Here is a 72,089-nt window from a genome sequence, read left to right as displayed (position 1 = left end):
CATCTCATAAATGTGAGATAAGGTAAAGCAAGTTGGCAAGTATTAACTCCTGAAAACAGTTTTAAAAAATCCAGTGCAAAAAAATAAAAAATAAAAAATAAAAAAATCCAGTGCAAAACAGATTGTAGGGTGTGTCTATATACTACTCTAAGTAAAAGAGGCGTGGGTGGGGTGGGGCGGGGAGAATCCAGTTACCTATTTGATCTACAAGGTGTCAAATATTTGCCTTAATTCGCGTGTATCTCCAGACCCGTTTTTCATCCATTGACAGATTCTTGCATATGCTCTGCATTGCTTCTTTTCATAATCAAACAAACCTGAATAAGCAAAAGGGCCTAGAATGAATGAGACCTTTAGTGGCAGTGGGAAATCATAAGAGAAGCTATACAAAGCAAGAATCTATGGCTTCATCTTGATTAAAGTTTTAAAAAATAGTTTAAAAATCAAGTCAGTTAGGGGCACCTGGGTGGCTTAGTCAGTTAAACTTCTGCCTTCTGCTTGGGTCATGATCTCAGGATCCTGGGACTGAGCCTGCTCAGCTGAGAGTTTGCTTCTCCCTCTCCCCATGCCTCTCCCACTGCTCATTCTCTCTTTCTCTCTCAAACAAACAAATAAATAAATAAAATAGTATTTCAAAATTTTTAGTTGAAATAAATAAATAAAATCTCTAGAAAGAAATCAGATCAGTCATGTTACTCCCATCTTTCACCCTGAACTCATGATTTTGGTCATACGTGTAGTCATGAACAAGTTGTAGAGACCTGTTAAAGACAGGGGTGGACATATTAACATAGACACCGCCTCGAAACTACGTCAATGTTATCATTTTAGCTCTCCTCTCTACTAAGTCAGTGAGGCATTTCCTGCCCCATTATGGCCCTGCCATCTGCCTTATCCTTCCTCCTATCATTCATCCTTCCATAATCATCTTTCTCCTTGACGGTTACTAGCCCCTGATTATACTTTCATTTGGAATCTCAAACTTTGATTGCCTTAGTGCCACTGGCCACCATTTCTGCTACTGGAAAGATAGAGGAGGGATGAATTTATTTTTCTGTATTTTTCTATTGCTTATACTTCATGTCACTTTTAAGAACATATTAATTCATAGGTTATTGTGTTTGGGTACATAGGATATTATCAGATAAAATTGTTGAGAAAAGTACCTTCTTCACCTTTTTGAACTTTCAGTAAAGTCAATTCAAGAAATAAGTCCTCTTTAGAGGAAAATATAAACTTAGACTCTTCACCGTTCATGATTCATCTTTTTTGAGGCAACTATTTCTTGTTTAAGACTGCTCCTGCATTCTTTACCTTTTGAACCAAGAGCTGCAAGAATTTAGTTAGCATTTACTACTCCTTTAAAATTGACAAAACCATTCATTTCTCTTTATTGCTATTTATTTAACTTGTCAGCTGTCATCTTTCTCTTCCTGACAACAGCTTTTAAAATAATGGTAAACATTACTTATAATGAAACTGTAGCAACATGGAAGGATACAGCTTACTAACTGGCTTTGAGAATGGCTTTGTTCATACACTTCTGGATTTTGAATCATTTCTTGTAGTGTTGTGTTGATCTATTTGTATTGTGTGATTTGTCCTGACTCTCCCAGGGCTCTCCATTAGTTGGAAATTTGAGGTAGAGTTGCAGTTGATTATCAGGGAACATAGTAAAGTCAACTGACTGTATTCTTACTACCCCATTCAAATGAGCTAGGCTACATACCTTTATATGTGAAATTTGTAAACCAGAATTCAAGTTCAATAATCAATCTACGTTCCCTCAAAAAAAATTTTTTTAAGTGGATCAGGAACTCAGGAAATGCTCAATATACTTATCTCTAAACTAATGGGGATAAAGGGTGCTATATTCATGACTGTCTTTCTGGCAATGATTTAATACCTTTTAAATAAAATGTACTTTGATTCAAGTCTAATGTATTAGGAGTTGTTCTGGGTGCCTGGAACTGGATTATCTGCTTTAATTATGTGTTACTTATTCACTAGAGTAAATTAAATAAAAATATTTAGAATGGAATCTGCCCAGTAGAATTGCATTTTCTTTGATTCATATACTAATGTTGCATTTATAGTACTAAACTCTTCAATTGCATAGGAGAAAATACATGGGAACTGAGTTCCAAATCCTATAGGATACTTAAAATATGGCTATTATTATTCATGCAGCTATGAAATGAGCTTCTTTTCTGGCTGTAATTCCTTTTTAGAGTTTTCTCTGTAGCCAGATGTATTATTATAATAAATTGATTTAATGGATTTTCATGCAAATATAGAAGTAAATTTCCATTGATTCATTTTTAAAAATTGAAGTAGAATCTATCAGATTATAAAATAAAATAATGGAGTCTTAGGTATTCTTACACAGACAAAATTTAATATTTACACTGTTTAAACTATATACACAGTTTTTAAGATTTCTTTAAAAGTTCAGAAGTTAAAAAAGTTCAGAAGTTGAAATCCACTGACTTTCTGTAATTCCATAGCTACACAGTATTTCTTTAAACTACTGGGAATTAGATGGTTTTATCACAAAAATTAACTACTTATTAATGAACTACTTAATGTATACTCAGACCTTCAAAAAATAAAAAATGGCTACTTGGAAAAAGTACAAATCTAATGAAATAGCATTTGAGTTGCATGATACTTTAATTTGTCCATAATAAGGCAATTGAACATTTGAGGGGAAAATTCTGAGAATGAGAAGGTTTTGAACTTCTTTTTATCCAATCTAGCACTCCAACTTACTCATTACCTCTTTCACACATGGCCCTTCAGAAATGTGACAGAAAGATTCTGGGACATGTTAATTTTGTTTATTTAATATGCAAATTATATTAATTGCAAATGAGAATATTGTTGATCTCTTTTATCTAGGACATTTATATCTTAATCATACCTCCTCCCACTAAACTAGATTGCAAAATACCACTGAAATATAAACCTTATACCAGTCAGTCATACAGGAAGCTAAGTAAATAACACTGGCTGCTTATCAAGAGTAACTGCATTTAAAAAATATATATTTAGGGGCACATGCATGGCACAGTTGGTTGAGCATTGAACTCTTGGTTTCTACTCAGGTCATGATCTCAGGGTCATGACCTCAGGGTTATGAGATCTAGCCCTATGTCAGGTTCTGTGCTCATTGCAGAGTCAGCTAAAGTTTCTCTCTTCCTCTTCTTATGCTCCTCTCCCTTCCACATGAGCTCTCTATCTAAAATAAATACATAACTCTTAAAAAAATAAAAAATATATGTATGCATTTAATTATTTATTTTGTCAGAAATTATGTAGCAATAGCACATTCTGTTTGGTTTTATTATTTATTTATTTATTTATTTATTTATTTATTTATCCCAAGTTCAAATTTATTGTAACAGCATTCTATAACTAGTCTTTGAATAGTAGACAAAATATTGAAGATTTTTTTAAGGTTGGCATACCAGAATGTTTCACAAATATACAAACTATTTGTCAGGTGACTGTAAGCTTAGCAGATTATGAATTTTTTTAGTCACTAACACCATTTTAATTCTGTCCCCTAAGATATTTTTCCAAACTCAGTCACAAGTAGCAGGATGTGATTTCCCAAGAAGCCCATTATGCTGTGTTGAATGATGATGAGTGAAATCATTTTGGTTGAAAGAAATGGGCTTAAAAAGAAAATTTATTAAGAGGTCATTAGACTATTTCATGAAACAAAACAAAAGAATCGACAGGGAAGATACGGACCTAGCATAGATCCAGTCAGTTGGACGAGTTGTAGAAGGGAAGTGATATGCACTTTCTAGTAATTTAGCGTTTTCTTTTCAGTTTTTTTAGGTCAATATTTTAAGAGAGATTCATGGGTCATATTTGAGGGAAAAGTGAATGCCTTGACTATTACCTGATTTAAAGTTCAAAAACTTAATGGGAAATTCTTGTTGTTCTCCTTGCCATTAGATGACATGTGCTATTATTTTTCTACAGCCTTGGGGACAAATAAAACCTCAGATCAGATATTCTAGATTCGATTCTGGGAAGTTATTATGGTTGTTCCTAATTGTTGTGTGTCAAATGTTGATTTATGTCCTCTTTGTCCTCAGGGAATACTGGCAAAGTGTGAATCTGGAGTTCATTGTGACTCATTCATAACTGAAATTTTCCAAGCAGCCAGATTTTCTAAATAACTGCCATACAAGGGCCTTTTGGAAATATGAAAACAGAAGACAAACCTCTGCCCTTTAGGAGTTTACAATCTTGGAGAAATAATATTTACACACATAAACAAAAAATAAGTTAGCGTGTAATCAATGGCTGAACAGAAAAATAGAATAATATAAAATAATAATTTAAAATATAGGTGGAAAGAATAGAAGAATGATAATAATATGCCAGGATATTTATATATAATGATTACACAGTAATTTGGAATTTGCATACCTTTTGTCTATATAGTATCCATGTTAATACTGTTTTTCTTATATTTTTACAGTGACTAAATTTAAAAAATATTCAGAGTAATGTGAAGAACTGTATATTTTTATTATTAATCACTAATTAACTTTATATAATATTACCCAGATTTATGCAGCTCATTTTGTATGCTTTGTATGTTTGTGGAATTATTTTATCTTTTTGCTACTGCAAAGACTGTTCTCTTTCATAATCACTGTGTTTCATCCATACTCATCTTAGTTCAGTATTTGAGTTTGCCAAACTTCAACTCACCCAACATGTGCTGCTTCCTCTGCCTGAGCTCTTCATTCTAACCTTCACCTAAGTAGATCATCCTTGAGGTTTTGGTTTAAATGTTTTCAGAGGAATCTTCCCTGATCCCCTATACTAGATAAAATTTCCATGTTACATGCATAAAAAAGCACTTTGGATTTTCCTTAGCATTCTCCATTGTGGTAATTATATACATATTTTTTTAAAGTTTGCATTTCTCCCCAGGCGGTAAACTCTATGAGAATATCTGGTTTACCATTCAACCTCCAACCAGTAAAAATTTTCAATAATTATTTTTTAATGATATACAAGTATTAGAATTCTTTACCAAGAAAAATCCTTAAGACTGATTTCAAAGAATTGCTAGAAATATTTGTAATTAGCATATCAAACATTTATAATGGGTGCTTCCAAACTGTATAAAATATAGACAAAGTTTCTTTCTTCAGTGGGTTACAGAATTTTCTTTTTAAATATTTTTGTATGCGTGTAATATTAAAGCCTGTGTCTTGGGGTGCCTGGGTGGCTCAGTTCACTAAGCCTCTGCCTTCGGCTGAGATCATGGTCTCTGAGTTCTGGGATGGATTCCTGAGTCAGGTCCCTGCTCAGAGGGCAGTTTGTCTCTCTTAATCACCCTTTGCCCCTCCCCACCACTCATTCTCTCACAAGGAAAGAAATAAAATCTAAAAAACCAAAACCAAAACAAAACAATAAAAACAAAAGTCCATGCCTGAACTATCAAAAACAGGGGAAAGATAGAGCTTGAATTGAATCTTTACGTTTGGCGAAAAAAACCCAAAACAAAATCAAAAGCCCTTTCCATATTCTTGAAAGATACTTAAGGCTGTGGAATGAACATTTGAATATGAGTATTTAGGAATTTTCAATTACATTTTCAATGTGACACACAGTGTCCGGAGGAAAGGAAAGGGGACCATCTCTTAGTTTGACTTATTTTAAAAGAAAGGAAGTCTTTCCTAGAAATCCTCAACCAACTTCCTTCCCCTCCTACATAATGGACCAGAATGAACTGGCATGTTCACTCTTGAACAACCATTGGTCAGGGGAATGGAACTATCAAGATTAGCTAACACAAATTATGTGGGGATGAAATAAATGTAGGGATGTGCTTCAAGAAAATTTTTGCTAAAGGATCAATGGTAATTAGTAGTTCTTTTTATAGCTCAGTGAAAGAGGAAAACATGAACCAGAAAAGTTTTTCAGTGAAGATGCCCAACTTTGTATTCAAGATAACATTAAATAATTACTGGGTATTACCTGTATTAGGTATTCAGATTTCTTTTTTGGTAATATCTTTCTCTTTTTATTATGACAAATATTTGTTCAAAATTTCAAGAAGGTGCCTTTACCTACTATCATGTTAACAGAAGAATACAAAAAGAGATTTGACTGTTCAGTCTATGAACATGATATGAATACTGTTTTTTTTCCCTTGAGAGGAGGTTCAAGGAATCTTTAAACGATACCTTCAGACACTCAAGATAACTGAAAAATAAAGATTTCTAATTACAAACTTCCATTTTCCAGTTGGGAAAGTGATAGGTTTCCTCAACTCTCTAGAACAGATATTTCAAAGTAACAAGTTCTGAAAAGTTCTTATGCCACACGGCAAGATTTAAGTGAAGTGTGTCTTTTATGATCTTTCTCTCCCTCCTTGTTATAATTTAGCATGTGGAAATAGAATGGCCTAAGCCTTGCTGAACCTTTCATCTAGTGATAATCTTACTAAGAAGGAAGATCCTAACACAAAAACATAGCAAGCAAAATATATGCAGGATTTTCCAAGAATGCTTGTCAGAGATGCATGGACCCCACCAAGATATTTGTTACAGAGGGAAATCAGCACTTCTTTTCTTATGTCTACATAAATCATTTTTGTTGAAGATTTGTCCGGCCATGAACTTCATTTGTAAGAGCCCATCCAGCCTAATAATGTGTTGCCAATGGCAACTTCAGGAGATGTATCATTTAATAATCTGCATTGTCTTCCTGTTATCAACACTATAGATTAAATATACTACAACATTTTTTAGTTGCCATTTATGGTTTCAATATATATATTTTTAAGGATTTTTTTTTTTTTTTAGAGAGAGGGAACATGAGTGGAAGGGGCAGAGGGAGAGGGACAGTGAATCTGAAGCAGATTATACACTAAGCCCCTGTAAGAGGGCTGGATTTCTCACATCTGAGATCAGGACTTGAGCCAAAAACAAGAGTGAGCCACTTGAACAACTGTGCCACCCAGGTGCCCCTATGGTTTAAATATTTATAAATGTATACAAATTCTCTTTTTCTCCATCATGTTTCCTATCAGCACATCTTCTTGGAATAAGTTTCATAAATGTATTATCTATTTCAGAAGTCCTAATTTCTCTTTGGCTTAATTCTATTTTAAAAGGATGATCACTGTTTTTAACACTTTGAGATCTGGTAAACAAGTTTTTGATAATGACACTGCTCAGTCTTAACTTTTTCCGGATTAGAGTCTAATATGTCTACTCCAAGCTCATATGGCAACTCCAGGAGCCCCCTTGATCATTTTAGTTTCCTTTCTTTGGGCCTATTCTGTGTCCATTAGCATTTTCCTTGAGTGCAGTCACTATAATTAGACATGATGTTCCAGAGGATTGAGTTGCACAGTTCTGTGAGTTTTGACAAATGTATAAAATCAAGATATAGACTATAACCATTACCTTAAAAAGTTACCTGTGCACATTGATAGTTAATCTTCAATTCCTGCTCTAGTTTCTGATGATCACTGGTCTGAATTTTGTTCCTATAATTTTGTCTTTTTCAGGTGTCATACAGATGGCATCAAACAGTAGTCTTTTGTGTCTAGCTTCTTTCTTAGTTTTTTGTGTGAGATTTTTCCTTGTTGCATAGATAACAATGTGTTCGTTTTCATTTCTGAGAGGAGTATATTGTATGGCTATACCACTATACCACAGTTTCTTTATCCATTTACTAGCTGATGGATATATGGTTGTTTCAAATTTTTGGTGATAATTGATTTCACTGTTTTTCTATTTTCAGTTTCATTAGCTTTTTGCTCTTCTCTTTGTTATTTCCTTTTTTAACTTTTTTTTCGTTTACTTTGCTCTACATTTTCTAGTGTCTTAAGGTAGAGGCCAGATTACTGTTTTATTATTTTCTAATAAAAGAATTTAAAGCTATAATTTTTTCTTAAGCACTGCGTTAGGTGCAACCCACAAATTTTAAATGATACCTGTTTTTCTTTAAATTCAAAATATTTCTTTTTTCCATGATTTTATTTATTTATTTGTTTATTTATTTATTTAAAAAAGAGAGACAGTGCATGAATGGAGGGGGGAGGCAGAGAACCTGATGGGCTTGATCCCAGAATCCTGGGATCATGCCCTGAGCCAAAGGCGGACACTTAGTCGACTGAACCACCCAGTGTTTCCTATTCAAAATATTTCTAACTGTGACTTCTTTTTAATTCATAAGTCATTGAGAAGGCTGTTATTTAATTTTCCGATATTTGAGGGATTTTCCAGATATCTTCCTGTTATCAATTTGTAGGTTAATGAATCTATTATTTTTTAATTTGTCGAGGTATGAACCAGATTGTGTTTTTTCTTGGTAAATGTTCTATATGCAATGAAAAGAATATATATTATGCTACTATTGGGTGAAGTATTCTGGAAATATCAGCTAGGGCAAAATGGTTGATTGATAATGTTCCTAAGATATTTTATTTCCTTTCTGATTTTCAGTCTATCAGTTCTATCAATTACTTACTAAAGAGTATTGATGTTTCAAACTATAAATGTGGATTTGTCTATTTCTCCTCTGAATTATGATAGTATTTGCTTCAGGTATTTTGAAGCTCTGTTATTAGCTGCACACACATTTAGGAATGTTATATCATTGTTATGTTGGTTAAATGACCCCCTTTATTATTATGCATCATCTTTAGTTCTTGGGAAGTCCCTTGATTTGTAGTCCATATTTGTCAAATTATTAATAAGGTCACTATACCTTTCTTTTGTTTAGTTTTGTATAATATAGAATTTTTCTATCCTTTTACTTTTAACATATCTTTATATGTATTGTAGCGTTTTTGTAGACAGAATATAGTTGGGTCTTGTTTCTATAACCAGTCTGATTACTTCTGCCTTTTAATCAGAGTTTTAAAGATAATTTGCCTTTAATGTCACTATTGATATGGTTGTATGAATATTTGTATGTATTTATTTTGTTTCACGTTTTTATTTAAATTGAAGTTAGTTAACATATAGTGTAATACTAGTTTCAGGAGTAGAATTTAGATTCATCACTTACAGACAACATCCAGTGCTCATCACAATGTATTTAAATCTAACCATCTTGCTAATTGCTTTGTATTTGTTTCATCTGTTCTTCTTTCCCTTTTTACTCTTTTCTGCTTTCTTTGGGATTAAGTCAGCTATTTATTTTTTCCACTTTATCACTACTATTGCTTATAATGCTTTCTTTAAAGTTTTAACTTCCTTCCCATGATTTATAATATACAACTTTAAGTTATTACAATTTATTTTCAAATAATATTATAGTATAGTAAGCTTATACTGCATTCTTCCATTTTTTTCTCCCATTCCTTGGGCTATTCCTGGAAAACATTTTAGTTTTACTCATGTTATAAATCCCACAGTGTATAAAGCTCATAATATGTTGTTACCAATTTTGCTTTATACAATTATCTTTTGAAGCAGTTAAAATAATCAAGTTATTTATGTCTACCACTTGCTATTTCTTAAACGCAGTAGGCACATTCCTGATTTAGAGTCATTGCACAAGATATTGGCTCTGCTTAAGAGAACCTTTCCCTACCATGTGCATGTCTTATTTCTTCATTTTAATATGGTCTTGCTCAAAGGCCAGCTTCACAGTGAGAGTTTCCTTAACCACTCTATTAAATATTTTACACCTGCAACCTAGTTTACTATTATGCGTAAGTTGCTTTATTTTTCCCCAATAGGAGTTATTACATCTGATATGCTATATGTTTTTTTACTTATCTATCTGTTTGAGTCTACTAGAACATTCATTGTAGCTTCAGGAGGGTGAGACTATCTGTTTTGTTTACTGACAGGTCCTTAGGCCTATACCACATAGTAGGTGACTATTTGTTCAATAAAAAAAGGTGAAAGGGGAATGAATACTAATAGAACATTGCTAGCATTAAAAACTTGTTTACTAAATTATTGTTCAATATGTGAATGTGTGTGTGCTTTGTCAAACATTTAATTTTCAAGTAAACAAACATTTTATTTTTTTTTTAAACAAACATTTTAAATATCAGAGGCTACCTTGACATTTGGTCATTACATTGCCGTGACTCTGTTTTTAATAATGAAATGGAGGTGTATCTAAAAGAGACCAAAATGATATTACTTTGTTATTATAAGTCTGTAAAACAGGTTTTGAAAGGATGAGTTTTCAGTGTTAATATTACTGTGACTAACCTATCCTATCTGTAGTTCCATCAAGTGAAACTAAAACATTAATTTATAACAAACATTTTACTAAAATGCTCATTGATGGAATAGTTTTTTAAAAATATTTATATATTTACTTATGATAGACATAGAGAGAGAGAGAGGCAGAGACACAGGAGGAGGGAGAAGCAGGCTCCATGCCAGGATCCCGACGTGGGACTCGATCCCAGGACTCCAGAATCGTGCCCTGGGCCAAAGGCAGGTGCCAAACCACTGAGCCACCCAGGGATCCCCTGATGGAATAGTTTTATTAATAATCCTTTCTACCGTTTACACTAGATTTTTAAATATTTAAATACAAATTAATGGTGACAAAGCTATGATGGGAAGTTCTCTCTGTGAAGAAAACTATTCCATGGGTCATGACTAACTCTCCTTGGGATCATTCTAATACCAACTAAAAGTTGTGATGCAGATACTCTATAAACTGATTCCAGTTAAAATTTTAAAGTTAAAGGGGGCCCTGGGTGGCTCAGTCAGGTAAGCAACCAACTCTTGATTTCAGCTCAGGTTATAACCTCAGGGTCATGAGATTGAGCCCTGTGTCTGGCTCCACACTCGGCATGGAGCCTGCTTAAGATTCTCTTTTTTCCCTCTCCTTCTGCCCCTCTGTGCCTCAAAAAAATTAAAATTAAAATAAAAAAATAAAATTAATGTAAAAGATAAATTTTTAGAGTTAGAATGTCTCTGTCTGAGTGAATTTAGAAGAGCATTTATTTCCCTTCAATGCTGATCCACTGCAGTGAACAAGAAAAAATTGAATGTTATATTAAATCAATGTGAGACACAGCTTCTTTCCTTGAGAAATTTATACTATGCAGCTTTGTCTCTTGTTTAGCTGTATGTATATATATGGAAAATAATGAAAACAACTGAATACACCTTTGATACAAACTTGTAATTCAACTTGACAGAGGTCTGTGCGATAAAATACTGAAACAGTGATAATAATCATTTATAGAAAGGTGACTATTAAGTTAAATGTTAAGTTCATTTATTCATCAGATGATTACTTGATACCTACCATGTATCTGAAATTAAATTAATATTAAGTTAAAATGAAGTTCATTTTAATGGAAGAGACAAAATAAATAAATACATATAATAATTTGCATAATGATAAGCACAACAACAACAAAACAAAGAAAAAAGGGATAGAAAGTGATATAGGCTTTTTAAAATTAACCAGAGAAGTCCTCTCTGAGATGATTTTTCAGTGGTCACCTGAATGAAATCAAGACATGAGACACATAGATGTCTGGGCAAGGGATATTTCAAGCAAAAGAACTTATCTTTTTTTGATTGCTTGTTTCAAGTTTTTGTTTAAAATTCTAGTTAGTTAACATATAGTGTAATATTGGTTCCAGGAGTAGAATTTAGTGATTCATCACTTCCATATAACCCCCGGTGCTCATCCCAACAAGTGTCCTCCTTAATACCCATCATCCATTTGGCCCATCTCCCTGCACCCCTCCCACAACCCTGTTTGTTCTCTATAGTTAATAGTCTCTTATGGTTTGCCTCTTTCTCTCCCTCTTTTTTTCTTCCTTCCCCTATGTTCATCTGTTCTGTTTCTTAAATTCCATATACAAGTGAAATCATATGGCATTTGTCCTTCTATGACTGACTTATTTCACCTAGCATCATACTCTCTAGCTCCATCCATTTCACTGTAAATGACAAGATTTCATTCTTTTTGATGGTTGAGTAATATTCCATTGTATACATATGCCACGTATTCTTTATCCATTTATCAACCAATGGACATTTTGGCTCTTTCTATAATTTGGCTATTGTTGATAATGCTGCTATAAACATCAAGGTGTATGTGCCCTTCTGAATCAGTATTTTTGTATCCTTTGGGTAAATACCTAGTAGTGCATTGCTGGATTGTAGAGCTTCTACTTTTAACTTTTTGAGGAGCCTCCATACTGTTTTCCAGAGTGGCTGTGCTAGTTTGTATTCCCACCAACAGTGTGAGAGGGATCCCTTTTCTCTGCATCCTCTGTTGCAGAGAAACATCTGTTATTTCTTATGTTGTTAATTTTAGCCATTTTGATAGGTATGAGGTAATATCTTATCATGGTTTTGATTTGCATTTCCCTGGTGATGAATGGTTTTGAGCATATTTTCATATGCCTGTCTCTTACCATTTGTATGTCTTCTTTGGAAAAAGGTCTATCCGTGTCTTCTGCTCATTTCTTAATTGGATTATCTGGGATTTTTTGGTGTTGCATTTGATGTTCTTTATAGATTTTGGATATAACTCTTCATCAGATATGTTATTTGCCAATATCTTCTCCCATTCTATAGGAATGCCTTTTAGTTTTGTTGAATGTTTTCTTCACTCTGCAGAGTTTTTATCTTGCTGAAGTCTCAATAGTTTGTATTTGCTTTTGTTTCTCTTGCCTCCAGATATGTGTCTAGTAAGAAGTTGCTATAGTCCATGTCAAAGAGGTTGCTGCCTGTGTTGTCCTCTAGGATTTTGAGGTGTCCTGTCACATGTAGGTATTTTATCCATTTTTTTAAGATTTTATTTATTTATTCATGAGACACAGAGAGAGAGAGAGAGAGAGAGAGAGAGAGAGAGAGAGACAGGCAGAGGGAGAAGCAGGCTCCATGCAGGGAGCCCGACATGGGACTCGATCCCGGGTCCTCAGGATCATGACTAGGGCTGAAGGTGGTGCTAAACCTCTTAGCCACCCGGGCTGCCCTCTTTCATCCATTTTAAAGATATTTTTGTATATGGTGTAAAGAAGTGGTCCAGTTTCATTCTTCTGCATGTTGCTGTCCAGTTTTCCCAACACCATCTGTTGAAGAGACTGTCTTTTTTTCGTTAGATATTCTTTCCTGCTTTGTCAAAGATAAGTTAACCATAAGAGTTGTGGGCCCATTTTTAGATGTTCTATTGATGTATATGTCTATTTATCTGCCAGCAAAAAAAAAAAATTCAGTTCAAAGATTCAGACTTAAAACTTTAATGACTCAAGGTAAATTACTAAGCCAGAAAAACTAGGAGATATGACAGCTTGAATTATAAAAATCGGAAGATGTAATTATACACATAGTCATTTTCTTTTTTTAAAAGATTTATTTATTTATTTATTCATGAGAGACACAGAAACAGGCAGAGACACAGGCAGAGGGAGAAGCAAGCTCCTTGCAGGGAGCCCGATGTGGGACTTGATCACTCCAGGATCATGTCCTAAGCCAAAGGCAGATGCTCAACCGCTGAGCCATCCAGGCATCCCACACATAGTCATTTTCTATACCTTTATTCTCAATTCAGTAGACAGTAGGCAGCTGGAGAAGATATTTAAGCAGAAAAAACACCATCAAAAAAGTACTTTCCACATATCTCTGTTCAAGGGTGTTGGATAGATTACCAGGGAGAAAAAATGAAAACAAAGAGATCAGTTTAGACTCTATTATGATTGTTCAGCAAGGACATAGTGAGGCAGAACTTAGCACAAATCTTTGAGTTTAATTATTTGTGGATTTAATTATCAAAGACAGATGTGTACAATACAGAAACAATTTGAGATTTGGAATCATAGTCCTGAATTCAAATCCTTATCTTCATTTATGCCAAACTTACCTTGCCCACATTAATCTCAGTCTTAGTTCATTCACCATTAATGAGACTATTAATAACTAAATGGTAAATTACTAGACAAATTTGAGATAAAATTTATCAATTGTCTAACACCATGATTGACAGAGAGGAGTTGTTGCAAAGTAGAAAACACACATATCTGCCTCCTTCAAGATGACATCTGGGGGACATCACTGAATGAGTTATAATTTCAAGTTTCTGAGTAATATTAAATATAATATTTTCACTGAGTGCTTATTATTTATCAGGCACTGTGCTCAGTATTTAATTCATATTATCTCTTAATATAGTACAGAACCATTATCCCTACTTTTCAGATGAAGAACTGAAGATTATCAAAAAGTTTTCTGCTATCCAAATATTAGGCAATCTGTTCCATGTTCTCTTAATACAGTAGGCAATAAAAAAAATACAGTAGGCAATAATGTCTGAACTGTTATGAGTATTCCTAAAATTTTTGGAAGGAGAATGTGTTTATTAGAGACTCACTGTGAGAGAAGGAATAATTTCACAGATACTAAACTGAGAAGAGTGAAATTGTGCTAATAGATGTATAAGCTTCAACTATAAAATGTGGACTTAGGCAAGCAAGGTAAAAGCTGTGTTCTGGGATCACAGTGTTGAGCTTTAGTTATGTTACAGTATCGCACATAGTACAATACAGAATTTACATAGAAACCACTTGTACTTGTTGAGCTTCAACCTAAATAAGGCATGAAAGAAAAATGAGATCAATAGGCATGATGACCATGGTTCTTTTGAGGGGACTTAATACTCTCTTTGAAAAATGGCTAAAAAGTTGTTTTTCTCCATTCTCATCCTTGTACTCCTACTTGAGCCATTTCATTTTTCGAGGCAAGAAAGATAAGAATGCAGAAAAACACTACTGAAGTGAGAACCAAAATTAAATAACCACACTGAAAGGAAGAAAGACACTTGGCTTCAATTATACCTGGAAAAATTGTTGTCGTTGTTGTTTTTAAATAAAAATCAGCAAGCTAATGGCATTTTAATAATAGCAAAAACATTTACAGCATTTGTGGCACTTTTATGTATATAGTCTTATTTTCACAAGAAACTTATGAAGTCGATTTTTTTAATGAAATAGATACTATTATACCTATTTTGCTGATTAAAAACAAATTGAAGTACAGAAAAGTTAAGTATCTTGCCTAAAGTCACACATCTAGTAGGTATTACTGGAGGCTTAATGGAAAAAAGCTCCAGAGGGCGCTTGCAAGCATTATATTATATCTCAATTCCAATCACCCAAAACAAACTTTATGCCTTTTAACCGACCGTAGAGAAGACCACAATGAAAGGTCATTGTTGGTGGTTTAATTCCACTATGCCCTATATCCACGACTAAACACAGGAGAGAAAGGTCTAAGTCTATGGACATTGCTGAGTTTCACCAGTTCCTTTGTGCATTCAAAACTGCATTTAAAATGAATATCACATTTGTTTTCTGTTGCTGTTTTTCTCCATTAATATATGTACATCACTATATGCGCATCTTAAGAAAAGTTGTTAACCTCAGTTAATCCATATCATCAAAGAGGTATTACTAATCATGGGCATTACCAGAAATGAAGGCTTTTTGGCAAGAAATAGAACTGTTCCCAAACAGAAGATGTAACGTGTATCTGTGCTTCAGGTTGAATAAAAATACGTTAAGACATGTATAAGATATAAAAAGAATTTCCCTTCAGGGATGCTGCTGAGGACACTGGATTAGCACATAAATATTTATGTTGCACATAGAGGAGTATACATCATTAACCTTAAACTTGTTTATTTACATTTCTTTAGTACCAAGGATAATCAGATATTTAACTTCTCATTCTGATGGCATTAGCTATCTGATGGATTCACTTCATCCACTTCGAATGAATTATACAGAGTTTCTTTGTAACATTTTAATGACATTAAGAACAAATACAGAGATATGTTCAATGAAGAAGTTATGTGAAAGTGATCAAAAAGATTGAATAATATTGGTCATACTCTGTTAAAGGATATTTATATAATCCTCAAAAAATAACTTCTCTTTTGCTACTTAAACCCTTAGCCAACTCATTACCCTTCCCTTTGTGTTACTGAGTCAAACTAACCTTATTCAACATAAATTCTTGGCTCTATTTCTAATTTTGAGAGACATCACTTAATTTTAAATCAAAGCCAAAGCCTTAAATTCTGAATGAAAAAATCATATTTATAAAGTTCTCCGGGATCTGTGCTTTCATCATTTATATTCACCTATTATACAGTTCCTATATTTTTAATTCTTGCAAGATGTTTGGGAATTGCTTTCTCAATATGTCCCTAATTATCTTCCCTAGTCAGTAAGGAGATTTAATCCTTTCATTTGGCCAACTGATGGAAGAAACTGGAAGTGTTCACCTAATTTTTTACATGACAACAGGGAGTTAGGTTTGTTAATCAGCAGAGCCTATAATGGTGTGAGGCATATAGTAAGTGCTCAATAAGAACCTACTGAATGAATTACATGTGACAGAGGATCAGATTCATTTTATATGATCCCAAGGAAACATAACTAATGTAATAGATGTAAACTTTAGGAATGCATTCCTAAAAACCATCGTCAGGTTGCTTACAAAGGCAAAAGGAGCTTCCTCAAAGAAGTTAGGAAGGAAAAGTTTTACAAACAAGCTGGGCAACATTAGAGTATCGATGTGATAAAGAGGAGTTTAGCACTGGTAAGTGATGTTAATAATGTTATATTTAACTATGAATTCTGAGAATCTATGTGCTCTGGGTAAAATCAAGAAAGGAGTCTTCATATCCTTACCACCATACATTACAAATGCATTTGTATCTGTAACCAGTTTCAGAGGAAGCAAGTCTCTTTATCAAGACTATCTTCTCTAGATCCCAGTTTTTCCTACCTCTTCTGATACCCTATCACAGAAAGAGAATAAATGGCTCATATTTATGTCTACCACCTGCCTGCTAATTCCTTACAGATTAAAGCCTGCTCAGGAGTTTCCTTCATTGAAAAGACTTTATAGACATGCCACTTGAAAAGGTGATCCTTCCTTGAGTGTATGGCAGGCAGGTAAAGGATATGGCAGGTAAAGGATATGGCAGGCAGGCAGGCAGGTAAAGGATAGAGAATTGAAAGTGAGAGAGGTTATTAGGGGCTATGTGACAGGTTGGCTGCAGAGGGCTCCATCCTGGGGAATCTTCAGGGTTATGTTAAAGAGTTTTGTGTCAGTGTGAAATTTAGTAGTTAATTCTTGTGAATGTGTCTCAGCGACGAGATTACATAGTGGTAGATTTCCACACACCCTCTCCTTTCCAGAACAGCTCTGTTTTAAATTAGTGTTATATAGTAGAGTTCCATGTAAGCATTAATTTGAGAAAGGGGTCTCAGCCCCTTCAAAATGTTTCTTTCCCCTGCTCAGGCCAAACATAGTAGAACCCCCTTAACTCTTTCACATTCTGCACCAATTCACTGTAAATTCTTTTTTTTTTTTCCATCAGAAAATTCTGTCAGCAAGGCCTTTAAAATTCTGAATCCAATGATATATTCTGATCTCTTCACTTGCCAACATTCTAGTCAAAGCCACTATCATCTCCCACCTGAACTTCTGCAGTGGTCTGCTAACCAATTTCCCTGCGTTTACCCTTTATGCTACCTTCTCCCTCTACCCCAGTGTATTGTCCACAGAGCAATCCTTTTAAAAAGACCATTCCATTTCACTGACTAAAACTCTGTAATGGTTTCCCTCCTCACTGAATCATATAAAGGAATCCTTACGGTGCCTTGCTTGGTTATGATCTGCATATGACTCTCGCTGACCTCAGCTTCTCTCTTCTGCTTGCTCACTGCATACTGGTCACATTGACCTTCTCACTCTTCTGCCAACATACCAAACCTGCTCCCACTTCAGGACGCTCATACTTACTGTTCCTTTTGCTTATAGTACTTTTCTCAGACAGTTGCATGACTTAGTCTTTCACTTTGTTGTATCTGCTTAGTGTCATCTTTGCAGAGAGGTCTCCTCTGACTGCCTTAATGTACCCTACCTCCATGCATTCTCTATTCTCTTACATGACAATTCAAATTTATTCATAGTTTATGTGTTGTTCACTGTCTGTCTTCCTCACTAGGAGATGTGAGGACAGACAATATGTCTTCAGTCCTGCTATATCCTTACCACCTAAAATAGTGCCTGAAACAAGTAGATGCTCTATGAAGGTATGTTGACCGAATGAATGAAGTCAAAGTTGCCATATTAATAGTGTGCTTGGCAATTATAATAACCATAAAATCTTTTTCAGGCAGAAAATGTGATCATTCTCATGCAATTTTTGTAGTCATCTAGAAAATAAAAGATTTTGAGGAACCTGGTGTATTTTTGAAGGACACACGAAAAGTTACCCATATTTGTAAGAATTAAATTAAATTACTAAATATTGTTGCTCATGTAGCTGCTTTCACAGAGGTGGAACTACCATTGCTAATATGATAGTATGGGGGGAGGTTGCCTTTGGGTGCTTAGAAGATGGCAAACATAATTTTGAAGATAAGCTATAAAGGGGGATAGATCTTATGCTGTATCTAAAAATCATAGGTCTACAAAAATTTTTTAAAGGAAGTTTGGAAAGCCCATGAAATTCTTATAATCAATATCCTAGAATGTCCTATATGCTTTTATATTATATTTCATTATGTAATAGGATTTAATGGGATTAACATACCCGTCCCCCTGCAATTTATAGAACTATTATACATTACAGTATAGAAGCAGGGTGCTATCCAATTTCTGCCCACACTCTGCAACTTTGCTCTTCTCCATTTCCTGCCAAATCAGTCATGTCTAGTTGATAGAGAAGCTAATTTTGATGACTAACTCATATTCATAATTCTTCTAGTTTTCCACCACTTTGCTAGTTCTTTATGCTGCTGTAGTCACTTACTATGACTACATTTTTAGTATATGCTCTCATGTGCTTTTTGAACAAAACCAAGGGCATTTCTTGCCAGAGTTCTTTTATTTATGTTCCTAGTCTTAAAAATTCTTATCAAAACAAATTTTGCCTATGAAAACACATGTCATCACTAAAATGACTATATTGTTGATTGACTGTAATTTTTAACTTAAGTATAGTTGATATATGATGTTACAGTAATTTCTGGTGTACAGTATAGTGAATCAACTTCTCTGTACATCATGCTATCCTCACCATTAATGTAGCTACCATCTATTACCATGCAACACTATTAGAATAGTATCATTGGCTATATTCCCAATGCAGTGTCTTTTATTCCAATGACTTATTCATATAACTGGAAGCCTGTATCTTCCACTCCCCTTCACTCATTTTGCCCCACCCACTTCCCCCTGCTAACCATCAATTCTCTATAAGTCCAATTCCTCTTACTGTTTTTCTATTTATTCATTTGTTTTGTCTTTTTAGATTCCACATCTGAGTGAAATCATAAGGTATTTATCTTTCTCAGTCTGACTTATTTCATTTAGCATAATACCCTTTAGGTCCATCCATGTTATCACAAATAGCACAACCTTATTCTTTTTTATGGCTGCAAAATATTCCATTATACACACAGACACACACACACACACACACATACACATTTTTCTTATCCACTAATGATATATCTGATAAGAGTTTAAAATCTAAAGTAGATAAAAAATTTATACAACTCAATACCAAAAAAACAAACAAACTCAACAACAAACCCCCCCCCCCACAATTTCATTAAAAAATGGGCAGAGGATCTGAATAGACATTTTCCAAAGACATACGAATAGACGCATGAAAGATGTTCAACATCACTAATCACAGAAACACAAATCAAGAAACTACCATGAGATATCACATTATACCTGTCAGAATGGTGAAAATAAAAAAGACAAAAAATAACAAGTGTTGGAAAGGAAGTGTGAAAAAGGAACTCACATGCACCATTGGAAGAAATGTTAATTGATGCAGACACTGGGAAACAGTAGGGAGATTCCTCAAAAAATTAAAAATAGAAATAACAATCCCACTACTGAGTATTCACCCAAAGAAAACAAAAACACACTAATTCAAAAATATATATGCACCCTTATGTTTATTGCAGTATTATTTACAATAGCCAAATTATGTACGCAACTCGTGTCCATCCACAAATGATTGTCTTTTTTAATGCTGCAACAACACAATGAGCTCCTCTTTTTTTACCATCCAACATTTTGTCAATTTTTAAAAAAGATTTTATTTATTTATTCATGGGAGACAGAGAGAGATAGAGACATAGGTAGAGGGAGAAACAGGCTCCCCTAGGGAGCTCCCCTAGGGAGCCTGATGTGGGATTTGATTCCAGGACCCCAGAATCACAACCTGAGCCAAAGGCAGATGCTCAACCACTGAGCCACCCAGGCACCCCTTGTCAGTGTTTTGATTCATATCTTCTGGTATTGCCAAGTCTTCCCATAAAAAGAGATTTCCCAAAAAGAATTGCACTACCATTAGCTGAACTGAATTAGATTAAGCCATTAATATGGTTTCCCCAAATCTCTTTAACTCTTCTTACTTCTCATCCTCTATCCAAAATACATGAATCATTTTCTTTTGTTGATTTCATCAACTTTTTATATGAATGATAGTGAAAAATACTATTCATTGGTGAGTTTTCTTTGACTTCCAAGTAAATTCTGTCATCATATTCCTGTTTAAAAAGGTGCTTTTATGATAATGAAACATTGTTCTGCTTGCAAACAAGGTGTAAAGAGGAACAGGATATATTTAACCACTATCACGTGTTACAGAATGCTCTTGACCTTCAAGGGCCTGCTCAGTTGTCACATCTTCTAAGAAGTCTTTTCTGTATACATTTCTGTCCCTTTCCCATTACATTATTCAATCCTTCATGTTTATTTATCATTGTACTTGGTATATCTGTTATTTTTCTTATAACACTGTATTGATCTTACTATTTTATATATTTCAACTCTTCCATAAGCCCCTTGGATACAAAGTGTATTTTTTTTTAAGTTCTTGTATCTCCACTGCTGGGAATATATTAGGCACATAATAAAAGTTTCTTAAATAGAATTGAATTAAGTATAACAAAAGAGCATATAACAATCCTGCTGACCAGATTATACATCATGTGGCTCTGGGTATGTTCCAAATTTAGTAGAAGCAGAGCTTTGTCTAGAAATACTTGATATATATTATATATCAATAAGCTTATTGCCATATTATTATGATAATGTGATGATGTAGTTTTGGGACCTTTAACCATGAACTTAAGAGTCACATAGTAAGACTATGAGAGAAAAAAAGTACTGAAAAAACGTCTAGTCTATGTGAAGTTCAGAGAACATAGATAATAAGTGAGTTTACAAGGCATAAACTAAGCTTTGCCTCTGCATCAACAAATAAAATACTATATATATATATATATATATAGTATAAATAATAGAGAAATTTCATTTATATAATATCTGTTAGTTATTATTAAATGCCTACTACATATATATTAGCTCTGAGAAGCTGAGAATTGGTCTATCAGTGTAACAGCAACAGCAACACCAATGCTAAACCAACAAATAATTATTCAATAATAGCATAAATGCTTTCCAGTGACATAAATTTAGAAAATCAAGCACACACATAGGTACACACACACACATCAACTGTAATATGAAGTCTAGGAATGGGAAAAGCAGTCAATGTATTTCAGTAATGAACTGGTTCAAATCCCAATTTCATAACTGAATTAACTAAAACAGAATAAAGTTTAAAAAGAGGCAGGGTACTGTTCCAAAACACATACTACAAAGTGTCTCAAATTATTGGCTTCACTCCTATCAAGCAAAGTGACAGGAAGATAATAAATCCTAATTATTAATTTAAAAATTAACCCTTTTGGGCAGCCCTGGTGGTACAGCGGTTTGGCACCGCCGCAGCCCAGGGCATGATCCTGGAGTCCCATGTCAGGCTCCCTGCATGGGGCCTGCTTCTCCCTCTGCCTGTGTCTCTGCCTCTCTCTCTCTCTCTCTCTCTGTTGCTCATGAATAAATAAATAAAATCTTAAAAAAATAAAAATAAAAAAATAAAAACGCTTTTGCCATCGACTCTTTAACTATTCCATCTAGTTAATATCTAATAGCTATTTTTGGTGATTAAGCAAGTATGGAAGTTTTACTCTAGCTTGGGGAGATCTCTCATCATGTAATTGTCCTCTTGTGACTGGTACAGTCCACTTGAACCATATATGCTTACATATATTTCTTTTTTTTTTTTTTTTTAGGAAAGATTTTATTTATTTATTCATGAGAGACAGAGAGAGAGAGGCAGACATAGGCAGAGTGAGAGTCAGGCTCCCTGTAGGAGCCTGATGCGGGACTCGATCCCCAGACCCTGGGATCAGGCCCTGAGCCAAAGGCAGACACTCAACCGCTGAGCCACCCAGGTGTCCCTGCTTACATATATTTCAGTTTAACTCTTTAAAAGGATACAAATGAATTAACTTTTAGAATTCTGGAATAAGTATAATTTATGCACAAATGGGCTATCTTCATTTTTATGATTTATTTTTAATCATTATTCCTTAATCTAGTCAAAAATACTATAATTTTTCCATATATCGTGATATCATGGTTTTTGAACAGCTTTGTTTCACTGATTCTCACATTAGGACCAATAATCTAAACTATGTATAGAGGCCGAAGTCTGAGGAAGTGGGAGATATCTTAATCATACAATAATCTCCCCATTCTGCCTAACAAAAAGGCACTCATGCCATTCAATGTGCAAATATATAATAAAAATGGCCTACTTCTTTCTGCATAATTCTACCTAAACTACATTAGTTAGAACCTCAATTGATTTGTTATAAAAGCCTCCATTTTAAGAAAAGTTCTGTAAAAGTGGAGAAAAGCAACTCCATTTCAATTGCTTAAATAAACTCCTTAAAGTGTAAGACTGAACTCTCTGATAATGTCATATGTGCAACAGTGAGCCATCTTGGATATAGTAATCATAGAGCTTATTACAACTCGTTATTGAGAGTTGGCGTGCTTTCTCACCTGTTTATTTAGGTCTGATTACAGTGCTGATACAGGCTCTCATCAAAGAGCCTGCTTCTAGAAGACATAACTCCAAGACTTAATTGTTCATCTACACAAGTGGCATGATGGAGGGGGGATGTATTAGGGGTTATGTTTGTTCTTTTCATCAGAGCATTTGTGAGTCTGTCTGCAGAGAAAGGTATAAGATTGAACTTTTTTACGTACATCTTATTGGCCAGGGGTAATGTAGTTGGTCTGCTGTATCTACCTGAGTTAAATGGAAAGAATGAAATAGCTGGGCCCTGGGGCAGGGGAGTTCCTGGGGAGCCCTTTCACAGCCATTCTCAGTTTGCTACAAACTCATGGGTCTTGTGAAGGTGAGCCTCCCTGGTTTTCAAAGCTAGATGTTTTGGGATCTTGTCACTCCAGTTTTCAAAGTTGGGGTGCTCAGTGTGGGACTCAAACCTTTGCTTCTAAAGGAGAAGCTCCAGGTTTTGAGTTCCTTCCCAATTGTAGGTCCCCCTGCCAAGGGTAGGGTTTATGGTGCGATGATATCTCAGCTTCTCCTACCCACTTTGATGTGGTTTCCCTCTCGCTTTCTAATGTGCAGTACTCACTCAAGTAGTTTTCAGGTTTTTTCAGAGTACAGTGTTCCATAAGTAGCTGTGAATTCTGTGTGTCAGTGAGAGAAGGTAGCTCAAGATCCTCCTGGATCATCCCAGGAACAACAGTTGGGTCTCAAAATTCTTTAGCTTTTGTATGCAAATGATTTTTCAGATCTAGGATCTAGAAGGTGTGCCTTTCATTCATCGTTCATTTATTCAAAAAGCAGAAACATTTATGTCAGGAATAAAAAAAAAATCTTCTTTACCATGATGCAATATTATCATGACTTAGAGTGTGGCTATAACTCCCCAAATTTGACAGAATTTGATTCTTGTCATTTCTTGCATCTTTAAGGGCTCAGGTAAAAGCAGCCAAATTTTCCTTTTTAGGAAAAAAGGAAGAGAAAAAAAAAATGCAGCAACCAAAATATCCACAAACTCAATCATCAAGAATACTTAATGCCATAGATTTGTATATGGAGACTTCAATTAGGGTGAGGAAGGAGGTATCGTATATGCAGATATTAATAAATTTTTGTTATTTCTGGGCTGTGTGGTGCCAACCTTAACAGTTGCTTTTATTATCTTGTTTAATGAATAAAGCTTATAACAAATATTGTTAGACAAAATTAAAAATATGAAAACTAATAAAAATATCTTACTTTGAAGATATTAACTGTTGAGAGGAATTTGGAAAATAAAGTAGATAAATGCCAACTTTCAAGTTGGAGAAAGATAATTTCAATGGCTTAAGATATTTTGAGTGGGGAAGTAGTACATGAGTAGAGACAGGTAAAAGTCAAGTGGAAATAGTCTTCTTGGGGACTATAATTCACAATTTGTGATTTCTTTGGGAGGTGCTAATAAAATGCAAAGAACCATGATCAGGTCTTCAAAAGTAATATTGCTATTTTTAAAACAAATCATTAAGAAACCTAACTCGGGGAAACGAACTAGGGGTGGTGGAAGGGGAGGAGGGCGGGTGTTGGAGGGGAATGGGTGACGGGCACTGAGGTGGACACTTGACGGGATGAGCACTGGGTGTTTTTCTGTATGTTGGTAAATTGAACACCAATAAAAATTAATTAAAAAAAAATAAAAGAGATCAAGAAACATGACAATTAAGTGCAATATGTCATCATGAGTTGCTTTCTGGACCAGATATTTTTCTTCTATCAATATGAAGAACATTAGTTGGACAGTATGAAAAATTTAAATAAAGTCTGCAGATGAAATAATAAAATAAAAAAAAATCATTAAGAAAACTTTTAAGGTCATTAAAAAAGAATTCATATTAAGATTTTTATTTTTAATCAAGTAGAACTGATGAGATTATTATATAACTCCATTGCTAGAAACTCCCTTATTAAAATATGTTATTTATAAATTATTATAAATGTTATTTATAAATTATCTTTTTAATAAGTGAGTCTGTGTTCCACCATCCAAATTTCAAATTGCCAGTATGTCAGACAAAATGCTGTAGGAAGATATTCTCACTTGAATGTCAACATTGGTAAAACTTTAATCAAAATTTATATTGTGATTGGGGTATTGGGAAAGTGTATACAAATTAAAACCTTGTGTTCTTTTCAAGATCTAAGTATTCTATTGTCAGCATTATGAACTATTTTCTTAAAGGAACATAACAAATGGACATATAGTGAAACCATATGACTTTCTGATTGTCTTACTATTTATTCCTATTATCACAGACCACTTGAATTTTCAGAAGCCGATTACCCACGGGTTGAATATCAAAGAAGACAGCAATTTTGGGATCCTATACGTCTAGCTCTTTTCACATTGGCAATTGTAGCAATCATAGGAATTGCAATTGGTATTGTTACTCATTTTGTTGTTGAGGGTAAGTATCCAGGTCACATTTCTATTGCCTAAGTCCTCTATGACTTAGTATCTTAAAATTCTCTCTTGTTTAAAAAATGCTATTTGCATGATAGTAAAATTTTAATTACTAATCTCTTATTGATGTTAAATTATTGTTTGCTCCAGTATTGAGTTCAGTGTTACATGTTTGCTGCCAATGAGGTTTGCAATATGCATTATTACATGGATAGACACATCTAAAAGCAATATAGTTTGGGGGCACCTGAGTAGCTCAGTTGGCTAAGTGTCTGCCTTCAGTTCAGGTCATGATCCCAGAGTCCTGGGACCCAGCTCCCTGCTCAGTGGGGAGTCAGCTTCTTCCTTTTCTCTGCCCCTACCCCCACTAGTGCTTTCTCTCTTTCAAACAAATAAATAAAAATCCTTAAAAACGATATGATTTTATTTTTTTTAAAGATTTTATTTATTTACTCATGAGAGACACAGAGAGAGAGAAAGAGGCAGAGACACAGGTAGAGGGAGAAGCAGGCTCCATTCAGGGAGCCTGACCTGGGACTGGATCCCACGTCTCCAGGGTCACTCCCTGGGCTGAAGGCGGTGCTAAACCGCTGAGCCACTGGGCTTCCCGCAATATAATTTTTAAAATGAGAAAGAGTGGGGGATACCTGGGTGGCTCAGCGGTTTAGCTCCTGCCTTTGGCCCAGGGCGTGATCATGAGGTCCCGGGATCAAGTCCCACATCAGGCTCCTTGCATGGAGCCTGCTTCTCCCTCTGCCTCTCTCTCTCTGTCTATCATGAATAAATAAATAAATCTTTAAAAAAATGATAAAGAGTGAACAGCTTAATTTTTAGAATAAAGACAAATCATATGTGCTGAGTTTCATATGCCTTTTTTCCCCCAAAACCAATATAAGGCAACTGCTTAAGCTACAGGCAATCAAATGATCTCTTTGCTTTGTTTCTGCATCTTCTCTATATAAATCTCTTCTCACTCCTGTTGATGGACGGCTCCTAATGACTTTTGGGTTGGTGCTACCCAACTGGAATCGCTATCTGCTCAAATAAACTTGAAAATTTAAATTTAAATGGTCCCCCAGGATCATAACCTGAACTGAAGGCAGGCGCTTAACCAACTGAAGCACCCAAGTGATCTTCCAACATCAGCAAATAGTTAATCACTGTTAGGATCACCCAGAACAGGTTATTTAACATGATTAGGACAAGGATAGAACAGTGGAAGGCTTAGGATAGAAGTAGAAATAAAAAGTTCTCCAAGGTCACTGAAGAGGTGTGGCCAGGGAGGAAGAAAGTTGGAAGATGACTCCACAAAGCCTAAGATGGGGTTTCAGGGAATATGATTAAGGCTGCAAAACAATCAAGATTTTTTTTTTTTAAAAAAAGAAAAGACCATTATTATGATCTGTTTTCCTTGACAATGGCAGTTTTAGTCGTATGTACATTGCTGAGAATTGAGAGGTGAAAACAATAAATACTAATACTTATTGGTAACATGGAAAAAATTGATAACCTGTTCAATGTATCTTTATAATACAGCTTATCTAAGATGTATATATCATAATTCTTTGGGGGAAATTGACAATTTTTGCATGACTTTCAGCAATCCCTTTCAATATTTATTTTCCATATTGCACGTACAATTTTGTATGAAAATTCTGATATGCATAAACACTGTAAGTGAGGTATTCTGAAAGTGTACTTGGAGGCCTGAATTTTCTATTTTAGCTGGATACAGTGACAAAGCTACAAAATATTTTTTAAATGTCCACAATTACTCTTGTACCAAGAAGAAATAAACTGCACTATAGTAAACCTATTTCCTGGGGTTGGTGAACAAGAAATTGATTATATTTAAGCATGAATCTTTTGTTTATGTTTACCTTTCAGATGATAAGTCATTCTATTACCTTGCCTCTTTTGAAGTCACAAATATAAAATATAAAGAAAATTATGGAATAAAAAGCTCAAGAGAGTTTATAGAAAGGAGTCATCAGATTGAGAGAATGGTAAGTCCAATAGAAATTTTTAAAGTTTATGAATGTGTTTTTCTGTTTCACTTTCAGTGTGGTTGCTATAAGAACTTAGCCTCTCCATGCCTCAATGTCTTCTGTAAAATGTGGTTAATGTCTAGGCCATATGGTTGTGAAGATTAAATAACTTAATATATGTAAAATACTTAGAATAATTTTATATACCATTAAACATACGTTGATTAGAGTAGGCTACTAATTAGCAACTAAGAAAACTGTTGGTTGAAACAGATGTTTGTCCTATTTTTAATTCTTGATTTTCTGTCCTGGTTCATTTTCCTTAAATTTTTTATATTTTATTTATTTATTTTATTTTATTTTATTTTATTTATTTTATTTTATTTTATTTTATTTTATTTTATTTTATTTTATTTTATTTTATTTTATTTTATTCATGAGAGACACAGAGAGAGAGGCAGAGACATAGCCTCTATGGGAGGGAGAAGTAGGCTTCCTGTGGAGAGGCCGTTGCAGGATTCGATCTGGGACCCCGGGATCACGCCCTGAGCAGAAGGCAGATGCTCAACCACTGAGCCATCCAGGTGTCCCTCCTTAAACTTTTTAAACACAAGAATATATCATTGCCATGTTTGCCTTATCATTTTCCTTATTATGTTTTTAAAAGCATCACAAGATGTGCATCTATCTATCATCTCTCTCTCTCTCTCTCTCTCTATATATATATATATATATATATATATTTTTTTTTTTTTTTTGAGAGAGAGAGAGAGAGACAGAGAGATTGGGGCAGGAAGGGGCAGAGGGAGAGGGAGTCTTTTTTTTATAATAAATTTATTTTTTACTGGTGTTCAATTTGCCAACATACAGAATAACACCCAGTACTCATCTCATCAAGTGCCCACCTCAGTGCCTGTCACCCATTCCCCCCCCACCCCCCGCCCTCCTCCCCTTCCACCACCCCTAGTTCGTTTCCCAGAGTTAGGAGTCTTTATGTTCTGTCTCCCTTCCTGATATTTCCCACCCATTTCTTCTCCCTTCCCTTCTATTCACTTTCACTATTATTTATATTCCCCAAATGAATGAGAACATATAATGTTTGTCCTTCTCCGATTGACTTACTTCACTCAGCATAATACCCTCCAGTTCCATCCATGTTGAAGCAAATAGTGGGTATTTGTTGTTTCTAATGGCTGAGGAATATTCCATTGTATACATAAACCACATCTTCTTTATCCATCATCTTCCAATGGACACCGAGGCTCCTTCCACAGTTTGGCTATTGTGGACATTGCTGCTAGAAACATCGGGGTGCAGGTGTCCCGGCATTTCACTGCATCTGAATCTTTGAGGTAAATCCCCAGCAGTGCAATTGCAGGTCTATTTTTAACTCTTTGAGGAACCTCCACACAGTTTTCCAGAGTCACTGCACCATTTCACATTCCCACCAACAGTGCAAGAGGGTTCCCTTTTCTCTGCATCCGGGAGAGGGAGTCTTAAAAAGGCTCCATGCCCAGTGAGGAGCTCAGTGCAGGGCTGGATCTCACGACCCTGAGACCATGACCTGAGCCAAAATCAAGAGTCAGACACTCAACCAAATGAGCCACCTAGGTGCCTGTGTCTATGATTATTGGTATCAATCTCAAATCTAGTTACACCTCTCATAGTTTCTCTTGAAAACTATGCATTTTCAAGGCATTTCTAATTTTCAAAGTATCTGAGACAAGCTAAATCTTTACCTATCATAGCAGAAAATCAAAAAGAATAGTTTTCCATTTCTTGTTCCATGAAAAGCATGTCCGTGAAGACCATAGATTTGTTTAGCAAAACCCAGTATATTAGCCTAGACTGTACTCCTTAAAGCTTATTAAAAAAAAAAAAAAAAAAAAGCTTATTAGAGTTACTCTGGAACAACGAAGTTATAGCTCTATAGAAAGAAGACTGAATTAGTATGATTATTTATGATTAACTAAAGATCCAATCTCAATTAAAAGATGACGTTAGCACTTCAACTCTTCACTCATTGTACTTTCCTTTCTCTGAATTATTAGAAATGTAGAAAAGTATTTGTATTTTATTTATCTTTATATAGGTTGATTCTAAATACTGAAAAACAGTGAATAGTGTTTTCATTTCCATAGCTATTTAAATAGTGTTTGTTGAGACGTCTAGGTGACTCAGTGGTTGAATGTCTGCCTGTGGCTCAGGGTGTGATCCTGGGGTCCTGGGACAGAGTCCTGCATTGGGCTCCCCACAGGGAGCTTCCTTCTCCCTCTGCCTATGTCTCTGCTTCTCTCTTTGTGTCACTCATGAACAGATAAAATCTTTAAAAAAAATATATAGTGTTTGTCATTTAACAAAATAGTGTTTTTTACAATTGCGTTGCCGCATAAGAATGTTCCCAAAAGCAATTCTGAGTAGAACTCACTCATTTATTTTAAGTTATCCCCCATTTTACTATATCCTCAGATATGTTCAAAGTCTCACTATTTCTTTAATTCTTCTTTCTCAAATCTTTATGCATTCTGCTTCAATTTGAACTGGTTGCCTTCTAGGTCCACTTCAGAGAGGTAACCTGGGTCCAAACAGGATTGCTCTAGTTTGTGAGAGCCATTGCTTCTTGCATCCCATATTTTCCTTGACATGGTGGGTTAAGTCCTCAAGCACCTTCCTTAAGAAAAAAGTGCATGGGAGGTAACATTTCTGAATTATTTTATGTTGAAAAATTCTTTATTCTTTAGCCCACTAGAGTGACAGTTTGAATATAAACCTTTAAGTTGAAAATCACTTCCCCTCAGGCCATCTGAGGCCTTGTTCCATTTTTATTACTTGATCACTACACTTATAAGAAATTTTGTTTCTTTTTTTTTTCTCTAGAAGCTTTTGTATTCTACTTTTTGCTGAAATTTCATAATGATGTGTCTCAGTATTTGATTTTTTTCTTTCATTCATTTTTGTTGGAATATCATACATTAGAAAGTGTGTAAAACATTTTAAAGAACTATTAAAAATAAATATCCAAGAACCCAACCAAATTTCAGAAATAGAACTTTACTAGTACCTCTGAATCCTCTATATGTCCTTCCCCCTCTTCTTTGTAGTTAAAAGTTTTTTTGAATTTGGATTTAATCATTCTGTGATTTTATTACCTATGTACGCATACTTAAATAGCATATTATGTGATTTTACCTCTTTTGAACTTTATGTAAATATAATCATATTGTATCTGTTTGTGACTTCATTCTTTCACTCAACATTATGTTTTTGAGATTTCCCCATTTTGATGCACGTAGATGTAGCTCATTTGTTTTCACTTCGGTGTAGAATGCCCTAGAAAGAATATACTACTATTTATTAATTCATTCTATGGTTGACAAATATTTCAGCTAATTTCACTTTTATAATTATGAACATGCGGCTAATTAACCTGCTTACAGATTAGTCCATGCACTCCCTGTGCATGTGCAAGTGCCTTCATAGGTCATAAACCAAGCAGATAGTTTGCTGGGTCATAGGTTATGCTCAGACTCAACTGTTATGTATATATAATAGTAACTCATTGTGAATTTAATTTACATTTTCCTAATTATTAATATGGTTCATCAGCAGTTATTAACCATTTGTATTTTGTCCTTTATAAATACCTACTCATGATTTTTTGCCCATTTCTTTTTTCTATCTTTTGTGTGTGTGCATGTGTTTTTTTGTTTGTTTGTTTTTGTTTTTTTTTTTACTTAATGTACAGTGTAATATGCCCAGTTCCTATTGTATTTTATCTTTTAATTTATTCTTAGAAACATTTTTTGGGGAAGAAAGGAAACTTTTTGGGGGAAATTAATCCCTCATTTTGGGAAATGAATCTTTTTCCATTTTGTGGCTTGCCTTTTCATTTTCTTAATATTTTAATGAGCAGTGTTCTGAATTTTAATATAGTTAAATACATCATTATTTTCCTTTATTATTAGTGTCCTTTGTGTTTGTATAAGAAATCCTTTCTGATCTTGATGTCACTGTCTTAAAAAAAAATGGGTTTTCCTTTTTTTGCGTTTAAGCCTTCTTTATTCTACATGGAATTGATATTTGCATATGTGTTTGATTTAGGGATTTTAATTTCATTTTTTCCCTCTATATGAATAAACATTTCTCTTAGTACCACTGATTGAGCAGTCAGCCTTTCTGTGGTTGATCTGCCATGCCATCTCTGTCACAAGTCAAGTTTCCATATGTGAATTGGGATGTTGCTGTGCTCTCTAGTCAGTTCCATTGATCAGCTTGTTTTGCATTTTGTCAATACCACAATGTTTTAACCACTATAGTTTGACAATAAGTGTCGATGCCTGTTACATTAGTTTCTTAGTATTGCTGTACCAAATTACCATAAACTAGTGGCTTAAAACAATAGGAATTCATTCTCTCAGTTATGGAAGCCAGAAATATGAAATCAAGGTATAGACATGTCTGGTTTCCTTGGAAAGCACTAGGGAAGAATCTTTCTTTGCCTCTTTCTGCTTCTGGTAGCTTCAGTCATTCTCTGACATGTAGTTAGATAGCTGCAATCTCTGTCTACATCTTGACTTTTTCCTCTGTGTTTCTCCAGTCCAGTAAAGGCATTGGATTATTAGATTAGAGTCACTAGATTCAAGATGTTTCTGGATATCACATTGGTCTTATCTTGAGATCCTTAGCATAGGATCTGCAAAGATCTGCCAAATAAGGTCATATTCACATGTTCCCAGACTTAGATGTATCTTTTAAGGGGGCCACCATTCAACCAGTACACTTGAATTTATCACCATCTTCTCTAAGTATGACTTGGTTATTCTTGACCCTTTTCTTTTCTATATCAGGTAATACACACACATACATATGATACACACCTTCATATTAGGATTTTTATTTAACTTGCTTCAAATCTAGAGGTCTAGAGAAAAAATTGACATCTTCATTTATTTATACATATTTACCATAAGTTTTATAAAGGTTTAAAATGTTTTCCTTAAAGGTCTTATTCATCTTTGGCTAGATTTAATATTAGAGGCCCTTTTTTGTCATTGCTATTTGGTATCATTTTAAAGAACATTTTCTTACTGGTTTTTACTGGTGTATAGAAATATGACTGGCTTTCATAATCTCTTTTCATGCCCTCTTCTCTTTTGTAGTCGGTATTTCTGAGTGCTGAGTGTCTCCTGAAGTTTTTAGAGAAGATAGACTTTCTTCTTGGCTGTGTTTCTGTGATTCATATCAGAGGCAGTTTTGTTTCCCAACAGATATTTGGTAATTTCTGGAGACCTTTTTTGATTGTCACACTGGAAGGAGGATTGCTCTTAGCAACTAGTATCTAGAGACCAGGAATGCTGCAAAACACCCTACAAATCAAGGATAATTCCCTACAAAAAAGACTTATCTGGCCCAAAATGTCAATACTGCTGAGGGTGAGAAATCCTATTCTAGTCTGTGACTTCCCTCATCTTACTTTGTCAGTTGTTTTTCCTTCATTTGTTGAGTTTAGGAAAAGAGTTAAATCTATCATCTACTAAAGATATCTCTTTGGTTTTTATCAGTGCTCAGATTTGTCTCTATTTACATACCTTTAACATAATTTTAATGGGATTTTCAAGAAGTAGGAGAGAATATATAGTTAATCTACTATCCTAGACAAAAATCTCATTTGCGTGTTATCAAAGCTTACCATTTAAAAATCAACTAGTTTTTAGAATCAAAACTAAATGTCCTTACATAAGAATTACCTCCTTGTAATTGTAACTAAATGTCCTTCCGTAAGAATTCAAATCCTTGAATATTTTATTTTCCTTTCTCTTTCTCTATGCTTTCCTTTTCACTATATCTCATTGTACTTTAAATTTCTCAGAGGACAATGAATACAATTAAAATTTTATACATTGTGGATTTGTGCATAATAAGCAAGCACGATTTTTCTGGTTAGTTCCAATATCTTTTATGATGACAACAATTTATTGACCTTTTGTTTTTTGTCATCAGAGACTGTTAAGCTAATACCTCCTCAGAAATGTGAAGGATTCTTTTATATTGCTTAACTGCAATTTTTTTCATTCTCTTTCACTTTCCTTTTATGAAGCCAGTTTCCTACTTCCCCCCTCCCCACCCACCCTAAGGACCACCTCTACTGTGCCTATGGGAGCTCCAAGAAGAGGTCAATACTGTGGGGCAAGGGAGAAGAGAACAGTGTAGAGAAAGGGGACATAAGTTAGGACAGGCCCTGTGTGGGGGTATTATGGCTCCTGCATCCTTCTGGGATCTGAGTCTAGAAAGCTCTAACAGAGTGGTGAATGACTCAGTGGAAACTACTTTCTGGCTAGCATGAGGTTAATATGTGTGGCCTTCATCTCCTTCAGCTCAGGGTTCCACACATATTTGAATTGCTCCCCTTTGGTGCTCACTACCTGGTTGTTAATGTATCGGATCAGCTTCTTGGAGGCCTCCCTGGGAGCCATGTGTTGGTAAATCTTCTGATCCTCTGTGCTATCCAGTATCATGTACTGTACTGTATCATGTACTGTATCATGTACTGAAGTCCTTTTTCTGCAGGGAAAAGGACTTCAGTTCATCCTTTTGAGGGTCTCTGAGGCATCTGGGCAGGTCCTGGTTGAGGTCAGTACAGGCTAGAGTCTTCTTCTCCTTCCCCTCTACCAGCACCTGCACAAATTCTTCCAAATTTCTCTGAGCTTTGGGCCTGCTCCACTGAATAGGGAGGGAACACCTTCAGGAGTACAGGCACCCCTGGCAACAGCTTCTCCTCAGCACTGACTGCCTCATGCTGAGTATCTCCAGCATCAGCAGTAGGAGAGGCCCCAGTTTCTTCTTTGAGCTTTTCAGGCCACTGCAGGGGCTATGTGGAGATGGGCACCAGGCCTTGGACATCAGAGCTCTGAGTTTGCAGGTTCTCTTTTTTCTTGGCACCACTCAACTGCCCTGAGAGCTTCTGCATCATGTCCCCTATTGTATTCCTTGGAATGTGGACAAAGCCAGGCCATCATCATCTCAGTGAAAGCCTCCATACTGAAGTTCTCTTCTGATGGCCCTGATGGGCCGAGGTTCTCCAGGAGCCCAAACACATCGGAGAAGATGACCTTAGCTAAACCATTGAGGTTAGCCTTTGGGAGGTGTGTCTGGACAAAGGCAAGGAGGATTTCACTGACAATCCTCTCCAGCCCCAAGCTCTCTCTGCTTCTGCTCTGTCAGACACCGCCAGTAACTTTTCCAGCACGTTGAAGCTCTCACCCCTCCCAGTTTCCTTACTTAAAAAAAAAAAAAAAAAATCTTTCTTTAGAAAATGTCCTTCAGCGTCTCTCCAAACCGGGATTTGACTTTTATGATTATGGGAGATAATGGTGAAAATGCATAGGCTATGATTCATTCATTCATCTATGCAACCAGCCATTAAGCCATCAATTAATTTGTTTATCCACTTATTCATGTATTTTTAATAAATGTTTAGTGCCCTTCATACTTCAGGATTCTGTCAACTGCTGGACATACCAGAAAATGTGATTTCTTTATTGGTGACCAAGATAGTAAATAAAGCATTATATCTATCTTTAATAATTTAATAATATTTCAAATTATTAATAGTTTAAATCATTGTTCTTCAGAAAATTTTAAAATACATTATAGAGGTATGGTTGATACGTAAAAAGCTGTGCATATTTAATGTATACAACTTGATGAGTTTGGGAAGTATGTACCTAAGAAACCATGATGATGGTAACACCATTAAAGACATAAATATATCCAACACCTTCCAAAATTTCCTCCTGTCCCTTTTATTATTATTGTTATTAATATTATTATTAATTATTTTGTGTGTGTGTGGTAAGAATACTTAAGAGCCTCCTTGTTTCAAATTTTAAATAAACACTACAGTATTGTTAGCTATAGACACTGTGGTAGTAGTCCTCCAGAACTTATTGATCTTGCATAACTAAAACACTAAAACTTTGTACCATTTGACCATCATCTACCCATTTATGCCTCCCCTCACACCATGGCAACCATGATTCGCCTTTTTGCCTTTATGAATTTGACTATTTTACATTCCACATATAATTGAAATCATATAGCATTGTCTTGCTGTGTCGGTCTTATTTCATTTAGCATAATTTTCCAAATCCATTCATGTTGTAAATGGCAGGATTTCCTTCTTCTTCAAAGCTGGATAATATTCCATTGTGTGCATATATCACATTTGCTTTATCCATTTATCAACAAATGAATATTTAGGTTGTTTTCATATCTTGACTATTATGAATAATTCTACAATTTGCAAATATTTTCCCCCATTCCATAGATTCCTTTTCATTTTGCTGATGGTTTCCTTTGCTGTGCAGAAGCTTTTAATTTGATATAATCTCACTTGTTTATTTTTGTTGTGTTTTATCTTTATTTTTTTGCCTGATTTTGGTGTCACATCTAAAAAATCATTGCCGGGACCAATGTCAAGGACCTTTTTCTCTACGTTTTCTTCTAGGAGTTTCATGGTTTCAGGTCTTAAATTTAAGCCTTTAATCTATTTTTAGTTGATTCTGTATATGGAGTGAGATAGGGATCTAACTTCATTCTTCTGCATGTGAAAAATTAGTTTTCCTAAGACAATTTCTTGAAGAGACTATCCTTTCCCCATTATGTATTCTAGGTGACCTTGTCAAAGATTAGTTGACCATATATACATGGTTTTATTTTTGGGCACTCTATTCTGTTATATTGGTCTATATATCTGTTCTTATGCCAAAACCATACTATTTTGATTACTAAAACCTTGTAATATAATTTGAAATCAGGAAGTATGATGCCTCCAGCTTTGTTCCTCAAAGAATTCAAGATTGAATTCAAGATTTCTTTGGCTATTCAGGGTCTTTTGTGGTTCAGTATATATTTTAGGATTGTTTTTTTCCATCTGTGAAAAATGCATTGTAATTTTCATAGGGATTATATTGAATCTGTAGATTGCTTTGGGTAGAAAGGACATTTAACAATATTAAATCTACCAATCCATGAATGTAGGATATCTTTCCACTTATTTGTCTTCAATTTCTTTCATTAATGTTCTACAATTTTCAGTGTACATATCTTTTACCTCCGTGATTAAATTTACTATTACATATTTTATTCTTCTTGATACTATTGAAATTGGTATTATTGATCTCTGGGTTGTGAGATCAAGCCCCAGATTGAGCTCTGTGCTTAGTTCAGAGTCTGCTTGAGATTCTCTTCCTCTCCTTTCCTGCCACTTCCCCTGCTCATGCATGCTCACTCTCTCTCTCAAGTAAAATAAATAAATAAAATCTTTTAAAAAAGAAAATGGTATTATTTTCTTAATTTCTTTTTCAGATAGTTCATTATTAGTGTATAGAAATGTGACTGAATTTTGTATTTTGATTTTGCATTCTGCGGTTTTAATGAATCCATTTATAAGTTCTCACAGATTTGTGGGGGGGGGTATGTGAAATCTTTAGGGTTTTCTACTGTAAGCACATTCTGTTAACAGAGAGAGTTTTACTTCTTCCATTCTGATTTGGATGGCTTTTATTTGTTTTTCTTATCTGATTGCTCTGGCTGAGATTTTCATCACTGAGCTGAATAGAAGTAATGAGAATGGGCATCCTTGTCTCATTTCTGATTAAAGGAAAAGCTTTTAGCTTTTCATCATTGACTATGTTAGCTACTATGTTAAGGTACATGCGTAATTTATTAAGAGTTTTTAATCATGACAGGATGTTGAATTTTATCAAATGTTTCTTCTGTACGCATTAAGATGATCATATGATTTTTATTCTTCATTCAGTTAATATGGTATATTAACATTTAATCAATGCATTTATGTTGAACCATCCTTGCATTCCAGGGATAAAACTTATATGATTATGGTGTGTGACCTTTTATGTGCTGTTGAATTTGGTTTGCTAGTATTTTGTTTAGGATTTTTGCATCCATATTCCATCAGGAATATTGGCCTACACTTTTCTTGTAGTCATCTGGTATCAGGGTAAAACTGATCTCATAAAATGAGTTTAAAGTTCTTTTTTTTTTTAAAGACTTTATTTATTTATTCATGAGGGGCACAGAGAGAGAGGCAGAGACATAGGCAGAGGGAGAAGTAGGCTCCTCACAGGAAGACTGATGTGGGACTTGATCTCTGAACTGGGATCATGCTGTGAGCCAAAGGCAGATACTCAACTGCTGAGCCACCCAGGCATCCCTAAAATGAGTTTAGAAGTGTTTCTCCCTGTTGATTTTTTTAGAAGAGTTTGAGATTATTGGTATCAATTCAAGAAAAGTTTGGTAGAGTTAGCCACTAAAGCCATCTGGTCCTGGACTTTTCTTTGTTGCAAAATTATTCAATCTCTTTTTTGTTATTGGTCTCCAGATTTCCTGTATCTTCATGACTTGATTTTGATAGGTTGCATGGCTCTAGGAATGTACCCATTTCCTCTATGTTATCCAATTTGTTGGGTTATAATTGTTCACAGTAGTCTCCTATCATCCTTTCCTTTTTATTTCTGTGATATCAGTTGTAATGTCTCCTCTTTCATTCTTGATTTTATTTGATTCTTCTCCCTTTTTTTCTTAGTCTAACTAAAGGTGTGTCAATTTTCTTTACCTTTTCCAAAAGCCAACTCCTAGTTTCATTGATCTTTTCTATCATTTTTCTAGTCTTTATTTCATTTATTTTTGCTTTGGTCTATTATTTCCTTCCATCTGATAACTTTGGAATGTTTTTAGATTTTTTTTTCTAGTTCCTTAAGGTATAAAATTAGGTTGTTCATTTGAGACTTTTTTAAAAAATATTTTTTGTATTTATTTGAGAGAGAGAGTGTGAGGGAGAGCATGGGCAGGGAGAGAGAGAGAGGAAAAAATAGGCTTCTGCTGAATAGGGAGCATGACACAGGGGCTTGATCCCAGAACCCTGGGATCAAGATCCAAGCTGAAGGGACACTTTGACAGACACTTAACTGACTGAGTCACCCAGGTACCCCATGAGACCTTTCTTTTTTCTTACTGTAGGTGCTTATCATTATAAACTTCCCTCTTAGAACTGCTTTTTCTGCATTGCTTGTTTTGGCATGTTGTATATTCATATTCACTTTTCTCAAGATTTTTTGCCTTTTTTTAAAGATTTTTTTTTTTTTTTGCTTTTGATTTCTTCTCTAACTTATTGGTTACTCAAGAATGTGTTGTTTTATTTCCACATAATTGTGAATTTTCTTATTTTCCTATTGTTATTGATTTCCAGTTTTTACTATTGTGATCAGAAAAGATACAATTTCAATCTTCTTAAATTTATTGAGACTTGTTTTGTGTCCTAACATATGATCTATCCTAGAGAATGTTCCATGCACACTTGAGAAGAATGTGTATTTGCTGCTCTTGGATGGAATGTTCTAACATGTCTCTAGGGCCATTTGGTTATAGCATTGTTCAAGTTCACTGGTTCTGCATTGACTTTCTGACTGGATCATCTATTCATTGTTTTAAGTGGGAATATTGAAATTCTCTACTATTATTTTATTGCTGCCTATTTCTCCCTACATTTCTATTAATACTTGTCTTATATATTTAGGTGCTCCAATGTTATGTTCAGCATAAGTTTTTTAAAGATAGTTATTTTCTTTAGTGTCATTCTCTACCCCAAGGCTCATCTGAAATCTCAGAGGCAGATGTGTGATAGGTTTTGCCACAGAACTGTTTTGTTTGAAAAATGGATTTATGTTTTGATAAACAATCCATTGTTATTAGCAGAGTTAAAATTACTAATACAGTAATTAAAAAAAGATAATAATTGTTTTCTCACTAAGAATTACTACTTTAATTATGTTAAAATCAATGAGTGAAGTATGACTATTTAATTCAATGTAATATAGCAAGGAATTACTGAGTACCTATTCTAAGACTAGCACTGAGCTGGTTTCTCATTCTAATACAGACTGATCCTCATTTTCCTCTTGGCGACATTCAATAATTAGTGCACTTTCTGTAGATTCCACACCTAAACGCCAGTGCTATGAAAACTTGTTTTTTAATTTAAAAATAAATATAAACAAAGTTTGAATACCTTTTGCAGCCTCAATGAATCATTAGCTTCACTTTGAAAATCAATGCTCCGAATAATCCAAAAGGTTAGTACTAAATTACATCACAGAGGTAATTTCACCTAGAGGTAAGAGGCCTGGGCTGTTTGTGTTATACCAATAAGGACTGCCCAAGGAAAGTGGACACAAGCTCCCAGACATCGGTAAGTAAGGTGCTCAAGTCAGGCAAGGGCAAGTCTCTGGAGAAGTGTTGGTGTGAGCTATTACCAATCAACACTTATAGATCCTGGAGCATTAGTGCACTTGCCCAGTAAATGTAGTTTAGATAGGGAAAAATATCTGCTACAATTCCTTTTTTACCACAGTTCATCATCTGTGAGTGAAGTCAGCTTCTAAATAAATTTCCTAAGAAAGAGGAAAAATTTTATTTGCTTGTAGGCGACAATAAAGTTCCCACTGGCCTAGGCCTCTGGATCATCCAAGACATCATCCTGATTTTGCTTCTTTTTCTTTTGTTGCTCTGTAAATTCTCATAATAAACAGGACAGTTTGGGTAGAAAGCAGAAACCCAATGAACACATCAAAGAAAAGAAGGAAAGAAAGAAGGGGGAGGGAGGGAGGAAAAAACATATGAGAAAGGGAGGAAGGAGGGCAAGAAGATTATTGGAAAAATCTAGAGATTCATTTGAATTCAGGTATGGTGGGATTCAGAGGCACAAATAATGTCAAGCTTTCTCCATGTGGCAGATGACATAGCTTACATGTACTTTATATTCACACGTTTCCAGGAAACACTGAAGCAGGAAAAGACAATTTTTCATAATAGCACTTGTAGGAAAATTTGAAGAACCAATCTAGCTGGCCAAAATTGGAATATCTCCTCAACCCTACACTAATCACTGTGACCAAGAGAATAAACCTGTGCCACCTTTGTGGTAAATGGGAGAAGGGGCAAGTTTAGCTCCACCTGGACCATATGGAATGAGTTCTCTATAGGAAAAAAAGGGTTCTCTTAGCAGCAAAAAGGGGATGTAGGGGGAAGTACCAGTGAGTATAGAATAACTTTAATTCTAAAATTTTAATCTCTAAGCCACATATCTCTGAACTCTAGACTTGTACATTCAATGGTCTACTTGACATTTCCACTTGGATATCTCACAGGCATCTTGATGTTATATCTAAATCCAATTCTTAGAAGTTGTTCCCTTTCTCACTCTCTAATTCCTATTTCTTTCCACTCAACAAATGACATCACATCCATCTAGTTGCTAGAATACTATTTTCCCTCATCCTCATGTCTAGTCCGTTCACAAGTGATGTTTCTACTTCTAATTCACTGTCTCCATCCTGGAGCTAGCTAATGCATTACCTCAAATAGGTAGCTCACCAAAATCATTGCTTCCACTCAGGCCACTTCTAATATCTTGTCTACATGACCCTTTAAAAACATATTATATATTATTTTGCTTAAAATTTCATAAGTGGCTTCCAAATGTGCATAGAATAAGATCCAAGCTTTTTGTGAAGTCCTCCAAGGAACTTAGTGCCCTGGCTCTGACTATTATTCCCCCAGTGTCTACACTCTCTTCCTTGCTTACTGTTTTCTAACCATATTGGCCTTCTTTTTGCACATTCTGTTCTTCTTACCTGGAAGATTGTCTCATGATCTTACTCTTTTTGTTGCTTATTCATTCTGCTCTTTCAGATACCACTTAAATGTCCCTCTTGGAGAACCCTTATATATTATAGACCCCCAGCCATTTTCCTCCATTACTTTATTATATTAGTTGTCTCTTGTAATTAATTCATTTTTGTTGATTACTGTCTGTAATCAACTCATATATTCTATGAGTCCAAGGACCATAGATTTTTGTTTACTGATTTTTATCCAGTGTTTTCACAGTGCCTTAAGCATATAATATTCCTAATCAATTGCATTGAGTGAATAAATAAATGAGTAAAAAGGAAAGGGAATATAGTAAAGGAGTCATGAAGAGATGCAAAAGCTGGCATTTTTCCCTTTGCACTGTTGTTTACGATTAACCACAGCTAGAGAATAAATCAGTTAATGAAAATGTTATTGTGCACCTATTTTGTGCAAGACTGTGAAGAATGCCAAGGTCTAAATAGTATAGTCTCTTCCTTATTGGAGTTTGTATTATGGTTTATGTATGAAAGCCTGTGCACAGAAAAAAATAGAAACTAGATAGATTAGAAAACAAGATGATATGGCAGTATGAGAGCTGTCATAGTACAGAATACAATTGTCAAATATATATGATGTGAACAAAAAGTATTTTAAGAGTTCAGGGGAAGGAAAAATCCCTTTGAGCTAGCAGGAAGTTTTCCTGGAGAAGAAAGGGACAACGGATTTGTTTTATTGGTGTATTCACCCTCTGCTGTTACATATTCCCCTGACAGTCGCAGAAAATCTGCAGAACTTGCCTGACTTATTTTCATGGGTGGACCTGGAAAGGGATTCCCTAGCTGGCATCCAGTAACTACTGATCTTTCATGAAGACTTAATCTGCATGCAGTTCCCAGCCAGAGGGAAGGGGCAAGCTCAAGCTTGTGGAAGATAGTAACTGGATATACTATTAGTCAGAGTCACAAGTATTGTTTCAAACATGTCGTTTTGTTTTTTGATGCCGGAGTTCAAACCAAGGACTACAAGTGGGATCTGATTTTAGGGTGAGATTTTCTTCCCATTTTAGCTTAGATTCTATCTTGGTTTAGACAGAGTAATTTAAAAAAAAAAATCTATTCTTTGGTTTGGACCATAAAAAGGGAAGGATATAATTAGTTTTTGTAATTTGGACTAAATGTAACATTACTGAGTTCTCAGTAGAAAAATATAAGCAGTAAGTTAATTTTCTCCAGAAATTGCTTATAGTGATGAATAGATGTCTGAAAAGGAACAGTTTTTCAGAAGCAGAAAAACAAAACAAAACAAAACAAAAACTCCCAAGAGATGATCTTTTTTTTTTTTTTTTTTTTTTTTTTTTACAAAGTTTGGATTCAGGAAATAAAAGATGTATTTGAGGCCCTTTAAAGGGTTTCCTGCGGCAGGTCTTCTCTACCCCTCACCAACCTAAACATCTGTCATCACGTATATAAGAAACTCAGGATCTTCAATGTCACTTAGTATACTTAGGAACACAAGCTCTAGAGCCAGGTTTCCTCGGCATGTGCCAGAACCAGCACTCCCTATGCCACCTTAGAGAAGTTTACCTGGGTGTCGTGATATAGTTTCTTCATCTTTAAAATAAGGCTGATGAGAATTTAAAAAATACTTTACTTCTAAGTAGTATGAGGTTTAAACAAAGGAACTGGCTCAATGCATACCCCGTAGTATGGACTTAGTACAAGTAAGCTATTATTAGTCACACCAATACTGTACTGTACCAAGAATTCACCCATTTTTAAACAGAGGTTGACTCCTCAGGGGAAGATAGTCTTGCTCCGAATCACATTTTAGTTTGAGTAGAGTCTTAGTACTTTCTTATACTCTGGTCTGACAGAATCAAGGTCTTTCCCCAAATGCTATCATGTGTACAGTTCAGAATTTCAGAAGACACGTATATAAAGTGCTAGAGACCTTAACATTGGACTTTCTCCCTGTTCCCTGAGGTATGGAAATAAAATGAGCTCAGAGAAGCTTAATGAAATCATCACTCAGAAGTGATCCAGATCCCTGGAGTGACCTACAAAAGGATTTCACCACTGGAGGCTCCTGGCTCCCACCTTGCTTTAGATTCCCGTGGATTTTTAAAAAAATTTTATTTATTTATTCATGACAGACAGAGAGATAGAGAGAGAGGAAGAGACACAGGCAGAGGGAGAAGCAGGCTCCATGCAGGGAGCCTGACATGGAACTCGATCCAGGGTCTCCACGACCACATCCCAGGCTGAAACCGCTGGGCCACCAGGGCTGCCCTCCCGTGGATTTTATTTATACTTGGCAACATGATTTGCAGATAAAACAGAACAGTGTGTTGTTATCTTCTTCTCTTTACCATATTGTTGATTTATCTTTTTTTTTTTTAAGATTTTATTTATTTATTCGAGAGAGAGAAAGAGAGAGAGACAGAGACAGAGACAGAGTCCCAGGCAGAGAGAGAAACAGGCTCCATGCAGGGAGCCCTACATGGGACTCGATCTGGGGTCTCCAGAATCACACCCTGGGCTGAAGGCAGCGCTAAGTCGCTGAGCCACCGGGGCTGCCCACATGCATTGAATGTTTACTGTGGGCCAGGCAGTGTTCAAAACACTGAAGATAAAAAGATGGATCAGACCCACTCCCTACCATCATATAGCTCACAGGCCAGAGTGGGAAAGGAACACACTGGTATGATGCTGGGTGGCCCAAATAAGGGAGTGTTGAACTTTGGGGAGGGCAAGTCAAAGAAAACTTATTTGTCACCGGAGTGTCTGGATACTGACAGAATTGTCATTAAAGGAATTGCTAGAGGGGAAAAAAAAGTGCATTGTAGGAAGAAGGAAATGAATGTGCAAAGCCATAGAGGTATGAACCAGTCTAGTGAGATTAGGAAAGAGCAAGTAGTTCGGAAGATAAGAAAATAGCCTTTGAAGGTAGGGGTGGGGCAAGAGCTAATGAAAGCGTAAGATTGTGGAGCTCACACTAAGGGAAGCACAGAGCTTGAGGCAGGAGTGTAACATACTCAGTTTTGCACTTCAGGCGTATCACCTGGTTGGTAGCATTGCTGGGGAGCAACTGAGAGGAGAAAGGACAGAGTGGAATCACATAAACATGCCAACGAGGGGCTAGAGGCCCAGGCACAAGTTTTGGAGGAGTTGATCTTAGACCATAGTGGAATTAAGTGAAGGGAGGGAGATTCAATATTTAGTAGGTAAAGTCTACTGAGCATTGTTACTAGTTTAAAGGAGTCAGGGAGAGGAGAAATCTTGTGGGGTGGGAGGCAATATTCCCTCTGCCCAGAGGGTGTAGTACTGGGGGTGCAAGATTTACCAGGAAGGTGGGTCTTATGTAAACTTATGTGGACTTATAATTTCTGATTTCTGGCTCTCAGTCTAGTGCTTCTTCCTGTGAGGCACCACCTCAATAGTCTTTCGGGAATTAGGTCCTGGGAAATCAGCTCACTGAGCATCTAAATCCTTCAATGTCACAGGCTGGAAAAGCTGAGTAATGAAATGCTGACCCCATGAAGGGTGGCGAAACTTATTCCCAAAGCTGATAGGAGTTGTGAACGCCTGCCTGCCACGGAGAGGTGACTCACAAGTGAGGGTGTCAGAGTCAAATAACACACATTGTTTCTTATTGTGACAAATGCTCTAGTAATGGGATAATCATTTAAGAGAGCAACGAGTTAATACAAATGGGGGACTAGGTGCCACATTTAAGAATAAAACAAACTTAGTGTGGGCTTTCTTAGAAGTGAGGATGCTGGGGTGCCTGGGTGGCTCAGTGAGTTAAGCGTCCAACTCTTGATTTCATCTCAGGTCATGCATGATCTTAGGGTCATGAGATCCAGCCTCGCATCAGGCTCCTCAATGGGTGTAGAGCCTGCTTGGGATTATCTCTCTCACCCTCTGCACCTCCCCACCCTGCTCATGTTCACTCTCTTTCTCCCTCTCAAAAATATAAATTAATTAAATTAAATTAAAAGTGAGGATGCTATGCTGCCTTTAAAAATAGTACAGATACTTAAATTCACTTGACAATAGTCAAAATGAACATTATCAATAGTTTACTGTATGCCAGGTAAGGTGTGAAATGTGTGATAAACATTACTTTATTTAATCTTCAAAAAAACTCTATGAGGTAAATATTGTTTTTATCCTTTTTTACAGGATAACTGTAACGATTTTGTTAAAGTTTTCATTTCTGCAAGGATTAAAATCTCTATTAAAATCTCTTTTAGTCTTACCACTATGATAAACCAGTTCCAATCTGGGAATAAACCAAAATTGTCTTTGCCTCAACTCTAGAAAAACCAAGAAGTAACCAACTGTTCCATAACTAATACTTCTCTCATTTAATTTTTCTAACCAGATGTCCAGGATATTTCGACGTTCTTCTGGAGGAGGTCGGTTTATCAAATCTCATGTTATCAAACTGAGGTATGTAAACTTAGTTCACAACTTCACAGCCGTACCCTTGAGAAACACTTGATTAACATGACTGCCCACCTCCCCCAGGCAAATCTTTGCAGAAATATAGATATTTCATAAATCCTGAGCAGTCCACCTTATGCTGCATAGGTATTTCCCAGTCACAATAAGAAGAGGTAAAATGCCCAATGTCAAGAGGCAATGTCAAAGTAGACATTGGAAGGGGAGGAATGGCACAGGTGACACACTTGCTCCTTCAGCTCAGGGCTAACGAGAATTTAGATCAGCTCTTTTTAATTATCCTCATTCTAAGCCTAACCAACAACAGATCACGACTTTCTGTGTAATAACGTTTTTCCTTAATGCCATTGCATTTTTATTATTTCTAATACCTTTTCATTTTTACTTCTGCTAAAAGGCAGTAATATAAATTGAACATGTTTGTTGTAAGAGACTCAAATAAATTATTAGAATCCATCTTGAATATACTTTTTATATCATGTCCAAAATGCTTGACATTTACTGGAATAATATATCTTGTTTTCTACCCATTTTTAAAAAAATGTTTTGTTTATTTTATTCATGAGAAACACACAGAGAGAGGCAGAAACACAGGCAGAGGGAGAAGCAGGCTCCCTGCAGGGAGCCCGATGTGGGACTCGATTCCAGGACCTCAGGATCACGACCTGAACCAAAGGCAGACACTCAACTACTGAGCCACCCAGACACTCCCCACTCTTTTTTTTAAATTTTATTTATTTTATTAATGAGAGAGAGAGAGAGAGATTTTCTACCCATTTTGATGGAAAATTTTAAACTTTTTCTTTGGCTATCAATCCATATTCAAATATAAATATTTGTAATACGTACTTGTCTGCTTCACTTCTTGATGGTAAAGTACATATACACATGGTTAGGGAGCTCCTGCCTTGTCTTCTCTCCCCCTCTCCACTTTTGTTCCTTCTTTACTTTCTCCCTTCTTTCTTCCCTCCCTCCTTCCTTCCTTCTCTGATTCTTTGTTTTAAAGTTAAATTTTCCTCTGAAGGGCAACTGGAGGCTTTCTAGACCTATACATTACAGTATAATATGTGATCCCTTTATCAAAGGATTTCCTTTAATAAGTGCTTTCAATAATTATCCACTTAAAAACACATATTAACTGACCATCAAGTCCCAAAATATAAATGGTTTAACACAGTAAAGGTTTACTCCATCTCCATAACATAGTCCAAAGAGTCAGAAGTGGCAACAGAGATATGGATGCTAGGAGGGAAGTAGAATGGAATTGCCTACTGGATTCCGCATCTGGTTGGCAATACGGGAAAAGTGAAAGTATGAAGGATGGTATGGGAGGTTACAGAGGCCAGGTTGGAGGTGGGGTATGTCATTTCTGTCCACATTCCATTGTCCAGAATTCACTAGAGTTTCAATGAACTGCAAAGGAGGCCAGGAAATGAAATCTAGCTTTGTGCTCAAGAGGCAAACGTAACTGGGTTTCATGAACAAAAAACATTGTCTCTGCCATTTCACTATTGAAAAATGATGTTCATTATGATGGTCCAGACTGTCTTAAAAAAGCAAATTAAATTTAAACAAGTGCGTATGAAGCATGATTTCATGAACATCTCTTTTCCCAACCCCCCTGCAGATTATGAGCTAAGTAAGGAGCAAGAACAAATTTTTTCAGCTATGTATCTGAGCTAGTATTTCTAGAAATAATTTAGAAATCTGATGTACACCTATTTCATCCACTCTTTTTAAAAATTTAATATGAATCTTAATAGATAAAAATAGTTAATGAATAGAGAGGTAGCTTTATCTGCTTTTTTTGCTTTCAGCCCAGATGAACACGGTATGAAAATTCTTATGGTGCTCATGTTTCGATACCCATCTACTGATAGTGCTGAGGGAATTAAGAAAAAAATTGAAAGGATTTTATCTGAAAGTCTGAAGACAAAGCAGTTGCCTTTGACTATAAACAGACCATCCTTTACACTCACATGTAAGTCTTTTTACCATCTTTGTGGTTCCCTTGCAATCCTCTTTATTTTTCATAAGAATTTAGATCAATGTCTTCTCCCATTTTAAGACTTTACCACTGATACATGCATATTGGTGTGGAATAAAACTAAAATAAAAATTCACTACAAGGCAAAGTTTAATTTTAGGAATTTATTTTCATATTTGATGAGGGCTTTTGCTAAGGTCTCTAAGTTTTTCCCCATATATAATGTTGGATCTTTTCAAAAGCATGAGAGGGTAGGTATAATTTTCACCATTTTAAGGAAGTTGAGACTCAAGGAAGATGTAAGTCATGGACCTAGGAAGCCTTGGGGCTAAAATTAATCACAGGTGTTCTGACTCCCAGAGATCTTTACAGGTCAGTTCTGGGGGTTAGCTTCTACAGTACCAGGGAAACAAACATCTTTATGAAGATTTAAATCTGGAGGGTGAACCATTGACATGATCTGTGAAGTTCTGTAGGTTATTTCCAGTTTAAAATGATGGGTCATTTATTTCCCTTATTTATTTCTCACAAAACAAAATCAGAAAACTTTTGTTTTTCCCTGAAAGTAGAAGAAAATGAGGTAAAAACGCTAAGAAATTAAAATTATTTCACAGCTTGGAATCCAAACTGAGAGGCATAATAATGTGTTTCAAATGCTAAGTTCAAGGTCAGGTAATGTGTCTTTTTAGTTCCTTACCCCTCCCCCCAAATGCTAGCGTAAGTATTACACATAGTAAGTGTCCAGTCGTGCTCACTGTTCAGATTAAGTACTGCAAGGGCAGCTACTTCTGATTTATTATCAATAAATAAGTCTTGCCCTTTGGACTGGAAAGTCTTTTCTCCCTGAAGCATCAATAAATTTAAGAAAAATATTGTCTAAAGGTAATTTCTTCACTGTTAGAAATCAGGAAAATCCTTAAAGTCCATTTTGGGATAGAAGGCTCACACACATTAATGGCAACTTTCATGAAGTAATTAGAAATAGTGAAGAATATGGTATCCACCTTACGTGTTAATTATATTCCAAAGTAAAACATATTTTTCAGCATTCTATAAATGGCAATCTTAAATTAAATTTCAATTCCTGATAATATATTTGCCCCTAATGCAGGATCATTTATGCTAAAATAAAATATCCATCATAAAAGATATGTTAAAGGGATGGGGGGGTGTTTTTGCAATTTTTTTAAAAGTAATTTTTACAATTTTTTAAAAAAATAATTTTTCAGACTTCTTGGTTATGTACACTGACTTTTTATTACACAGTTGTTTTAGTATCAAAATAACTATATTCTATGACAATATTCAATAACAAAAATTCTACTACAAATATTTTTTTTCTTCCACAAATATATCTCTCATTAAATAAAGAGAAGTGAAACATCCAGGAAACCTCTGGTAGGGTTTGGTGCTCACATCCCTCTCTTGAGGAAGTCAGTGTTCCTGAGGAAATCATCATATACTTCCCTAATTTCTCTGTCAAATAAACAAAACAAAACAAACATCAAACAAATGCAATGAAACTAAACTTAAATGAACACAAAGAGAAATTTGAAGGGAAAAAGATGTCACAGAAGAGAGGCATAAAGTAATATTGATGGGGCTCTTGGACTGGCTGGATGTCAAAAACCTTCATGCCTCTGATGCCTGGGCCTCACCTGGAACCTTCTACAATATTCATCATGAGGAAGAATCCTTAGCAAGAGAAGGCCAGCAACCTGCACTGAATGAAAGCCTATTCTTTGTAGACCAGGGCTACCACCTGGGCTGTGGGGGGCCTATGATGCTCTTAGCTCCCTGGAGCTTCCCTTTCAACACTGGCCACCAGGGTTATGCCTGACACAAATAGGCTGGTACATTTAATATAGTGAGCACCAGTTGTGATGGGAATTGGAGGTTGTTACGCAAGTTATACCGGAACCTCCAAAGAAGGCAATCAGGGACACTTATCCTTACCATTCTTTCCTAATTTCCTCATTTCTTTTTCAGATCTCATAGCAAAAGTTAGAAAACAACAGTGTTGTCTTTTCATTTTAAAGTAAAATTATACATTTTGGACCAAATCAAATCAGAATTATGTATATATTACTTGGCTATGAAAAATCTCATACCCTCTTAAAAGATGGATGCTTTGGATAATAAGCATTTCTTATAGTGACTATTTGAACAAAATCACATAAAAAACAGGGATATGTTCTTCTACCAAGTAATTTAATGTTTTGTTTATTCCAGCTATTGACAGCAAAAAGATGAGAAATCTTCTCAACAGCCGTAAGTTCCAAAGCCCACAATTAATTGTCTGTTTCATAGCAAAGATAATGAATAAAAGCCACAGAAAAGTTAGAAGTAGAATTTATAAAGCCTTTTTTGCTCATCTTTTGTTTTTGTGACCCAAACAGTTGATGCTTTTATTATTGCTTATTTTTAATATTTCAAGCATTTAAATTTATAATTTACACCAAATATAATTTCAAGGGTTTTTTTTCTTTTTTTTTTTTAAGATTTAAAAAGTTATTTTAGAGAGGCAGAGAGAGAGAGCACAGAGGGGAGGCAGACAGAGAGAGAATCTTCAGTAGATTCCCCACTGAGCATAGATCCCTACGCAGGACTTGATCCCAGGACACTGAAATCACAAACTAAGCCTAAATCAAGAATTGATCACTCAACTGACTGAGCCACTCAGATGCCCCTACAATTTCAAGTTTTATGACTTGCAGGATGTAATAAAAAAAAATCCCACAAATTTCATAGAATTCTTGCTATTATAAGTTTTGCAACTAATATTGTTTTTTAAAATATTATCTTTAAGTATTTCTCTTTTTATTTTCTCTCACAATTCAAAAGAATATTTTAAGGTGGTAAGTAGTTAGGCTTTTTCCTGTTGAAATATCTCAGTTTTCTTCTGTTTTTGCTGAAATATCTGGCATGCACATTTTCTGCCTTCCCCATCCCATTTCCTTTATCTCAACTTCTTACAGGATTGTTGGGTCATCCACTTTCCCTTATAAATTCTATACACATTGTTCCACTTTCTACTAGTGTTTTGTTGTAGTGGAGAAATCTAAGGCTGCTGCAATTTTTATTCTTATGTAGGTTATCTCTTTTGTTCTGGGATGAATGTAGGAAATCTTTATCCTGTAACTTATCCCAAGAAAGCTAGATGTAAGTATATTTTGCACTGAATTTTGACTAGGACATTTTGAATGTTTCCAATCTGTATACTGTTTTTTTTTCCTGATTCTGGAAAAATATTCTTCCATTATAAATCTGATGATTGATTTCCATTCCAGTTGTCCTTTTTTGCCCCCCTCAGGAACACAAATGATTTATTTGAATTCCATTTTCTGTGCTCTGTATCAATCATTATTTCTAGATCCATTTCAGGTCACTTTCTCTGCATTCAGAAAGATCTTATCAATTCTCTGCTCCCCACAACCCTTATCTCTGTTGTCTGGTGTAACTTTTTCTCTTCTCCCATGTGGATTTCATATCTGTATGACGTGTCTATGATTTGTTGAATTTTATTTAATTATAGACATCTCTTGTGTTTTGTCTCCTCACTGATTATTCTCTCCCTTATGTTTGGCTGCTTTTATTAAATTAAGATCATATTTTCTTGTTCAACTTGGTTGGTACCAAACACATGTCCTAAAATGTTTTGTAGGAAATAACTTTCAGAGATATGTCTGTCTTCTGAGTTTATATATCATTTGATTTGAGGGGCCCTAACCATGCTATACCATTAGATGCAGGCTTAAGTTTTGATCTTATATACAGAGTTTATGAAAACTACATCAACCTCCCCCTTTGCACCACCAAATGCAGCATTTACTGATGTCAGTGCTCTTCCTTTCACTGTTTAAATTGCTTTCATGAGGCATCTCAGTTTCTTGGTACTGTAACAAAATATCATAGATTGGGTAGTTTATAAACAGCAGAAATTGATTGCCCGCAGTTCTGGAGGCTGGAAGTTTCAGATCAAGGTGCCAGCATGGTCAAGTGGGGGACCTCTTCCAACACGGATTTAAAGTCTTATCATGCGGGCAGCCAGAGTGGCTCAGTGGTTTGGCACCTGCCTTCGGCCCAGGGCGTGATCCTGGAGTCCTGGGATCGAGTCCCACGTCAGGTTCCCTGCATGGAGTCTGCTTCTCCCTCTGCCTGTGTCTCTGCCTCTCTCTCTCTGTGTCTCTCATGAATAAATGAATAAAATCTTTAAAAAAAAAAAACTTAAAAAAATAAAGTATTATCATGCCATGAGCAGAAAGGGCTATGGATCTCTCTGGAGACTCTTTAATAAGGCACTAATCCCATTCATGAGGGCCCCACCCTCATAATTAAGCATCTCCCAAAGTCCCCACATACAAATACTATCACCTCTAAGGGTTAGGATTTTAACATAAATTTGAGGGGTTCACATTGAGACCACTACATTTTCATAGAATTTCTCATTTGTCCTGTATCTCTTGGTAGGATGGTATGTCAAGAAATGTGGCTTCTGCATAGATACAGAGGAAGAAAAGTGTTTGAGTCACAATGGGATAATTTAAACTGTAGTTTCTGGTTGGCTAGGAACAAGTGCGGTGTGGTTTTATTTCCTGGGCTGGGGAATCACAATAGCAGTGAGCCAAAATCTTTGTCAGAGCTTACCAGGATTTCTCCACACAATTCTAGTTCACAGGCTTGATAGAGTTTGGGTAGTCCAAAAAGTTACTTTCAAACCCCGATGGATATTGTAGTTTCTATCAGAATTTATAATTTTTGTCTTATCTTTCCTCAAGTTGTGGTGATTTTGCTCCTTCTGCCTTTGAAAAATACCATTGACTCAGACTTTTCATCTACAAATGAAGATGACACCTATCAGAGAGAGCTATTATGAAAATCAGAGAAAATATATGTAACATGAATACAAGGTTTTTGCTCAAAACTAGTAGATATTATGTATATTAGTATTACTTCCATGTATATTATAAGAGGAAGGTGGGAGAGGAAGTAAGTATTAGGCACTACCAATAAGACACTATATTACCCTAGAAATTCCATTTGTTCAATTTTATGGTCACTTTAAACTGGAGCTATTTGACTCTGAGGGAATTATGATGAATCTATAAATATGATTTCAGGCATCTATTTTTAACAAGTTTCTGGAAGAAAATTCCTCTTTGAAAAAAACTAGCATTTTTAATAAAAATATAAATAATTAAAAGGTATATTAATAGGGGCGCCTGGATGACTCAATTGGTAGAGCACACAACTCTTGATCTTGGAATCATGAGTTTGAGCCCCACAATGGGTACAGAGCTTATTTCCAAAAAATAAAAATAAGGGCACCTCGGTGGCTCAGTCAGTTAAGTGTCTGACTCTTGATTTTGGCTCAGATCAAGATCTTAAGGTCATGAGGTGGAGCTCCACATTAGGCTCCAGGCTCAGCACAGAGTCTGCTTGTCCCTCTTCCTTCCTCTTTGTCCCTCCCCTCCCCTTACCACCTCCTTAAAAGATAAATAAAATCTTTTAAAAAATAAATACAAAATGAAAATAAAAGTTACATTAATAAAATATATCAATATTCTTTCAAGTCTTATTAAGGTTGATTTGAGCTCTAACAAATTAAAGGTTTGTTGTCAGGGAATCAGAATTTTTTAAAAACTAGTGTTTCAAGTTTTAGAAAACCAAAAAAGGTCATTATTAAGACTTTAAATTCAAGGCTTGCAAAGACAATGTATAAATTCAGGTCAAGGGAGAATCATGACCTGTATTCAGCACTGGGCCCTCTCTCAGGAGCAAGAACACAAGCTTTGATGTAGATCCTCCTTATTTTATGTCACTCACCAGCTGAGTGACCTCCAGAAATTTATGTTCTCTTTCCAAGATTCAGTTTTCTCATCTGAGAAGTCTGTTGCTATAAATAAATCCAAATACTTAGCAGTGGACCTGTATGTTTTTAATGCCCAATAAGTTACTTATCTACCTCTCTATTTATCCATCCATATATGCTTAATAGGGAGAGACAAGAAGTTAATCCCCAGACTGGATGCCTTGATGGATTAGTCAATATTTCTTCTGAACCTCAACAGGATCAGAAGGACCCCTGCAGACTAACCTCAGACACTGAGTCCCAGGAAAAGGTTAAAGAACAGTAGGCACAAGCGACTGCCAAAGCATCTGCACCCAATGCGAATCAGCGTATGCTCTTTTGTCCTCCTTTTCATGAAAACAAGCTAACATGTATTTCTGTGACAGGCTGTGGAATAAGGATGACATCTTCAAACATGCCTTTACCAGCATCCTCTTCTACTGAAAGGATTGTCCAAGGGAGGGAAACAGCCATGGAAGGAGAGTGGCCATGGCAGGCCAGTCTCCAGCTCATAGGGGCAGGTCATCAGTGTGGAGCCAGCCTCATCAGTAACACATGGCTGCTCACAGCAGCTCACTGCTTCCGCAAGTAAGTTCACAGGGCTGTTGTGAGTCTTCTTTGCCTGGTCATCAATTGCCACCAATTCAGCGCTTGGGGAAAGTTTAGCTCACCAGTTTCTCTTTTACTCCATTCGGAATGGACCCTGCTCTGTCCTCTAAATGCATGATGCTTTAGAGCATCATGCATTTTGCTCTACTCCCCATTCATGTGCTCCTTTCTCTCTTTTCTCAATATTTATGATGTTTGGTTTGTTTCACTCTTATGGTTCCAACCATGCATTTTCCCATATTATCATAACACTAGTGTTATCTTTCCTACTCTATCATAAATTAAGTGTCAAGACTGATTGTTATACATGTAACAAATATAAACTCTTCCATGTACTGAAGAACATTAAATTAAGATCATATTTTCAGCTGCTTCTGTTAACATTCTTTTTCTCTGATTAACCCCTTTATTCTCTGTCAACATCCACCATCCCTTTATAGGTAAGCAAAAATGAAGGATAACACTCTTGGAGCTCTTCCTTTAAGAACCATGCGAGCTGTGTGTTTCAGAGAAGTATGTGTATGACAAGAGGGACTTGCCATCCTGTTTGACTGCCTTTCTGAAAACTCATCATATATGACTTGACAGGAGTGCGCTGCTTGGGCTTTCACAGCTATCACTTCTAAGATTCAGCTGTGTCAGTTCACATACATGGACCTCCTGTTGCCCCAGGAGATCAAGCACAACTCCTCTCTCCTCCCTGAGGCTTCTTTTAAACTCTCAAAAGACAAAAGCTCTGAATAAAGCCCTGGACAGTGGCATTGTTCACACTCTTTTTCAGAGGAAACTATGGTTGGTATATGAGGGGGCTCTTTGCCATTCTTCCAAGAGTAACACCCAAATAGTTCCAAGGTGTCTACACCTTTCTTTATGGGTAGAGGTATAATGAACATGTCCAGGGGATTTAAAGTGATTGTTACTCTATCATTAGAGAAAAAAAGGGAGTCACTTATATACATTTATAACCCTCAAAATAATTAGCATCATGCTTTAGGGGAACTTGAGTTCCATTAATTTAAAGCTTTCTGATTTTGGAGTTCATGTAGTTCTCCAATTTTTGCACTTGTTTTGGAGGGTGTCATTCATGTTAGGTTTTTTTTTTTTTTTTAAGATTTATTTATTTATTTATTTATTTATTTGACAGAGAGAGAGCACAAGCAGGGGGAGCAGGAGAGAGAGAAATAGGCTCCCTGCTGAGTAGGGAGCCAGATGTGGGGCTCAATTCCAGGAATTGACCTAAGCCACAGGCAGACACTTAATTGACTGAGCCACCCAGGCACCCCCCATTTTAGTTTATAACTGACCTTTGTTTATATAAATTAGGGATAATTTATTATCCAGAATGTCAATTTATTAATATCTAATGCAGAATATAAAATACAATGATTGAAAAACATGTCTCAGCAGGTCGAGTGAAGTCTCTGTGTGAGATATCATCTAACAGAGATCAGCCACTGAGTGTGATAAAGTAGACATAACTGGTGACCTTCATAAGAGACACTAGTATTAGTGGTATGATGGGGAGAGGAATAAATTCAAGAGAGAATTGGAAGAAATACTTGGATTCTGTGAGTTTAGATACCACTTTCAAGGAGTTTTTAAATGAATGGGAACAGAGAAATTTGACAGTTAAGGGTGGTTGTGGACTCAAAAGAAGAATTTTTTAGATATTATAGCATATTTTTATGCCAAATGTGATAATTCAAAACAATTGGGAAAGGTGATGGTCCTGGAGAAAAAGAGTTCAATTTTGGGGGTGATATAACTCTCCCAATGCTATAATTGCACCTTGCATTATACTATCATGAAAGAAAAATGCAGTGTACTTTGAGGAGAATATCACAATTATCCAAATAACTTTGAAATTATTATAAGTGTATCTTTTCTACAGAAATAGAGTATTTTTAAGACTTGTGTTTAAGACCAATCTTCATACCCTTAGGTCCATGAAAATTGATCCCAATCTTTGTGCCACAGTGTGGGTGGGAACAAAGTTCTTGACGGCATGTCAGGAGCCACAGGCCATCTCTTTCTGACACTAACCCACTGGATATATCATTTACCTGAGTGAGTCATTTAACTTCTAAGTTTCAGTATCTTTATCCATAAAATATTGATTGAATTGAGTCTATTCCATGAGATCCCTTTTAGTGGACAATACATGCAGGGATAGGGTATTTCTATTTGATCTACTCAGTCTATGAACTCTTAAGGACTGACAAGTCATATATTTCTTTGTATCCTCCAGATTTCTAGTTTTCAAAAGGATGCTTCAGCCCTAAGATTTCTTTTTTTTTAATTTTTTTATTGGAGTTCAATTTGCCAACATACAGCATAACACCCAGTGCTCATCCCGCCAAGTGCCCCCCTCATTGCCATCACCCAGTCACCCCACCCCCCGCCCACCTCCTCTTCTACTACCCCTTGTTCGTTTCCCAGAGTTAGGTGTCTCTCATGTTTTGTCACCCTCACTGATATTTTCACTCATTTTCTCTCCTTTCCCTTTATTCCCTTTCACTAATTTTTATATTCCCCAAATGAATGAGACCATATAATGTTTGTCCTTTTCCAATTGACTTACTTCACTCAGCATAAGACCCTCCAGTTCCATCCACGTTGAAGCAAATGGTGGGTATTTGTCGTTTCTAATGGCTGAGGAATATTCCATTGTATACATAGACCACAGCTGCTTTATCCATTCATCTTTCTATGGACACTGAGGCTCCTTCCAAAGTTTGGCTATTGTGGACATTGCTGCTATAAACATTGGGGTGCAGGTGTCCCGGCGTTTCACTGCATCTGAATCTTTGGGGTAAATCCCCAGCAGTGCAATTGCTGGGTCGTACAGCCCTAAGATTTCTGCGTCAAATAAAATCTTCCTTTAAAGTATTAAATAAATAAAATAGCCTTCTCCATCTCCAGGTCTTTGTGATGCCCACCTCCTTTCTTCCTCCCACTCTTAGACACACCAAGCCTGCTCATCCCTGAAGGCAGTAGAGAATACTTTGAAAATCACTGATCTTTTCAGGTTTTTTACTACATTTAGAAGTTCATGATTCACCAACACTGTAATCCTGCATGAACAAGGAAACCCCCTTTACGAATTCTTCTCCATGTGATCTCCTACATAATTTTCCTTTACACAGACAATTTCAAGATTCTATATATTTCACAGGGATAAGTAGAAAAACAGGAAACTGAGCTTTGGGAAAGAATAGGGAGGTAAAGAGAGAGTAGTACTAGAGAGAATTTGCTTGTAATGGAGGCTTGTGGGAGAGAAAAGCTTCTATGTGGGGAAGATCCTCAAAAATGCTAAAAGGGACTGACCAGACCAGGTCAAAAGCAGGAGTGGTGGGGCAAGGGGAGAGTCTAACAGCATGACACTGAATTAGATCTGCTTAGCTCTTCAATATCTGGATAGTGTATGGGCAGACGGTGGAGAAACAAACCAGTGTGCACATAAGTGTTTGTGAAGCAGGGAAGATCACATTTTGTGTCAAAGATCACAGTAAGCTACAGTATACAAGAGCAAACAAGTAAGTCATAAAGTAAGAATGGTTGGAATGTCTGATACAGACGGAAAATGCCTCCTAGTATCCATATTATCCAAAACAAACCAAAATAAATTTCTACACATTTCATTGAAATTATAGAAGAAAGAATCTGAAGAGTTTTTAACAATTAAAAGATTGGCAATTAATTATAAATATCAATTACTATTATTAATAAAAATAAAGCTTGCAAATTCTAATTAGCTGCTGTGCTCCTTTTAATTTTAGAGGATGTGAAATATTTTTAAGGGCTTTTATACACTCACTTGTCTCATTAATATTTTAAACTCTATTTGCCATAAGGCCAACAATGGTAAATTCTCCCACAAGAGAGATTTTTCAGGAGCATAATCCCAGTAGTTGGGAGAAATACAATCTTCATCTCTTTTTTTTAAAAAAAATTTTATTTATTTATTCATGAGAGACACAGAAAGAGAAAGAGAGAGAGAGAGGCAGAGACATAGGCAGAGGGAGAAGCAGGCTCCATGCAGGGAGCCTGATGTGGGACTCGATCCCAGGACCCTGGGATTATGACCTGAGCCAAAGGCAGATGCTCAACCACTGAGCCACCCAGGTGCGCCAAGAAATACAATCTCAATCTCTTTTAAAAGATACAGTTAAACATCACAAACCTTACTCTTAACTTTTTTGCAGAAATAAAGACCCAAGGCAATGGATTGCTACTTTTGGTACAACTATAACACCACCTGCAGTGCAGCGAAGTCTGGGGAAAATTATCCTTCATGAAAACTACCACAGAGAAACAAATGAAAATGACATTGCTTTGGCTCAGCTTACTACTCGAGTTGAGTTTTCAAATATAGTCCAGAGAGTTTGCCTCCCAGATTCATCTATAAAGTTGCCACCTAAAACAAGTGTATTTGTCACAGGTTTCGGATCCATTGTAGATGATGGTGAGTAGTTCAAACTAATATACTTAGTGCAAATTTATCTTGAACTCTAAGGAGCTGTCCTAGGAATCCCTTTTCATACTTTTCGTAAAAATAATGTTGATGCTTCCAATGTGTATGGCCTAGAGCAGAACAAGATGGTATGGTTAGAAAGTAAAAGGAATCGGGTCCTTTTCCTTGAGTTCACAATTAATTGGAGCAGCAGTGAAAAGAGGAAAGGCTAATAGAGAAGAGAAAAACGGACAATTTTAGGTGCTACAAGAAGGGCCAAAATACTACTACGGAACTACAAGGGAGTAGTCTAAATTGTGTTTCCCAGAGGTAGAAACTCCTAGTTAGCATATACTTCAGATCACAGTCTTAATGATAGCTTTTTAAAGATTTTATTTGTTTATGTATTTATTTATGTATTTATGTATTTATTTATGGAGAGAGAGAGAGCATACGGACAAAGGAGTAGCGGGGGAGAGGCAGAAGGAAGAGGCGAGGGAGAGAATCTTGGGCAAAGTCCACACTGAATGCAGAGCCTGACATGTGGCTCAATCTCACAACCCTGAGACCATGACCTGAGCTGAAACCAAGAGTCAGACCCTTAATGGACCGAGCCACTTAGGTGCCCCAATGATATAGCTTTTCTTTCTTTCTTTCTTTCTTTCTTTCTTTCTTTCTTTCTTTCTTTCTTTCTTTCTTTCTCTTTCTGTTTAAATGCTTCCTCATTTTAATGAGGATTTCTGATGATTATAAGCATAAAGTGTTTTGTGAATGTTTTGAGAGTTTTCATTTTGGTTAGTTAATTTAAAATATATTTCTTTTCATCTGTCTCATCTCATGGGTGTTGAAAGATACCTGTTCTATAAATCAGAGACCAGAACTTAAGATTTCTAGGTATTAGCTCATTCCACACTGAAGAGAGAGATCAACTGTTTTAAAGTGGGAAATAAGAAATGTTTAAGGTTCTATCAAAGATCATCCTGAAGAAAGTAAGAGACAAATGCTAATGGATTTTACTTATTTATTTGTAAGTGAGCACAAGCAGGAGGAGGGGCAGAGGGAGAAGCAGACTCCCTACTGAACGGGGAGCTCAATGGTGGGGGGGGGGGATGGATCCCAGGACCCTGGGATCATGACCTGAGCTGAAGGCAGATGCTTAACCAACTGAGCCATCCAGGAACCCCTGGCTTTTTTTTTTTCTTGACAGAGCTCTATTATATGTAAAATTTCCCAAAAGCCCCATCTCCAACTGGACTTCGTGAGATGTTGTTACAAGTCTCCTTTCGTGTTCTCTGCCTTCAACACTAATTTAGGACTACTCACCAACAGCTTCAATCTGGAGTCCTAAGCTACTTCCTTTCCTTCATGTAACCTCCAACCTTTCTCCATACTGGCATGAGATTGCTAACATATCTTGGGCATTGGTTCTGTCCCCATGCTTCAAGACACCCCTAAATAACGTACTATGACATAGAATAGGGCAAATAGCACTGTGCAGCTCATGCACTGGTTTCTGCTTGAATATCTTTCAGAAAATAAATGTACTTCCCTGAGACTTAATTTCCTTATACAGAAAAGGGTAGCAGTTGGTCAAGATCAGTATGGCGAACCCTCTTCTCATGAAAAAAAAAAGAAGTGTATCCACGAACACTATTACATAGAGTTTTGTAGGGGTTCTAATAACTTGAAGATTCACAAATATGATATAATATTGGAATATGCATGTTTATAGCTCCTTGCATTTAGACATTTATGAAACAACATAAATCAGGCAATAATTCATTATAATTAATGTTAATAATCTTTTGTTTTTGTTCCTAGGAATATGCAATATATGTGTTTTACATGTTTTAGATACAGTTATATTCAAAGAACACATTTTCTGTTTGTATGTGTATGTTTGTTTGTGTAATAGGACCCACACAAAATAAACTTCGGCAAGCCAGGGTTGAAACCATAAGCACCGATGTGTGTAATAGAAAGGATGTGTACGATGGCCTGATAACTTCAGGAATGCTGTGTGCTGGATTCATGGAAGGAAAAGTAGATGCATGTAAGGTAAGTCCAAAGCCAACGTCAACATTTTGAAAGGAAAATTTCCATTAGCTATTTCTAAACTTGGCATGTATTTCCTCTGGGAGAGGAAAAAAAAGTCATCTCTTTCACCAAGAATTCAGTTTATTTAATAATCATAATATTAAAAAATTCTTGAATGTTTACGGGGTACCAAGCCAAGTGCTTAGCACTTTTTATATATTGTTTTATTTAATATGGTGAAATCGAAGAGGTACTATTATTATGCCTATTTTGCAAATTAAGAGATTAAAGTCTAATTGCTTCCTATTTCTGGTTCAAACAATTACTGCTCTGTTCTATTTTTTTCTGAAACAAAATTGGAAACAAAAGACAGAGAAATCTCTCCTCTGAAGACCATTTATTCAGCTTTGGCATCATCTCTCGTGCATCTTGTTTTCATTCCCTGGCCTACAAGTCTGTCTCTTCATCCCTCTCTCTCTACAATGATCTTGATACTTGAAACAGCTTTCCTCTCCATCCCCAGCCTGTAGTACTAATGCTGATCCCACGATTGAAATCTTGGATTTTTAGTTCCTAGGTTTCCTAACCCCCACTGATCTTCACTTCTCAGTCATCATTTCTAGAGTCACATCTTGAGCCTTGTCACCCAAAATTGTTCCATATCCAAAAATACTAATTCCCCAAATCTTCCTATTTAACAACTATCTTCAATCCTTCTGGCCTGCATTTTAAGCTATTCCTGCTCCTTAGGCCACGCTCTTTCTGTTGCACCTCAACCTACCAGTCCTCATCCCCCAACATACACAGCCACACATATGTATATCGTGTCCTTTCTTTGTTTTATTTTGTCCTTTAGCTTTTATCACCATCCAGTATATAATCTGTTTTATTTAGATGGTTTATTTTCTGTCTCTCCCACTAAACCAGAATATAAACTTCATGAAGGCACAGGTTTTGGGGGGTCTATTTGATTTACTACTATATTACCAACACCTAACACAGTGCCTGGCACAAATATTTGTTGGCTGAATAAAATGCCACTTTTCTTCGACTTCATAAAGATATATAGACCATTGCTTCTCTGCTTTATCACATTCCATTCATTCTTTCTTCCACTGTCAACTTGACCAACTTAGATTTCACTATTAATCATTCTCTGAACACTTGCTAATATCCTAAGTTCTCTTCTTGATCTCTCTTTTCAGTGTTTCTGTCTGACAAAATCCCAAAGCTGGAAGAACTCAATTACTTAATCTCTCTCTCTCTCTCTCTCTCTCTGCCTGTACCTATGAAGTCAAATGCTCCTGGAAAAATTATAACAGAACACATTGGTACCACTATATGTTCTAGATAACAAAAGTGACAATCTTATTTTTGTGTTTTTTTTTTTTCCAAATCCACCTTCCTCTGAATTTTCCCTACACTTTCCACTTTCCTTAACTTTTGGGTTTTTTTCTACCTTTTTATTCTCAACTGATGATTTGTTTTCCAGTTTTCAAGGAAAAATGGAAGTCATAAGTAGAGGATTTTCTCATCTTCTCAGCACCAAGCGGCAGACCTGTCTTCATCTGAACCCCTTTGCTCCACCTTCAGCTTAGGTCATAACAGGAAAGTGACCTCTTCTCTGAGGCTGATCCCTTCTCTGCTCATTTTCTTGGCCTTTTGGGGAAGTTTACATTAGCATTGTTTCCTCTCTTTTCATAGTCAAGATTTCTCTTGCAGCTAGATCCTTTTCTATTCATCTCTCTTTTTTAGTTTTTTATTTATTTATTTTTTAAAAAATTATTTATTCATAGAGAGAGACACACACACACACACAGGGAGGGGCAGAGACATAGGTAGAGGGGGAAGCAGGCTTCCTGCGGGGAGCCCGATGTGGGACTCCAGGATCATTATCCAAGCCAAAGGCAGATGCTCAACTACCAAGCCACCTAGGCATCCTATTCAACTCTCTTAAATTAAGGCAAAAAACAAAAAACAAAAACAAAAACCCAACGTTTTCTTGACCCATAATGCCTTCAGCTAGCACCACATCTTATCTCTTGACTGTGAAATATTTGGGAAAATGTTCATACTCACTGTCTCAATTTTCTCAGCTCCCTTCAAACCATTGCAGTATAGTTTCTGCTGAATCACTTCATCAAAATAGCTCTTCTTGAGGTTTCCACTGATCTACCAATGACCTTCAACAAATATCTTTTTGTTTTACTCTTTTTTTTTCATCTCCTAGCACCATCTAATAATGCTTACCACTCCCTCTTTCTTGTCTTCCTTGGCTTGTAATGATTTTCATCTTACATGTCTGTCTGCTTCTTCTCTCTTTCCTTCCCTTGCAGGCTCATTCTCTTAATCCTTGCTATTAAATTTTGGTCTATTCTGCCCCTCTTTTTACTGTATACTTTCTCCCTAGAAGACCTGACTTTCTTCCTTAGCTTCAAATGCCATCCTTTGACAGATGATTCATGAATTTATACTTCTAGTCCCAACCTCCCCTCTGATCTCCAGATTTACATATTCAGTTCCTACTTGACAACTCCCCTTGGGTATTTCAAAGATATCTCAAATTCAAAGTGTCACACCTGTCACACACTCTTCTGCTCTCTGCCCCCTCAACCTGATCCTCTCTTTTTTTTGTCTCTGTGAAAGGCATCGCCTTCCATTCTGTTTAGCCAGAGACTAGAAGGCACTCTAGCATTCTTTCTCTACCCCTTACCCAATTGATTACCTAATCCCATGGATTTCACCTCCTTAAATATCTCTGTCATCTCTTGCTTCCCTTCTCCCACTTTATCCTCACCACCTCCACCCCCCGCCATCCAGAGAAATTAGTCATCCAGCTAGTTTCCTTATATTTACCTTTATACTCCTTTACTGCATTAGTCATATGAAAGCCACAATGATTTCTAACAAGATACTAATCTGATATCCTGTTAAACTCCTTCTTAAAAAACTTTAGTGGCTTACCTTCAGTCTTAAGATAGAAAATATAACTTCTAATAAGGACCCACATAGTTCCTCAAGGACTTGTTCTCCTGACCTCTCCATTGTCATCACACAGCACTTGCCCCCTTGCTGTCTTCTCTTCAGTCCTCCTTTTTTTCCCCCCAGACTTTTGTGTATGCCAGGCTCCTACATGCCAAAGAGCATTTGCAATGCTGTTCCCTCTGTTTAGAACATCTTATATTCCCACCTTCCTTTTCATGGTTAAATCCTTTAGATATTAGCTCAATTACATCTCATCAGGAGATGAAATATGTGGGCTGGTTTAATATTGTTTTTATAACCTAAACTTCAAGTTTATGAGTATAGGAAACATTTACTTTTGGTCATCATGAATCCTGAATGCCCATCAGGATGCCTGGGACACAGTTGGAACTCAATAAATACTTGATAAAAGTAGTTGATAAAAGGATAAATGAGTGAGGTGGAAGAAGCACAGAGAGGTTAATTATCTTACCGTAAGTCACACAGCCAGTAATTAACAGAGCTAGTCTTTGAAACTTAGCAGTTCAATTACGAAGACCATACTTTAAACCACTACATGTATATCTGTTTATTTACTTAATTGTCCTTGTTCCAAAACAGATTTAAGAGGGCTTATATAAAATCCAACAAGCAAACATAAATTAGAATTAGGTGTATGAAAGACAAGAAGACCAAGCTCGGGAAAGCTGTTCTATGTTAAGACAAATTGTAATATTTTAATAATCTATGATATAAACTGTCTTGTATCTATTCTAGTTTGATATTAGTAGTTTGTGAGGAATCCTGTAGTTTTCATTTGAATGACTTCAGTTCCTGTAGTTTGCATATGAATGGTGTCAGTTTATGTCCACTTTTCAATTTGACCTAAGGAAGCACTACTAAGTTTTGAGTGTGCCTAAGTGTTTGAGAAGCCTAAAGTCATTAAGATAAAACCTAACATCAAAAAATCGGAAGCCAAGTAACTTGTGCAGAGGGAATACACAGAAAACGGGGTGGTTTGGTTAGAGTATAATGAGGGGAGGGTGTGCATAAGGTAGATTTTTCTGGTTTTCAGAAATTGTAATTTTTTTGATGTGCTATTTCAATTTTTAGTAGCAAATGTGTATGTAGAGGATCTTATTAAAATTGAGTCTAACTTTACTCAGAGATCCTCAAAACTTTCCACCTATGCTTACAAATACTAACTTACTAAATCATGCATAAGTTATCTAATCAAACTAGAAAAAAATCCAAAGATATTGAACCAGAAATAGTGTAACCATTCCTTATGAATGAGGTTTAGCCTTTCTAGAAAACAATGCACTTTAATGTCTTGGACAAAATTTTAACTCAATTCAGAGAAACACATCATATAATTTATTTCTAGTGGCTGCCTGTTCCATGTACCAATTTCCTTTTTTTCCCCCCCTATGGAAGGGAGATATTGCAGTGACTTTCTTCCTGAATTAAATTGGATTTAATAATTTTAAATGTATTTTTGTTTTTTCTCAAGGGTGATTCTGGTGGACCACTGGTTTATGATAATCATGACATCTGGTACTTAGTTGGTATAGTAAGTTGGGGACAGTCATGTGCTCTGCCCAAAAAACCCGGGGTCTACACGAGAGTGACTCAGTATCGAGAATGGATTGCTTCAAAGACTGGCATCTAGTGTGAATTGTCCATGAATTATATCCGTGGCACACGAAGCTGAAGTCCCTGCATGTTGTGTATTATTTATAGTCATGTGGTTTGGATCAGGTTTTTTTCTGGATGTCAAGAAATCCTCTGACTCAGACAAAGTTAATATCACAAGGTGGTCTTTGCATAGAGAGCTCTTTCGACCCTGAGGGAGGAAGACACAGCAAATGGCAATTGAACCAACTCTTCACTCTTCACAAGGGAAACTGATGCTTATTAATGAGTATTTACAAATCTTTTCCTCTGATGGAAGACAAGAAACATCATTTTTTTCACAGAATATGAGGAGCTCCCAGGGCTGCCAAAAACTTAATATATAATAACCTGGAGCATTTGTAACCCTTGTAGCAAAACATCATTCCCCGAGAATTCAGAGCTTCAACATTCTAAACTAATGGCTGGACATTCAATGGCTAGAATGGAGAAGTATGGACTTACAATATAACTTGAACTCCAACCTGGGTTTGTAAATAATAATACAAAGGATTTTCATTAACAAGAAGAGTTGCCATTTAAAACATGTTTGAGTGTATCTGAATGTATTGTTAATACTGTTATATACAAAAAAAAATACTGTTATATACATAAGCACTAGCTTCAGGATGCATGTTGTATTGCTAAGAAGCATTTTTGATTCATTCTTTAACAGCATCTTGCTGTTCATATATCTGTTGAAGTTGGGCCAGGAAGAAGAAAAAGGAAGAATCTTGGGAGCATTTTTCCATGTGAACAAAGAATATAAAAAGAACTAATGGAACATAGGCACACAAAGTTGTTTTCAAAAGATTAATAGGGAGAATACTCCTTAGATTTTTGGTGGAATGAGCTGTCCAATTATTTACTTAGAATTATTTACATCAGCATATTGTAACTGGTGCTTTTGTAAGTCTTCAGCTCTCTGACAGGTCAGATATCTATCAGGTTCGGAGAATTGATTTGTATAAGCACTTAGAACAGTACCTCGTGTATATTGAACACTGTGTGGATGTTTCTTGTAAATGGAGGAAAGGAATGCCTCCATGAGCTTTAAGATAAATTAAGTTAATTTGTCAAATGAGTGAATGACTTTGGGACTTAAATACAGCCCAGAGTCTAGTGGTAGAGACACAGGCTTTGGGGCAGCCCCGGTGGCGCAGCGGTTTAGCCTGCAGCCCAGGGCGTGATCCTGGAGACCCAGGATTGAGTCCCGGGTCGGGCTCCCTGCATGGAGCCTGCTTCTCCCTCTGCCTGTGTCTCTGTCCCTCTCTCTCTCTGTCTCTGTCTCTATGAATAAATAAATAAAGTCTTAAAAAAAAAAGAGAGAGAGAGAGAGAGACACAGGCTTTGGAACCACCTGCCCAAGCTTAAATGTTGGCTCTGCCACATATGAACTGTGTGTCCTTGCACCAGTTTCCTAACATCTCTGTGCATCAGCACTTTCATCTCTACAATAGAAATAAAAATACTATCTACCTCATATGGTTGTTATGAGGATTAAATGCATTAATAGAAGCAAAGCGCTTAGAATAGTGTCTGCACACAGTATCTCAATAGGGACTACCTACTATTAATTATTATTAATGTGCCTTGGACTCAATGAAACAATATGCTTTTAAAAAGCTATCCTTTAAAATCATGTATTTGATGTCAGAATGCTTAAATTACACTGTAAAAAACCCCTAAGTAAAATACTCGATTTTTAAAATCATTTTTGATATCTCAGTATATTTGTGACTATGTCTCTCATAGACACAGTTGCATGGTGCATGGTCGTCTGTCACCAGGGTTATGACTAGAGATGCAGCAGTATTCATCCTTAGGGCTCAGATGTGAGACCGCAAGTACTAGATTTGTTCTGATTTATCAGAGAAAAATCTAGCCTTTCTGTTTCTTCAGTGACAAAGTTTTGTTAATTTTTATGTATATGTGTTTATCTGTAATATATGTAAGCAAGATAAATCTAACTTTAAAGTTTTCCTAGTTATTATTTACATCTTGATATTAAAATACAATAAACACAAAAGATCATCCTTATACACTTTCCTTTTAAAAAGAAAATGTCACCAAATTTCTGAATTGATAACAACTAATAACTAAACATCAGTAGAACAGCAGAGTAAAAACTTAAATGTTTATAGTTTCTTCTATATGTAGAGAAACACCCAAAGCTTTCTAGAGAATATTTAGTAAATTTAAGAAATACTTGATTCAAGACTGACCTTTTTATATTAAAGCTAAACAAAATCTTTGTTAAAAACAGGAAAACAAATCTGTATATAAAATAAATAAATTTCTACTGTGTAAGTTCTATAACAATTAATATATACTTTTGTGTAGCTATATTTACATTTCATAAGATTGATAGCTTTTTTGCATGTATCTGTGAAACTGTACACTGACTTAGATAATCAATGCTCAATTCAAGATATTTTAATGCAAATGAGAGGAATAAGTACAAAAGGCCATAAGTAATTCTGAGAAATGGAAAAATAGATTTTTAAAACAGGATATACATGCCCTATTTTTAGCTTGCTATCTGACCTATTGAGTGTTGTTATAGGAATCATGCAATACCTTTTACCTCATGTTTTCCATCTATCAAATGAGACATTAAATGATCTACCTCATGGCATTGTTGTGAGGCTTTCCTGTTGAGTAAGTTGAAAAGTTGAAGAATGTTTAAAGCCTGCAAAAAAATGCAAAATGTATTATTGTAAACTGTTATCAGTACAGACGATGCTGCAAATACATGGATTGTAAAAAAAAGTGTGGTTTTTTTTACAGTATTGACATTTTTATTTATCAATAGTATTGCCTTATGAATTTTGCAAAAATATTGTGGTTTTTAAAAAAGCAAACCTGGTTTTGCCTCGTGTTGTAAATGTTATAGTAATATTCATGTCTTTAAAAAAACAAAAAAACTACAATTTGTTTGATGCATTGTTTGAAAGACAGGTCAAATCTATTAAACTGACAGTAAACAATATAGCACAAAATCCCTGTAGAATCCTGATGGAATTTGGGGTGCCATGAAAACTAAAGGGTTAGTTTTAGTGCTAGAACAAGATTGGACCAAAATTTTTGCAATATTTAATCATCTCTCAGTAAAAATCGTAGTTCAACAACAATAAGAACAAAAATATATTAATGGGAATCTACCCTTTTCAACTGAATAAATCTGTCACGTTGTTAATATGTTTGTTTTTGGGGGCGCTGTGTTTAAGGCATTCCTTCATGTAATAATGAAAACGAAAAATAACCCTTGGCCAGTCCAGTGTTCTTCCCACTACTCTCATCTGAGTTATGCAGGTGTCACCAGCCAGGAATATTGCAGTTCTAGAAGTCACTGGAATTAGATTGTTGCAATCCAGTGTTTCTCCATGCAAAAACAAAGCAAAACAAAACAAAACAACAGTGAGGTAAGTTAAATTCACATGGTTTTCAGCAAAGCATCATTGGATGAAAACAGTTTTACAACTAGGATAAACAACACCACTTAAAAGTATACCTAACTATACCTAAAGAAATGAGGGTAATTTTTATGAGGCAAAGCTCCAGAGCTGGTTAATTGACAGTAATTTAAACCTTTAATACGGTAGAAATTAAAATTCTATACTATTTTTAAGTGAGGAGTAGCAAAAGATTGTGAACTCTACTAAACAACAAATGTCTATTTTTCTCTTTCCTCTTTTTACTGCCTCAGAAAATCTGTTTTATAAACAGATAAAGCTACAGAAAGCCCACGAAAATGTAGTATATTAAAAATTTTGATTAAGCTGTTTTTGTACATACCTACAACAAATATTCTTTTACAGGTTTCAATATTTTCTTTGTCTTTAAGTTTTAATTGTAGCTAATAGGAATGAGAGTAATGCAATCATATCATACAATTAAAAACAAATAAAACTTTATTTTCTACTGCCTTCAATCTCTGCAATGAGACATTGACCTATCTACCTCATGATATTTATGAAACTTCCCTGTTGAATAATAACATCCAAAAGTCAGAACATGTTTAAAGCTTGTTTGAAAAGTGCAAAATATATTACTAGGTACTGATCACACAACTGATGACAAACTTGCACTAAGATTGTCATTATGTTTTCATATTGTGTTACCATTTCCATTTATCCATACTATCGCTTGGCATAGTTTGCAAGTACTATTGTTTTGTTGAAATTATATTTAGCATTTTCTTGAAAAGAAATAGCATATAATACAACTCATATACATTATTTTTAATATTAATTTATTGCAAAAAGAAAAATAGGCAAATGAAATGGTTTTTCACTTAATAGCTTTATAATCCTGGGACACCTGGGAGGCTCAGTCAGTTAAGCGTCTGACTCTTGATTTCAGCTCAGGTCATGATCTCAGGGTCATGAGATCAAGCTCCCCATTGGACTCTGTGCTCAAATATTTAAAATTACTTTTAAAAGTTATTATATAGTTGACCATGGAAAATATCAAAAGTAGTCCAAAGTAAGCATTTAACAAAGTATATTTTTAAAACTCTGCTTTGTAACATTTTAGTCTATATCCTGGATTATTAAAAATTCTGTAAGTAACAAAGCTATGCAATAAAGAGAATGAGAAGCAGTTGTCATAGCTTTCCTGTGAAGTTCTATTTTTATACACTTTGTTCTATTGTCAGAATCTATGTCCCACCTTTTATTTAAAAATGTGGTTTCATAGAAAAGGAGATCATCCTGTTAGATTTTCTTCTCTTTCTACTCCCAAACTTAGGTGTTCTCTGTTAAAGATGTTCAGATGCCCACTTTTCAAATATTTCCAGAGAGAAGTTTCATAAATGCATGGGACTGCCTTCTTAATGGTTTTAATAAACACTTTCTTTTTTAAAAAAAAAGAGTTTATTTATTTATTCATGAGAGACACACAGAGAGAGTCAAGACAGAGGCAGAGGGAGAAGCAGGCTCCCTTTTGGGAGCCTGATGCGGAACTCGATCCCAGCACCCCAGGATCATGACCTGAGCCAAAGACCTGAGCCAAAGATGCTCAATCACTTGAGCTACCCAGGCATCCCTAATAACCACTTTTCATCATCTGTATAATCGACCAAAAAGAAGAGGTTATAAAGCAACCAAAATAGTTTTTGAGGGGTCTTAGGGAATGCAATCCAGGAGACAGAGTGGACAGAAACTGAAAATGTGCTCTGGATTGTAAGCAGGGGAATGCAGTTACAAAGGCAAAAACCACAAGGTTACAAAACTTGTTTTGAAGGAATTATGCTTGCTGCTGACAGAGCTAAATTATGTAACACATTTATTGACTATTTAGCTAAGAGGTGTTACATATCTCTATTTTGGTTCAAAGTAGAAAGATGTGTTCCAGAGGGTGGGCCAGGAGCAACTGACAAGTTGCAGCTGACAAAAGTAAAAAGTCCATGGTGTTACCAAAATTGAAAGAGGAGGCAAGCATAGGCCTGCCTCCTGAGTGTCTTCCTGACCCTATTTCAAATAACTCTCAGTGATGCTTACTTCACCTTTGAAATCTTTCACAGTATTCAAAACAAGCACCTTTTGCTAAACCTCAAACAAATATTTTCCTGTTTAGATACGTGGAGACTACTGAATTTTGGGGATAAGTGTTCAATCCATTAGTGTTTGTCCTACAAGGGATAATTCTTAGGGAAAGAGCATTAGGAAGTTGAATGAACAGGCTGAGATGCCATGAAGAAAAGGAGAATTTAAACATCAATAGAATCTGAAAGTAAAAGAGAAGCTTTTGGAAAGACAAGTTTTAAGCAACAGCTACTTGATAAAACTTTCAGAGAAAAGCGAATAATAATAATAATAATAATAATAATAGTTGGACTCAAGGACTAAAGGCCTTTTTTTTTTTTGCTTCTGAAATATTTTATTGGCTGTGTACAAGTGATTGCATATCATTGTCTGAACCAGCAGGAAGTCAACTATTAAACATACAGTTTTCCAAGTGAAAGGCAATTTAATCTTACCAGGAACCAATGTCATCTTATATCCCAAGTCTCCAACCAACTTTCCAGTCCCTTCACCAGGTGTCTTAAAATCTGATTATTCTGAATTACTAAGCCCATGTAAGTTTACACTAAGATTCTGTGGTTATGCTACATATTCTTGTTCCCCTTTGTTGAGGGAAGCCTAAGCTTATGTTAATAACTTGCTCAAGGGTTATAAAGTGATACAGGTAAGAACAGTTTGACGTGTTTTAACTGCAGAGTCAGGGATTGTAGCTATAATGATCTGACTTTTAAAAATCTTTTTTTGTTGTTGTTGTTTTGTCTTTTAACAGATTTATCAGCAGGTTGCAGGGGAACATGGCCTTGAGGACTAAAATAGTAATAATAGTTGAACTACCAAAAAAAAGTATTTTTTAAAGTAAAAGAAATGGATGATTGATATATCCCCTTAAAAAATACTACAGGAACATAATAACTAATACTTTTTGAGAGAGAGAGAGCACATAATTGTATCAGCTTAACTATTTCTATTTTTAAAAATCTTCCAATCCTTATAAATTCTTACATATAGTTTAAAAAGTTGACACACAGGATATATAAAATTGTGTTTTTTCATCTGAGATTATATTATACATTTTTCAATGACTATGTGGTTTGATATAATCATCATTTTTTTAAATTGAAGTTCGATTTGCTAACATATAGCAAAGACTCTATAGCATAGAGTGCATAGAGCATATGCTCTAACTCTATAGCATAGAGCACTGGTGTTATAACACCCAGTGCTCACCCCATCAAGTATCCCCCTGAGTGCCTGTCACCCAGTCACCCCATACCCCCAGTCACCTCCCCTTCCACAATCCTTTGTTTGTTTTCCAGAGTTAGGAGTCTCCCATGTTTTCTCACCCTCTCTGTATTTCCCACTCTTTTCCCCTCTTTTCCCTTATACTCTCTTTCACTATTTCTTACATTCCCCGTATGAG

General features: G+C 35.7%; 1 protein-coding gene and 1 pseudogene across 1 annotated transcript; one reads left to right on the top strand and one right to left on the bottom strand.

Moving 5' to 3' along the window:
* Positions 1–15,448: 15,448 nt before the first annotated feature.
* On the top strand, positions 15,449–65,139 carry LOC121474078 (transmembrane protease serine 11F). The gene is made up of 10 exons (XM_041726885.1): positions 15,449–15,510; positions 25,252–25,403; positions 27,287–27,405; positions 45,487–45,554; positions 47,384–47,547; positions 49,786–49,824; positions 53,791–53,992; positions 58,219–58,478; positions 60,382–60,524; positions 64,981–65,139. Exons 1-10 carry the CDS (start codon positions 15,449–15,451, stop codon positions 65,137–65,139), a joined length of 1,368 nt encoding a protein of 455 aa, XP_041582819.1.
* LOC121473155 lies at positions 33,711–35,421 on the bottom strand (annotated as a pseudogene).
* Positions 65,140–72,089: the final 6,950 nt, after the last annotated feature.

This window comes from Vulpes lagopus, chromosome 12 (assembly GCF_018345385.1).
Source record: "Vulpes lagopus strain Blue_001 chromosome 12, ASM1834538v1, whole genome shotgun sequence".
Classification (NCBI taxonomy): domain Eukaryota; kingdom Metazoa; phylum Chordata; class Mammalia; order Carnivora; family Canidae; genus Vulpes; species Vulpes lagopus.
Note: the sequence above shows the minus strand (reverse complement) of the source record. Positions and strands in the feature narration are given on the sequence as shown.

What these genes read in the sequence shown, in the direction of transcription:
- LOC121474078 (XM_041726885.1), top strand. Translation starts at nt 15,449, where the DNA reads ATGGGCATTACCAGAAATGAAGGCTTTTTGGCAAGAAATAGAACTGTT. An exon ending in ACTGTTCCCAAACAGAAGAT is followed by an intron (nt 15,511 to 25,251) that starts GTAACGTGTATC and finishes CTATTATCACAG; the next exon opens with ACCACTTGAATTTTCAGAAG. An exon ending in TACTCATTTTGTTGTTGAGG is followed by an intron (nt 25,404 to 27,286) that starts GTAAGTATCCAG and finishes TTTACCTTTCAG; the next exon opens with ATGATAAGTCATTCTATTAC.